The 58,868-nt window shown below is 45.0% G+C and overlaps 5 protein-coding genes across 11 annotated transcripts in view; 2 read left to right on the forward strand and 3 right to left on the reverse strand.

Moving 5' to 3' along the window:
• Window positions 1–18,115: 18,115 nt before the first annotated feature.
• LOC119299407 lies at window positions 18,116–20,379 on the forward strand. Of its 3 annotated transcripts, none has more exons than XM_037576639.1 (4): window positions 18,116–18,397; window positions 18,502–18,608; window positions 19,476–19,527; window positions 19,994–20,379. In XM_037576639.1, exons 1-3 carry the CDS (start codon window positions 18,228–18,230, stop codon window positions 19,493–19,495), a joined length of 297 nt encoding a protein of 98 aa, XP_037432536.1. In that variant the 5' UTR covers window positions 18,116–18,227; the 3' UTR covers window positions 19,496–19,527; window positions 19,994–20,379. The 3 variants fall into 3 exon arrangements, with proteins under 3 accessions (XP_037432536.1, XP_037432535.1, XP_037432537.1); XM_037576638.1 differs by lacking the exon at window positions 19,476–19,527 and adding an exon at window positions 19,056–19,122 and having other exon boundaries at window positions 18,118–18,397; XM_037576640.1 differs by lacking the exon at window positions 19,476–19,527 and having other exon boundaries at window positions 18,140–18,397.
• A 1,087-nt stretch (window positions 20,380–21,466) lies between these two features.
• LOC119297017 (B3 domain-containing protein Os12g0592300-like) lies at window positions 21,467–23,648 on the reverse strand. Of its 3 annotated transcripts, none has more exons than XM_037574985.1 (5): window positions 23,565–23,648; window positions 23,310–23,446; window positions 22,707–23,127; window positions 22,293–22,534; window positions 21,467–21,898 (listed from the first exon to the last, which is right to left on the reverse strand). In XM_037574985.1, exons 2-5 carry the CDS (start codon window positions 23,436–23,438, stop codon window positions 21,623–21,625), a joined length of 1,068 nt encoding a protein of 355 aa, XP_037430882.1. In that variant the 5' UTR covers window positions 23,439–23,446; window positions 23,565–23,648; the 3' UTR covers window positions 21,467–21,622. The 3 variants fall into 3 exon arrangements, with proteins under 3 accessions (XP_037430882.1, XP_037430881.1, XP_037430880.1); XM_037574984.1 differs by having other exon boundaries at window positions 23,542–23,637; XM_037574983.1 differs by having other exon boundaries at window positions 23,310–23,641.
• Window positions 23,649–25,473: 1,825 nt separating this feature from the next.
• Window positions 25,474–27,404, reverse strand: LOC119297018 (B3 domain-containing protein Os12g0592300-like). The gene is made up of 5 exons (XM_037574986.1): window positions 27,240–27,404; window positions 26,616–27,036; window positions 26,441–26,478; window positions 26,176–26,339; window positions 25,474–25,738 (listed from the first exon to the last, which is right to left on the reverse strand). The coding sequence occupies exons 1-5, from the start codon at window positions 27,396–27,398 to the stop codon at window positions 25,474–25,476; spliced, it is 1,047 nt and encodes a 348-aa protein (XP_037430883.1). The 5' UTR covers window positions 27,399–27,404.
• Window positions 27,405–46,006: 18,602 nt separating this feature from the next.
• LOC119299408 (probable carboxylesterase 13) lies at window positions 46,007–47,394 on the reverse strand. Its single transcript, XM_037576641.1, has one exon. The coding sequence runs from the start codon at window positions 47,248–47,250 to the stop codon at window positions 46,195–46,197; it is 1,056 nt and encodes a 351-aa protein (XP_037432538.1). The 5' UTR covers window positions 47,251–47,394; the 3' UTR covers window positions 46,007–46,194.
• A 4,786-nt stretch (window positions 47,395–52,180) lies between these two features.
• Window positions 52,181–58,868, forward strand: part of LOC119299409 (histone deacetylase 15-like) — a 10,609-nt gene continuing 3,921 nt past the window's right edge. The window contains exons 1-11 of one of the 3 annotated variants that reach the window (XM_037576642.1): window positions 52,181–52,332; window positions 54,006–54,533; window positions 54,650–54,743; window positions 56,033–56,091; window positions 56,548–56,623; window positions 56,990–57,054; window positions 57,178–57,233; window positions 57,429–57,552; window positions 57,687–57,812; window positions 57,967–58,017; window positions 58,191–58,259. In XM_037576642.1, coding sequence (XP_037432539.1) covers window positions 54,039–54,533; window positions 54,650–54,743; window positions 56,033–56,091; window positions 56,548–56,623; window positions 56,990–57,054; window positions 57,178–57,233; window positions 57,429–57,552; window positions 57,687–57,812; window positions 57,967–58,017; window positions 58,191–58,259 — 1,215 coding nt within the window. In that variant the 5' untranslated portion in view covers window positions 52,181–52,332; window positions 54,006–54,038. Of the gene's footprint in view, window positions 52,333–53,162; window positions 53,185–54,005; window positions 54,534–54,649; window positions 54,744–55,837; window positions 55,899–56,032; window positions 56,092–56,547; window positions 56,624–56,989; window positions 57,055–57,177; window positions 57,234–57,428; window positions 57,553–57,686; window positions 57,813–57,966; window positions 58,018–58,190; window positions 58,260–58,868 lie in introns of those variants that run through there. The other 2 variants (XM_037576643.1, XM_037576644.1) reach the window with 2 other exon arrangements.

Consider the following 58,868-nt stretch of genomic DNA (forward strand, 5'->3'; position numbering starts at 1 on the left):
TCAACTAGAGTGGCCATCAGAGGCCAAGAAAAACGACGATGATTGAAATGATGTATACACCCGCGCCGGCTAGGGTTTTCTTGTGGGCCTGCACTTCTCAAGGCAAGCTGTTGAGAAAATTTGAGATCGTTTTAACACAACCGCTCTATTCTTTTTTAGATTTTCTTTTTGACTAACCCTTTTTTAGAGGGTGGGAGAGTTTAGGGGCTCTTTGATTCGTAGGATTGCAAAAACACAGGAATAGGAAAAATGTAGGATTGAATGGCATGTCCATTGAATCCCCATAGGATTTGAGGTTTTTTTATTGTGTCATGAAGAAAGTAAATGATTTATTTCAAGAGGTTGGAGTGGATGCTAGAATTCCTGTGAAATGTAGTACAAATAAATCCATAGAAAAAAATCCTGCAAGATTCAATCTTATGAATCAAACGGCCAACATAGAAAAAAATTCGAAGAATTCTAATCCTTTAAGAATCCTATGAAGATCCTTTGAATCAAAGAGACCCATAGATTGAGAAATTGATCGACTAATCATCAGCTTCTAGATGAAATCTACCGGAGCCCTTGAGGCCCAAACATCGAGTAGCCACCACCATCCCTAAAAAAAACAGCCGAAGGATCTAAAAGATCAGCCGAACAGGATAAACATTTCTCTCGACTAGTAAACATACACGTGCAACGCACGTCTTAACTAATATTATTATTCTCTGGCAAGCATCTATTCAAGTTTGTTCTCACAAAATGGTTATACGCATTCTTATATGTGAAAACATAAAACAAAAGCATTATGCTTAAACACACAAACAAAAGCACATATGACTGCTAGTTCCATTCTCATTGAAAAAGGGGTGTATATTCACACTAAATTGCTCCAATGTCTCCATCCCAGTAACACACCAGATTATTTTATTCAAGGCCTTGGGCATAGCTACGATATTAGCCTCAGCCTTGGATTTGAATATCTTTAGCTCAATAATATCTTGTCCAACTTTGGCGTGCAAGGTCAGCTATAAACTGGGGAATCAACACATGTTCTCTTTAATTTACAAGGCTACAAGTTACACTCAAAGTGAACACGGCTCAATTGTATGAGAAAGGGGGCACCTGACCCACCCAAAGAGTTATATGTGTTTTAGTAGAAACTTCTAAACACAAACATCATCTGCATAGTTTGCACTCCATAGTACTAACAAGATTGACTTGTTGAAGGCTGGAGCAGAGCACCTGAATCTGGCTTAGAATGCACGTTCCCTCTGAGCACTGGTGGGCTAATCCTTCCACAAGTGCAATCACCTGAACATATATTTGTTCATGCTATTAAAGACATAAAAGAAGAACACAACTGGCAAGGATTCGAGAGCTATAAAACCTTCTTTTTGCCAACATACATTACTTGAAAGGAAAGCAATGGCGCTTTGGTTATCAAGAATGAGACGAGGAAGCGAGTAAAAAAGAAGAACATAACCTATCACAAATTTAAAAATAATACTACATGTTCTTTGGTGGAAACCATTTGCACAATGTTGGCAAATGACTATGAGCAATAACATTGATATGTAAATATCGTATAATTCAGCCCAACTAAAAGGCACTGTCTTGTAGAAGTATATATTGTCCAATTATTGGATTATGTGATATTGACGGAACCACAAATGATAGGTTGTGTGTGTGAAATGGTCAAAATTCAGATTGTATGACCAAGCAATCTTTTTAGTACCGGTTTCTGAGCCTTAAAGATGACACTAATGCAGAGTTATTACTAAAGAATTTAAATATTGTTGGAAGTTTGAGATTCGGAATTTATACCTGTAAAATACAGAACTACATCAACAGGGTCAGACGTCAACAAGGAACCAATATAGAATTAAGCTCCTCCAATTTCCTAGACGAACGTATATGGAATACAAGAGAGTAGTTATAACTACATAACCATGGAGTTAAGGAAATGATACAAAGATTGCTAGAAACAAACTACGGATCCCTGAATATCATAAGGTAAGCAATTTAGCTCCTCTAGCATTATATCCATCACTATGATAGCTCTCACCTTATTGTTGTTGGCCCTAGCTAGGAATGCCGTTCATGCTTACTCAAACCAGAAAGCTGATTTCTTCAAAAAAACTAATTTGCAGGCAGTTGAGTGTGTGTTTCAATGAGCCTTTGTTGCTGCGTGTGTACTGTATGAGCACCCAAGTGCATGTTATTATTGTTACATGGTTCTCGTACCTGCAGATGCTAATGGGGCCCGCTCATTACAGTTGGTCATGGGAACCTTACGAACTGACAACGTGCTATTAAATTAGTTAGAAGTCATTTGCGACCAATGCTATGAGATAAACTAATCAAAATAAGACAGAGCAATAGCTGATTAACAGTACTTGCATACTGGAAGTGGCGAGAAGTAAAACATATCTTGGAATAGGAAATGAGACTGGAAGTTAGGTAACAAATAAGAAAACAACTTACATGCTATCGGCACATGTCATGCTCTGTATTATCTCATTTCACTCTCAAAGCTAGCTGCAGAATAAGAAAACATAGAGAAAAGTAGAAGGATGAGCAATGCAGTCTATATCATGACACGTATAATCTAAACCTCAGATTAGGTTGCCCAAACATAATCTAAACTTTAGTTTGTCGTATATAGTTGGAAATATGCAAATGAGCAGTGTAGACTTTACAAAAGTATTGTCCTCGCTAAAATAAACGGTTATATGAAATAAATCAGTAAGATTTAATAGTACTCTTTTTCTTTCTAACCATAACCATGTTTAGCTGAAAGGTCTATGCTAACAATATAAGCATTAATTTAGAGAATGGTCGAATGGCCATGCGTTGTAGCAGTTTAAAAAGCATATTATTGTAGCATGTCAACCTGCACACGCTGCCCAGCTTGCTATACTTGGTCCACAACATGCCCTTGGCTCTGCTGTGTAACAAACTGAGCTTTACCTCAACACCACGAACAGACATGCTCGTGTTCAGCCTACAACAATTAAATTTTGGAATTAAGAAATGTGACATTTTAGGGCAAAAATATCATAGCCTACCAAACATAAACTACAATGTAGCATATCAACATCATCTGCCTCCCAGAAGCATTTAAAAGCAACTCAAATTGAATTTTGGTGTTGGATCTGATTACCTTAGATCATCGGGAACGGCATGGTACATAATCAAGAAAGATGGCAATGTAAAATAAATTATTATCGAATCTGACTTGAGATAGTGGACTAACTTAGTGGCATTTCATCAAGGACTATCACTAATCACGCAGTTCATTATCACAAAAAAAGAGGGCCAGTTGTCTATTAGAATGCACATGGGAGAATATATTGAAGCAGAAATAGAATATATGGCTGCATGTCTTAGTGCAAAATATAATGTTGAAACAATATATAAACTATGAACTTATCATAATGTAGAAAATATGGAATGTAGCATTACATGAGGTATTTTCACGGAGAAAAATGGGTACCCATGTGATAATTTTAACTGACATAATACTTTGAAATTTCTGTCATATACTTATTCACATGAGCATGGGAATCAGAGCATGTAAATGTGGTGAACCACAAATGATAGGTTGTCTATGTGAAATGCTAAAATTTCAGATTGTATGACCAAAATGTTTATATGTTGAAACCGGAAGCACGGCTTCCGGTTTATATGCTGTAGACACTGAACTTTGTACTTTGTATCTACTACCCGTGACAAAGTTGCATCCTTTCTATCTATGATCCAGAAAAAAATAGCTTCCTTTCTGAGTAGAAAAAAACATAAATTCTTCCAATTCCATGAGCCAGGGCAGCTGCACTCTTCCAATTTGTCTCTACAAAACTGTTCCAGCTGGAGCGGGCCACCATATCAAAAATGGATTTAGAAGAGTTATAACAATGGCAATACAATCAGTGCAGAGCAGAACAACACACAAGTCAAGATTTGGTGGAGAGGGGAAGGTACCGTACCATGAAAACCAGAGGGAGGCCGAGGTCCGGCCTCTTGTCGAGGCCTAGGTCCAGCAGCTCGTCAAGGCGGAGGTCCTGCGGCTCGGCCACGATGTCCCAGTACAAATTGCCTTCGTCTCTGCCGTCGGCGTCCTGGGCGGCGCGACCACCAAAGCTAGGAAAATTCATGTGATAGTTCATATGCTAGAAAATTCTAAAAAATTAGAAGACACGATTATGGAGAAACACCGAACAGCAATATGAAATTTTAAAGCACACCACCAACTAAAATTGCCTCTTCAAGTTTCCTGGTACAAGCCTAAAATTATCACAAGAAGATAATAATGGTGAGTGTGTGCATCTTTTTCTGCTTTCAAGCTTGGTGGTGTTTTTCTAAGCCTGCTTCCAATTTCTGCATGCTAAATAGTCCAATCAAGTAACTGAACTGTCCTAATTCCTTAGCATAGTGGGACAGTTCGCTTAGATGGTCACACAACACATCCTGGATACCAGTAAAGATCTTAAGTGCCTTTTGTTTGTTCAGTTGATCTATGGATGCGGTGAGGTTACTGTAGATGATATCCAACTTTGAAGGAAGGTCAGCTCTAAAAGGGTCCACCACCGGCCTATATGCAACACCTAGCTTTATCTCCTCCTGCTATTTCTGAATACAGTGTAGTACTATCACGGCTACAGTTTACCAATTCTGGTCACAGAGCACAAGCTAGGTGTGTAAATAATGCATTGAGATATTGTTCGAACTAACAGAAAGTGCTACTGTGGGGATGGAAAATGAGGTAAAAAATTGAACCTGCTTTTAACTGTTGGTCAATAATGAACTCCTTCAGGTTATAGCACAAACTTGAAAGGCTGGAACAAATGGCCTACTTTCTAGAAACAGAGAAACACAATAAGGGATATAGAAGTGATAAAAGGTAAACACCCAACACCAGCGAACATTTTGTACAAACTCGTTGTATAATCAGTACCACTGATAGCTCATCCCTAGATCCTAAACCTTTTGAAAAAAACTCAAATTCCAGAGAAGAATGTTGTATCTAGGTAAATATTTATGGTGGAATTCCTATTAAATGTTGCTCTGCTCCAGTAAAGCTAATGGTAGCTACACCAGAACATCATGCACTAAAATGACCTCTCTGAGGTATAAACTATACGGTGCCACGGAAAGAAATGAATGCAGCAGCTAGCTAGAAAGAAAGTGAGCAAAACTCTATACATGCACTAAAAGGACTTTATGTGAGGGAGAATATTACTTACTTGTGTATGTGAGATTCAGGAATGCAACACCGATGCTTGTGATCCTTGCCAGCTCACCTAAAATTGAAGTAGCCTGCTCAAAAGAAAAGTGGGAAAGTCAACATACATATAATCAAGACCATAGTTGTCCTGCCCAAGTGAGACTTTCCAAAAATCCCAGCCAATTCATGAAACCAGGACAAGATCTTTACATATACACCGATTTTGCAATCACAAGCATGAACTTCTCTTGTGTGCAAGCATCATATCTCAGGCAAAACCATCAATTTCGGAAATTATTGAACTACTATTTTGCCCTCTTTGGAGTCTGGACACAATCACATCTTTCTCCCTCGTGCTTCATCAGTCCATCCAATTGACGGTTCATCAGACTCCAAGGTAGCTAGTTTGCAGATTAGGAATAGTTGAGCTTCAGAACGCAAGGCAAACTTACTTGCTTGAGAACCGGGGGCGGCGGGGTGGAGGCCAAGCTAAGTGGGAGCGCGACGGGCGGCTCCGGCGGCGAGCGGATCCAGGGCGGGGCGGCTCCGGCGGCAACCTGTGGCGAAGGGCGACCAACGGCGGCTCCGGCTATAGCGGCGACCCGCGGCGGCTCACGCAGCGAGCGGCGAGCGGCTCCCGCGGCGGCTTCCGCGGGCGGCGGCTCCAGCGGCGAGCGGCTCCTACGGAGGCTCCCACGGCGAAGCGCGGCTAATGGCTGCCGGAGTTCTGCCGGAGTTTGCGGGGCGGCGAACGGTGCGGGAGGAGGAGGGGGAGGTCGTGCGCGTAGGGGCGAGAGTCGTGCGAAGAGGGAGGTTGTGCGGGCAGGGGCGAGAGTCGTGCGACCGGTTTTGTCTTCTTTTTTTACGGCGGGGCTGGGTTATCGATCGATGGCTTGTTAGTGGCTTAATGCGTGGTTTGCAGTGTTAAACACCGGAGGATTAAGGGCCATTGGATTTAGCTGATGGATGGACCAGATTGTTTGGATCTGCCCCTCTCTTTCTTTTATACTGGCAGTAGATTAGAAAAACAACAGAATGTGTTTGGCCCAGTGGTTCTTGCGTTAGTGTACACTAGTAAACGTGCACGTGAAATGCACGTCTCTATCAAACTTGCACGTGCAATAATGCACGACCTCTATTCTAATAACCTCCGCCCTTTCACTAAAGCGATCTAGGGCATAGACAGTTAAATCGCCACATACAACAATTATAGCTAAGGTAGGATGCAAATGAAGTAAATTCAGAAGGCTTGAACAACTTATTAAAATGTTGAAGCGCAAAAAAATTCTGCCATCAGAAGATGAAATGCATAGTACCAGTGACGGAGCTACGTTGGGGCAAAACCCGGCCATGGCCCGCCCAGTGTAGCACCAAATAGTGAAGATTGAGAGACTCTTAATAGGAAAATTAGTAAGGTTTGCTTTAATCTGGCATGTTTGGCCCGCCCAAGGATTTTACCCTAGCTCCGCCACTGCATAGTACTAAAGCATTAAAATCAAAATGAAATAGGATGAATTCAACTACCTTCGGGATTCCATATAAAGGTTGTGGAGTGGACATGACGCAACAGAAAAACGGCAAGCAAACAATAGCAGTTCGTATGGAAATGGTTACCATAAGGGAATAACAATTTTCACGAAAAAGGAGCTTATATTTTCAGTCTGGTGGAGATAAACATAAAAACATAGAAAAATAAATCTATGCATTGCATGTCTATGGCACTATTAATGCGAAAAGTTTTAAATAAATATGACAAAATACTTATTTCAGTTCTCAAGATAATATTAAATTATTAATGCGTACAAAGAAAATACCCAAAGCTATTTGTGGTTCCTAAAACATGCAGTTGAATTATTGGCCAATGGAGAAATCCCAGATCTATCTGTGGTTCTTTCATCAGCAATCATTCCTTGTGTTTCTATAAATCTCTGTAGTAATGAGTTCAGCTGCATAGAATATTCAGACTAATAACACTGAGAGGCAAGAGCAACTTAGCAAAACTATTGTTGGCAAAGAATAATTCTCTACAACACAGAGTCTGGAACTCTGGATCCTCTTTTATTTGACCACTATTAACAAAAGTAGATCCTCTGTTAGCTTGCAAATGTTAACAAAAGTACTTTTAAGACACAAATGAAAAAGGCTTAATTGGTTACCAAGTGTGGGTGCATGCCACAAGCTGAATTAACTACTCTTTCTCCTCAAACTGAATCAAGATGCACTCGTAATGGGCATATCTTTCCCCGTCTGACAGGTTCAAATTATCATCAGCGCTAGTACCAAGTGCACAGGTCAATTCATGCCAACAGATGTGAACCGAAAAGCAGAAAAAACAAACTAACCTGATTGAGCAATAACCTGAAATACAGCTGCAAATAAGGGTGCAAGCATGGTATCATACATGATTTATCTAGTAAGGATTGTTGTAAGAACTTATTCTGAATTCTCTGAGACCCAAAGAGGTATATTGGACAAACTATTCTGATCTAGAAACCCCGAACAGTCTGGAAGGAGATAATCAAAAGAAAATAGCACATGTATGTTGTCCGATCCATGAATGACATACAAGCTTCCTACCACAAATTTTAAAAAATTCATGCTAAAATATGAAAGATTGTAGAAGATATAGTTGTTGGAAATATGCCCTAGAGGCAATAATAAAAGCATTATTATTATATTTCCTTGTTCATGATAATTGTCTTTATTCATGCTATAATTGTGTTATCCGGAAATCGTAATACATGTGTGAATAACAGACACCAACATGTCCCTAGTGAGCCTCTAGTTGACTAGCTCGTTGATCAACAGATAGTCATGGTTTCCTGACTATGGACACTGGATGTCATTGATAACGAGATCACATCATTGGGAGAATGATGTGATGGACAAGACCCAATCCTAAACATAGCACAAGATCGTATAGTTCGTTTGCTAGAGTTTTCCAATGTCAAAGTATCTTTTCCTTAGACCATGAGATCGTGTAACTCCCGGATACCGTAGGAGTGCTTTGGGTATGCCAAACGTCACAACGTAACTGGGTGACTATAAAGGTAGACTACGGGCATCTCCGAAAGTGTCTGTTGGGTGACATGGATCAAGACTGGGATTTGTCACTCCGTATGACGGAGAGGTATCACTGGGCCCACTCGGTAATGCATCATCATAATGAGCTCAGAGTGACCAAGTGTCTGGTCACGGGATCATGCATTACGGTACGAGTAAAGTGACTTGCTGGTAACGAGATTGAACGAGGTATTGGGATACCGACGATCGAATCTCGGGCAAGTAACATATCGATAGACAAAGGGAATAGCGTACGGGATTGATTAAATCCTCGACATCGTGGTTCATCCGATGAGATCATCGTGGAGCGTGTGCGAGCCAACATGGGTATCCAGATCCCGCTGTTGGTTATTGACCGGAGAGTCATCTCGGTCATGTCTGCTTGTCTCCCGAACCCGTAGGGTCTACACACTTAAGGTTCGGTGACGCTAGGGTTATGAAGATATGTATATGCAGAAACCCGAATGTTGTTCAGAGTCCCGGATGAGATCCCAGACGTCACGAGGAGTTCCGGAATGGTCCGGAGGTAAAGAATTATATATAGGAAGTGCTATTTCGGGCATCGGGACAAGTTTCGGGGTTATCGGTATTGTACCGGGACCACCGGAAGGGTCCCGGGGGTCTACCGGGTGGGGCCACCTGTCCCGGGGGGCCACATGGGCTGTAGGGGGTGCGCCTTGGACTAGATGGGCCAAGGGCACCAGCCCCTATAGGCCCATGCGCCTAGGGTTTCCCCCTAGGAGGAGTCCTAGTGGTGGAAGGCACCCCTAGGTGCCTTGGGGGGGGAGGGAAACCTCCCCTTGGCCGCCGGCCATAGGAGATTGGATCTCCTAGGCTGCGCACCACCCCCCCTTGGCACCCCTATATATAGTGGGGGAGAGGAGGGACCTAATACACCAGCCCCTGGCGCCTCCATCTTCCCCCGTTACGTCTCTCCCTCGTAGTCTCGGCGAAGCCCTGCTGCTGTGACGCCCTGCATCCACCACCACGCCGTCGTGCTGCTGGATCTTCATCAACCTCTCCTTCCCCTTGCTGGATCAAGAAGGAGGAGACGTCTCCCGTCCCATACGTGTGTTGAACGCGGAGGTGCCGTCCGTTCGGCGCTGGTCATCGGTGATTTGGATCACGTCGAGTACGACTACATCATCACCGTTCTTTTGAACGCTTCCGTGCGCGATCTACAAAGGTATGTAGATGCATCTAATCACTCGTTGCTAGATGAACTCCTAGATGATCTTGGTGAAACGAGTAGGAAAATTTTTGTTTTCTGCGACGTTCCCCAACAGTGGCATCATGAGCTAGGTCTATGCGTAGTTCTTCTTGCGCGAGTAGAACACAATTTGTTGTGGGCGTAGATTTGTCAACTTTCTTGCCGTTACTAGTCCTTTCTTGCTTCAGCGGTATTGTGGGATGAAGCGGCCCAGACCAACCTTACACGTACGCTTACGTGAGACCGGTTCCACCGACTAACATGCACTAGTTGCATAAGGTGGCTGGCGGGTGTCTGTCTCTCCTACTTTAGTTGGAGCGGAATCGATGAACAGGGTCCTTATGAAGGGTAAATAGAAGTTGACAAATCACGTTGTGGCTTTAACGTAGGTAAGAAAACGTTCTTGCTAGAACCCTAATTCAGCCACGTAAAACTTGCAACAACAATTAGAGGACGTCTAACTTGTTTTTGCAGCAAGTGGTTTGTGATATGATATGGCCAAAGTTGTGATGAATGATGAATGATCTATATGTGATGTATGAGATGTTCATGCTATTGTAATAGGATTCACGACTTGCATGTCGATGAGTATGACAACCGGCAGGAGCCATAGGAGTTGTCTTTATTCTTTTATATGACCTGCATGTCATCAAGAAACGCCATGTAAATTACTTTACTTTATTGCTAAACGCGTTAGCCATAGTAGTAGAAGTAATAGTTGGCGAGCAACTTCATGGAGACACGATGATGGAGATCATGGTGTCAAGATGGAGATCAAAGGAGCTATGTGATATTGGCCATATCATGTCACGTTTATTATTTGATTGCATGTGATGTTTATCATGTTTTGCATCTTGTTTACTTAGAACGACGGTAGTAAATAAGATGATCCCTCACAATAATTTCAAGAAGTGTTCCCCCTAACTGTGCACCGTTGCGACAGTTTGCTGTTTCAAAACACCACGTGATGATCGGGTGTTTTATTCAGATGTTCACATACAACGGGTGTAAGACAGATTTACACATGCAAACACTTAGGTTGACTTGACGAGCCTAGCATGTACAGACATGGCCTCGGAACACAGAAGACCGAAAGGTCGAGCATGAGTCGTATAGAAGATACGATCAACATGAAGATGTTCACCGATGTTGACTAGTCCGTCTCACGTGATGATCGGACACGGTCTAGTTTAACTCGGATCATGTAATACTTAGATGTCCAGAGGGATGTCTAATCTAAGTGGGAGTTCACTAATAATTTGATTAGTTGAACTTAATTATCATGAACTTAGTCTAAAATCTTTGCAATATGTCTTGTAGATCAAATGGCCAACGTAGTCCTCAACTTCAACGCGTTCCTAGAGAAAACTAAGCTGAAAGACGATGGCAGCAACTATACGGACTAGGTCCGGAACCTGAGGATCATCCTCATAGCTGCCAAGAAAGATTATGTCCTACAAGCACCGCTTGGTGACGCACCCGTTCTCCCTGCGGAACAAGACGTTATGAACGCTTGGCAGGCACGTTTCGATGACTACTCCCTCGTTCAGTGCGGCATGCTTTACAGCCTAGAGCCGGGGCTCCAAAAGCGTTTTGAGAGACATGGAGCATATGAGATGTTCGAAGAGCTGAAAATGGTTTTCCAAGCTCATGCCCGGGTCGAGAGATATGAAGTCTCCGACAAATTCTTTAGCTGTAAGATGGAGGAAAACAGTTCTGTCAGTGAGCACATACTCACTATGTCTGGGTTGCATAACCGCTTGACTCAGCTGGGAGTTAATCTCCCGGATGATGCGGTCATTGACAGAATCCTCCAGTCGCTTCCACCAAGCTACAAGAGCTTTGTGATGAACTTCAATATGCAGGGGATGGAAAAGACCATTCCCGAAGTATTTGCTATGCTGAAATCAGCAGAGGTAGAAGTCAGGAAGGAACATCAAGTGTTGATGGTCAATAAAACCACTAAGTTCAAGAAAGGCAAGGGTAAAAAGAGCTTCAAGAAGGACGGCAAGGGGGTTGCCGCGCCCGGCAAGCAAGCTGCCGGGAAGAAGCCAAAGAATGGACCCAAGCCCGAGACTGAGTGCTTTTATTGCAAGGGAAGCGGTCACTGGAAGCGGAAATGCCCTAAGTACTTAGCGGATAAGAAGGCCGGCAAAACCAAAGGTATATGTGATATACATGTAATTGATGTGTACCTTACTAGTGCCCGTAGTGGCTCCTGGGTATTTGATACCGGTGCAGTTGCTCACATTTGTAACTCAAAGCAGGGGCTGCGGAATAAGCGGAAACTGGCAAAGGACAAGGTGACGATGCGCGTCGGGAATGGTTCCAAGGTCAATGTGATCGCCGTCGGCACGCTACCTCTGCATCTCCCTTCGGGATTAGTTTTAAACCTTAATAATTGTTATTTAGTGCCAGCTTTGAGCATGAACATTGTATCGGGATCTCGTTTAATTCGAGATGGCTACTCTTTTAAATCTGAGAATAATGGTTGTTCCATTTTTATGAGAGATATGTTTTATGGTCATGCTCCTATGGTGAATGGTTTATTCTTTATGAATCTCGAACGTGATGCTACACATGTTCATAATGTGAGTACCAAAAGAAGTAAGGTTGATAATGATAGTCCCACATACTTGTGGCACTGCCGCCTTGGTCACATAGGTGTCAAACGCATGAAGAAGCTCCATGCTGATGGACTTTTAGAGTCTCTTGATTATGAATCATTTGACACGTGCGAACCATGCCTTATGGGTAAAATGACCAAGACTCCGTTCTCAGGAACAATGGAGCGTGCAACCGACTTATTGGAAATCATACATACTGATGTGTGCGGTCCGATGAGTGTTGAGGCTCGCGGTGGCTATCGTTATGTTCTCACCCTCACTGATGATTTAAGTAGGTATGGGTATATCTATTTAATGAAACACAAGTCGGAAACCTTTGAAAAGTTCAAGGAATTTCAGAGTGAGGTTGAAAATCAACGTGACAGGAAAATCAAGTTTCTACGATCAGATCGTGGAGGAGAATACTTGAGTCACGAGTTTGGGGCACACTTAAGAAAATGTGGAATAGTTTCACAGCTCACGCCGCCTGGAACACCTCAGCGTAATGGTGTGTCCGAACGTCGTAATCGCACTCTGTTAGATATGGTGCGATCTATGATGTCTCTTACCGGTTTACCGCTTTTTTTTGGGGCTATGCTTTAGAGACTGCCGCATTCACTTTAAATAGGGCTCCGTCGAAATCCGTTGAGACGACACCGTATGAATTATGGTTTGGGAAGAAACCTAAGCTGTCGTTTCTAAAAGTTTGGGGATGCGATGCTTATGTCAAGAAACTTCAACCTGAAAAGCTCGAACCCAAGTCGGAAAAATGCGTCTTCATAGGATACCCAAAAGAAACTATTGGGTACACCTTCTACCTCAGATCCGAAGGCAAGATCTTTGTTGCCAAGAATGGGTCCTTTCTGGAGAAAGAGTTTCTCTCGAAAGAAGTAAGTGGGAGGAAAGTAGAGCTTGATGAAGTATTACCTCTTGAACTGGAAAATGGCGCAACTCAAGAAAATGTTCCTGAGGTGCCTGCACCGACTAGAGAGGAAGTTAATGACAATGATCAAGATACTTCTGATCAAGCCCCTACTGAAATTCGAAGGTCCACAAGGACACGTTCCGCACCAGAGTGGTACGGCAACCCTGTCTTGGAAATCATGCTGTTAGACAACGGTGAACCTTCGAACTATGAAGAAGTGATGGCGGGCCCGGATTCCGACAAATGGCTAGAAGCCATGAAATCCGAGATAGGATCCATGTATGAAAACAAAGTATGGACTTTGACTGACTTGCCCGTTGAGCGGCGAGCCATAGAAAATAAATGGATCTTTAAGAAGAAGACAGACGCGGATGGTAATGTGACCATCTATAAAGCTCGGCTTGTCGCTAAGGGTTATCGACAAGTTCAAGGGGTTGACTACGATGAGACTTTCTCACCGGTAGCGAAGCTGACGTCCGTCCGAATCATGTTAGCAATTGCCGCATTTTATGATTATGAAATTTGGCAAATGGACGTCAAAACGGCATTCCTTAATGGTTTCCTTAAGGAAGAATTGTATATGATGCAGCCGGAAGGTTTTGTCGATCTTAAGAATGCTGACAAGGTGTGCAAGCTCCAACGCTCGATTTATGGGCTGGTGCAAGCATCTCGGAGTTGGAACATTCGTTTTGATGAGATGATCAAAGCGTTTGGGTTCACACAGACTTATGGAGAAGCCTGTGTTTACAAGAAAGTGAGTGGGAGCTCTATAGCATTTCTCATACTATATGTAGATGACATACTGTTGATGGGAAATGATATAGAACTCTTGGACAGCATCAAGGCCTACTTGAATAAAAGTTTTTCAATGAAGGACCTTGGAGAAGCTGCTTATATATTAGGCATCAAAATCTATAGAGATAGATCGAGACGCCTCATAGGTCTTTCACAAAGCACATACCTTGATAAGATATTGAAGAAGTTCAATATGGATCAATCCAAGAAGGGGTTCTTGCCTGTGTTACAAGGTGTGAAATTGAGCTCAGCTCAATGTCCGACCACGGCAGAAGATATAGAAGAGATGAGAGTCATCCCCTATGCCTCAGCCATAGGTTCTATTATGTATGCCATGCTGTGTACCAGACCTGATGTTAACCTTGCCGTCAGTTTGGTAGGAAGGTACCAAAGTAATCCCGGCAAGGAACACTGGACAGCGGTCAAGAATATCCTGAAGTACCTGAAAAGGACTAAGGAAATGTTTCTCGCTTATGGAGGTGACGAAGAGCTCGTCGTAAAGGGTTACGTCGACGCTAGCTTCGACACAGATCTGGATGACTCTAAGTCACAAACCGGATACGTGTATATTTTGAATGGTGGGGCAGTAAGCTGGTGCAGTTGCAAGCAAAGCGTCGTGGCGGGATCTACATGTGAAGCGGAGTACATGGCAGCCTCGGAGGCAGCACATGAAGCAATATGGGTGAAGGAGTTCATCACCGACCTAGGAGTCATACCCAATGCGTCGGGGCCGATCAAGCTCTTCTGTGACAACACTGGAGCTATTGCACTTGCCAAGGAGCCCAGGTTTCACAAGAAGACAAGGCACATCAAGCGCCGCTTCAACTCCATTCGTGAAAATGTTCAAGATGGAGACATAGAGATTTGTAAAGTACATACGGACCTGAATATAGCAGATCCGTTGACTAAATCTCTCCCTAGAGCAAAACATGATCAACACCATAATTCCATGGGTGTTCGATTCATCACAATGTAACTAGATTATTAACTCTAGTGCAAGTGGGAGACTGTTGGAAATATGCCCTAGAGGCAATAATAAAAGCATTATTATTATATTTCCTTGTTCATGATAATTGTCTTTATTCATGCTATAATTGTGTTATCCGGAAATCGTAATACATGTGTGAATAACAAACACCAACATGTCCCTAGTGAGCCTCTAGTTGACTAGCTCGTTGATCAACAGATAGTCATGGTTTCCTGACTATGGACACTGGATGTCATTGATAACGAGATCACATCATTGGGAGAATGATGTGATGGACAAGACCCAATCCTAAACATAGCACAAGATCGTATAGTTCGTTTGCTAGAGTTTTCCAATGTCAAAGTATCTTTTCCTTAGACCATGAGATCGTGTAACTCCTGGATACCGTAGGAGTGCTTTGGGTATGCCAAACGTCACAACGTAACTGGGTGACTATAAAGGTAGACTACGGGCATCTCCGAAAGTGTCTGTTGGGTGACATGGATCAAGACTGGGATTTGTCACTCCGTATGACGGAGAGGTATCACTGGGCCCACTCGGTAATGCATCATCATAATGAGCTCAGAGTGACCAAGTGTCTGGTCACGGGATCATGCATTACGGTACGAGTAAAGTGACTTGCTGGTAACGAGATTGAACGAGGTATTGGGATACCGACGATCGAATCTCGGGCAAGTAACATATCGATAGACAAAGGGAATAGCGTACGGGATTGATTAAATCCTCGACATCGTGGTTCATCCGATGAGATCATCGTGGAGCGTGTGGGAGCCAACATGGGTATCCAGATCCCGCTGTTGGTTATTGACCGGAGAGTCGTCTCGGTCATGTCTGCTTGTCTCCCGAACCCGTAGGGTCTACACACTTAAGGTTCGGTGACGCTAGGGTTATGAAGATATGTATATGCAGAAACCAGAATGTTGTTCGGAGTCCCGGATGAGATCCCAACGTCACGAGGAGTTCCGGAATGGTCCGGAGGTAAAGAATTATATATAGGAAGTGCTATTTCGGGCATCGGGACAAGTTTCGGGGTTATCGGTATTGTACCGGGACCACCGGAAGGGTCCCGGGAGTCCACCGGGTGGGGCCACCTGTCCCGGGGGGCCACATGGGCTGTAGGGGGTGCGCCTTGGCCTAAATGGGCCAAGGGCACCAGCCCCTATAGGCCCATGCGCCTAGGGTTTCCCCCTAGGAGGAGTCCTAGTGGTGGAAGGCACCCCTAGGTGCCTTGGGGGGAGGGAAACCTCCCCTTGGCCGCCGGCCATAGGAGATTGGATCTCCTAGGCTGCGCACCCCCCCCCCCTTGGCACCCCTATATATAGTGGGGGAGAGGAGGGACCTAATACACCAGCCCCTGGCGCCTCCATCTTCCCCCGTTACGTCTCTCCCTCGTAGTCTCGGCGAAGCCCTGCTGCTGTGACGCCCTGCATCCACCACCACGCCGTCGTGCTGCTGGATCTTCATCAACCTCTCCTTCCCCTTGCTGGATCAAGAAGGAGGAGACGTCTCCCGTCCCGTACGTGTGTTGAACGCGGAGGTGCCGTCCGTTCGGCGCTGGTCATCGGTGATTTGGATCACGTCGAGTACGACTACATCATCACCGTTCTTTTGAACGCTTCCGTGCGCGATCTACAAAGGTATGTAGATGCATCTAATCACTCGTTGCTAGATGAACTCCTAGATGATCTTGGTGAAACGAGTAGGAAAATTTTTGTTTTCTGCGACGTTCCCCAACAATAGTACAACAGATGATTGAAGATAAATTCGACGTCTATAACCAAATTTTCAAAACAAGCATAAATTGCACAGAACACCACTCAAATGGTCAGGAGGAAAAACGCGCATCTTCTGTTCCTTTGAATGGGCTCCAGCGTCACTGGGGCAACAACCTCTACATCTTCGGCATCCTTCCCCAGTCTGCAACAATAAATAAAAATATTAGGCAGAAATATGCAACTGGCCTGATATCCGTATAGTGACTGCCGCCATCGTGGTGCAGGTGCTCGACCTGAATTAGTGAGAGCTAACTGCTGAATCTTCACGGCGATTACAGCCTTGTGAGCGCTCCCATGAATTAGAGAGAATCACTCCCTGCGCGGATTACAACCATTTTCTTTTATCTATGTGAGAATGCTTGCACTTCCAATACTAATCACAAACAGCTACATGCCTTGGCGATCGGCCGATCTAGATAAACTGAAGAAAAAGGAAAAAGGTATCTCATTCTCATCCATCTACCTACCTACATGTAGTTCTGAACTTAGCCTCCGTGGTGAGCTTCTCCTGCTCGCTGGCCAGAGGCTGCCCGTGCTCGGTCGCCTTGCTGGGGGTCGCCGAGTTTCTGCTTGAAGGCATCTCTAACTCCGATAGTTAGTGTATGGAAACTACTCAGAAATTGCAGCTCGGTGAGGTCGGCAGGACTGTGAAGGAAGCTGCTAGCTTAGATGTAATTTCAGACGTAGTAACACACTCACAGTACCACCGGGGCAGCTAACAATTGATCCGGTGTCTGAACCACACAAATTTATCTTCTTACTCATCGCATGAATACACTCCCCCGCTTCTCTTCTGAAATCGTGAGCAGGCAATGGTTTGTTTGGGGATTACCTTGATCATCGTAGAGCTTCCAGTGAAGATGGCGGCGACAGTCGGGGGCGCATCGAAGGGGCTCGAAGGGAGAGATGGACGCGTGCGAACGCTTCATTCTCGGCTCCGGCCCTGGCCTGCTACGGAAGGCGCCGAGGCGGACGGGAGACGCCGGTTCGGGAGAAGCGCGAGGATGATGAGGGCTGGAGGGGCGGCAGAGCAGGGCGAGGGGAAGTCCACCCGCGTCCTACGCTCGTCGTTGGCACGGCTGCCTCCGCGGCATCCTCCACCTAGCGACGGGATGGGGGGTCTGTGCCAATGGCGTGGGGGCGGTGACGGGATCTGAGGGCCTCATTCTCGCCCACATAACCGGAGGAGTTAGCGAGGAAGATGCGGCGTGCGTGGGGCGTGGACGAAGGATTGTCTGGCGGGATTAGCGGTTTGTTGATGTGCTCCATCCGGTCGATCTAACCGGGCAGAACATCGAATCTGAACCATTCGATTGGCTGGCAGACCACGAAATTACTATGGACTCTTTGATTTGAGTAATTGGATTAGATCTAAGGGCTCTAATTATCCTGTGTACATTTGCTTGGGTGGTTTTAGGGGAATTCATGTTTGCTCTTTTAATAGTAGTATAGATATAGATATAGATATAGAAAAAAAAGCTGAACAGGATAACAGAAATAAGCGCCGAGTACATCGCGCATGAGCCCGGCCCGCTACGCTTTTTTTTTCACCCTTCCTCTATTAAAACCTAAAACCACCGGCCGCCAACGCCCCTTCCAATCACCGCCGCCGCCGCCGCCGCCGCCTCCTCCACCCGCTCCTCCGCCTGAACCCTAGCCATGGCGTGGCGCGGCGCTGCGTCCCGCACCGTCCTCGCCGCGGTCCGCCGCCCGGCACCCTCCGCCGCGCTCGGCGGCCTCCGCGCCCCTCCTCCCTTCGCGGCCCCGCGCCGCCGGATCCCTTCCCCCTTCGCCCCCTCCCACTCCACCTCCCCGCTCGGGGCCGCACGGTAAGTCAACCCGATGCCCAATTAGGCATTCGCACTGCGTTGAGATGGCGATCTGATGTCCTCATGATGTTGTTGTGCGCGCGCGCGCGCGTGTGTGTGTGCAGGCCCCTGGCGGCCATGATGGGGTCGCCGCTGACGGCGGCGGTGGTGCTAGGGCGGATGACGGCGCACCCGTCTGCCAGCGCCCGGGCCTGCTGCGAGCTCTCCCAGGGTACCCTCTTTTTCTGCCGTACTTGTCAGGATCGCTAATCTAATCGAAGTTAGTGTCGTGATCCCATTTTCAAGATTTTAATCTATCTAGATAGATGGTGAATTGTGTACTTTGTTACTAGTGTCGACTTCTGCGCTAGTTTTTGTGAGTTGCCTAGCAATATGTTGAAGGTGGTCATTTCTCTCGGGGTCATAGATCCAACTTGTTTTCTGTCTGGAAATGGATGGGTGTGTTTTCAGTGAGGCCAAGTTAATTGGTTCTGTAACTCTAGTAGGATCAATACTTGAAACAGCATGAACAAAAACTGCATTTTCTGTAGAATGGGCTAATATTGCAATGGTGAAAATCGAAGCAATATAAGGGGGTTATATGCAATGCATGCTTATTTTCTACTTCTGTAAGTGACACCAAAATTGATGTAAGGAGATTAAAATTGGGATTTGATAGGAAATGGGGACGATGGTTGATGTTGGAGGCTGGCCAGCATGACGGGGACTTTATCTCCTAGAATGATGTAGGTCCCCTCCTCTTCCCAGTTCTGTATTTCTTTTGCGACTAGTAATTTAACAAACTGCAAGATAGTAATTGCATTGAAAAAGTAAAAAAGCAAGAACATAGGTAACTGTTGAGTGTTGGCTTTGTAGAATCGTATTACACTGTTGTGTCTCAAATGTTCAAAATGTCTTCTCCTTTTTAGCCCATTTATCTCTTCCCAGTTAGCCCTTTGTTGCTATACCTTCTCTTCCTAATGCTAAGAGCACACATGCTTCACTGTTAGTAAGTTTTTACAAATTTGAATAGCTATATTGTGCACTTCAATATTGAAACTTCAATTGATTGAGGATATGTATGGTTGGGCTTTCTTAGGGAATGGAAAAGATGGGTGATGCGGGAGAGGCAAGGGTAGAGCATAGCTAAGGTGCTGATTTTGAACATGCACTCTTTTGGCGATGTTGTTTTTTAATCATCATCATTTGAATGGAAGCTTGATGAGGTTTCATGGTATGGGTAGTAAAACAATTAATGTGGTCTAGTTAATTCTCATAATCACAGAGTTTAGGAATTAAATTTGGCACATTGAACACATTACAGATCCTACAGTACTCCCAGTCTTTGCAAGAAATGAACTATGTAACCAAAGACGCGTTGTATGTGATGTGTGCTGATTATCCAGCTGGACCCTTTTTCTACCGGAAATGTCTAGAATTGAATTATGTAGGCTGAAATAATGTTAAATATGTGAATTCCATAGCAGCAGGGCAGTAGCATACATTTTCCATAATAACTGCTCTTTGTAGGGTTTGGTACCTTTCTTACAAATTTTGCCGTTGAAATTTTCATTGCATTTAGCAAATTATTCAAGCTTAGTGTTATTATTTTTGCAGGTACTTGAATTTGCCATGTTGATTCACCATCCTTTTTAAAGAGGATACAAATCTTGGATTCGTCTTTTGGAAAGCTATTCTGGGGCCGTCCTTTTAATCCTTGAGTTATTAGAAGAATGTCTCCAACAAAATAGCTTCTCTCCAAATTACTAGCCTAGACTGAAAATAATCTTCCTGTCATGTGACATGGTTTATGTCATGGATTTAGCTTCTACTTTTGTAGCGAAATACCTTTGTGTTGCCTGCTAAGAGGATTTGGTGGCACATTTTATATGATTTCTTAGATTGGAAGGTATCTCTGTTCCACGAGCAACAACTGTGGTCACACTGTCATTTTAGTTTCCAGTTGAGCAATGATGCTTGAGATGTGTGTGTCTGATTTCCAATCCTTCCTGTCTTCTGAATTGCTATGTTTCTATCTCTAAAATGTAGTCTGACTTAGTAATGTCAAAATTGCTCGTTGATGGTATCACGTGTGGAGGTGGGTGACGGCCTTGACGAACTGCACCCAGCCAGCCAACCTGAGGCTCAGGCTTTGCCGCAGCTAGCGGATATAAGATCTCCTATAATCAAGTTATCATGTTATTTTCTTAGCAAGTTAATCACCCAAAGTAGGTAGTCTTACTGCTGTCAAAAAAAGTTGTTTGGGCTAAGTTGTTAGCTACAGATTCGGTTCCCAGTTTGTTCGGTTCCCAGTTTGTTAGCGGGTTGTTTCCCAATTGTTAACGTGCTATTATTAGCTATAAAGATTTTTTTTGTTTTTTTTTGAACTTCGGCGACCTTTATTACATAATGATCATATCAGTTACAAGGGAAGGTATTAAGAGAAATCAGGGGGGGTGCTCACGCCAGACACCAGTACGCTTCCCTCTATAACTAGCACCGGCTAGCCAATGCGCTGCCGCATTACTGATCGTCTCGTCGCCCTGCCGAAAGAACTCAACAACTTACAGCAATCATCAGTCAACACCGCAGCCGATGCGCGGTACTCCGAAGGGTCCATAAATTAGCTATAAAGATTTAGTTTGTTAGTGGTGTGTTCCCCAGGTGATTCAGTTTGTTGGTGGTTTATTTCCCAAGTGCCAGCCCGCCACAAAAATTCAGTTTTTCAGTGGCTTGTTTCCCAAGTGTTAGCCAGCAATAATGGTTCAGTTAGTGCTTTGTTTCCAAGTATTGGCCGGCTATAAAGATTCAACAGTGGTTTGTTTCTCATGTGCTAGCCGGCTATAATTCAGTTTGTTAGCGTGGTGTTTACAAATAAAAGCCTGGCCACCTTGATGAACAAGGCAAGGCAAACAAGAGATCCGTCTGCTTGCTCACCCCCTGTTCACTCCTCGTCGCTGTTACCCCAGCCGAGAGCCATTCTTGGCGCCACGGCCGGCGCCAAGCCCAAGCCACGACCAATCATCCATCCTCCAATATGGTGAGCCGGGCAGTGGAGGTCAGGGAACATTCACAATGCTCATACCTGGCTCCATTGGAAACATACTACCACACTAAGAAGTGCTTTAGGTTACAAAAGTGATCCACTTGCATCATACACCGCAAGCTACTTCCATACTACTAGTTCAGTTCTCCCTGGCAAATGTACACATACTGAACCGCAGGCACACAGGAGGATGCTGGAACTTAGCCCAGTAGAACAAACTTGTCGTCCACCTTCCGAAGGACGTGAACGGTCATCGTCGCCTTCCTTGCGCCTTTCATCAGCTCGAAGACGCACACGTAGCCCTCGCGCAGCCTATTGTCACGAACAAACTTGCTCCAGCGCCGGCAGTTGAAGCCTCGGGTGACACTCCCGTGGTAGTACTTCAGATACCATTTCTCTTTTCTGTTTGGCCTGAGAAGCAGCATCTCATGTGATCTCCCCTCGAGATGATCAGCTGCAAATTTGCTTGGGACGATCTGCAGGCAGAGCATTATCAGGTTCAGTATTGATTAGATACCACAAGCTCAGCAGCATCATGGATAGTCTTAACTGCAATCTTGAATATATCAGTAAGAAAATCACTATATTTTAAGGTACCATTTCTTAGATTATATATTCAGGAACCTAGGAAACAAAAAGACATCATCTAGGGAAAGGAAAACAAAAAGATGACTATATGAAAGTTCTGCCCAAAATCCCAATCTAACAGAGAGAACTGCTGTTTCCCCATACAAAGCAAGCATTTTGTTTTGGGTTCCATTATCAGCTAAAATTGGAACAAGTATCCAGCGGTTTTCAGCAAAAACAAAACAAAAGCAGAAGTTCTATGTATGTACTTTTCTTCCTAATAGCAAAAAAAATTAAACTAACCAGGAAGTTGTTCGTGCGGCGAACATGAGTCTTCTGCAGGACAGCCACATACACAGGGTTGCCTAATTGAATTGATGCCAGCCCGAATATTTCCTCTCGATCATCTTCACTCAGGCAATTTGCAAACCTTGAGTAGTAGTAGTAGTCGGATTCAGTGTGGTGGTCATCACTTTCCTCTTCTTCCTCTACTGCCTCATTCTTAAGAAAATAGTTGTTGTTCTTTGGAGATTCAGTCTCTTTCCCTGTGGAAAATGCGCATTATGTTCACCAAAGTATTTATGTCAAAATGATCAAGTACAACACAGTCACTCTTGATTATATATGGTTTTAGGCTTATGCATTAGCTGACAGCATCAGTGCCACACAAGAGCAAGCTGTGAGGAGATGCTGCAAACTTGTATTGACTTTGCTTACTTGGTTTCTTTGAAGTAGAGGCCTTGTGAGTAGACCGAACCAGCTGAGATAGTGGCATGCTAGTATCATTAGAATCACTCAAAATGCAGTGCTCTTCACCGTGTTGACACACAATGTTATCAAACTGTTTGCGCATGTTGGTACCCTTTTTACTGGCAAAGAAACATGAAACCTTCTCGCAGCCACCTGCGTCAAAGATGAGTACATCAAAGGAGCCATTGCCACTGCATTTGAAGAACAAGAGGTCATTCTCCTGCAGTTCGTGAGCCCTGGCAAATTCCACCCATCCTGGCATGAAGAACAGCTCATCGGCAATCTTTTCGACACCAACGCGCCATTCCTCGCCGCTTGGTGCTTTGAGTGTGAATCCTCCATTGGTGATCTTCCCGATGAAATTGTTGGCAATCTTCTCTGGTATGCTCTGAGATGAACACAGTAATCAGGCATCTCATACAATTAGTTTTCCACAGTGGATGATAATGCAGCAAAAAATCCCTTTAGATGACATGAAACGACTGTCATTCAGAAAGGGAAAAAATGTTCTTGAAAATAAAAAGGTAGCACTAGTATATATCCATAGTGGATACTCCACTTCATACTCACAATGCGCTGCTGAAAATCTCCTGTCATGAACTTGAAGAAGCTGATCTTGCTCACATCCTCCATGTGCTCCCAGTAGTAGTGCTCCTGCCACTCCCTGCACCTCCCACACCTTCCCTTCCCATCCACCATCAACTCACCTGCCACCACCATTGCAGATGTGCATGAAGCTTCGTCAGTTGCCAAGGCCCCAAATCCATGGATGCGATGCAAGGAAAGCAGAGTATGTGCGTACATCTGAATGCAGCTGACCCTGACCTGAGGAAGGAGGAGAGGAGGAGATGAGTTCTTGGCTTCTCCGACGAGGCTGTTGTAACTTTTCTCCTTGATGTTAACGATAAGAGGCTGCTTTGATGAGTGAGGGTGGGAGGAGTGGTTCCTAGTAGTAAAATTTGACAGGTGTTACCACCGGGAGAGGTAAACTGGCAGACCTTGACACTGGCAAGTAGGGTCAGGGTTGGACACGTGTTAGTATGGTGAATAAAATTGATGCTCGGTGGAGAGAACAGTGATGCGTAAAAAAGGGGAAGGAACTGAACTGAGTGAACACACAAGATGTGTGAACAGCCAGGCGGGTTCGGACCAATATTTTAGCGACTAGAGACAATAAGTTGCAAAGAAGTAAACATGAAACAATTCACACCACCTCTAAAAAACAATCCTTGTACTAATTCACTACACAGCTCACAGCTTCAAGTAGCCACATTTCTTCAGTGAACTGCCCAAAAGCCCGTACCCCATCCTCGGACCGGTTCGGTCGTTTGTTTCTTCGCAAATCGAAAATAAGTAGAAAGGAAGGCTTTGCGGGTGTCTGGATCGCTGCCAGTACACGTTTGAAACCCTCTCTCGCGCCTTTTTCGCACGAAGCAGTTGCCGCGTACTTATGCCGGTCAGCGCCGCTTCGGAGCGCCAGTTAGCATTCAAGCAGCGCCCTGCCTATGCCACGTTCCGTGTACATGCTGCATTCAAAGTCACTCGTTTGTTCGCCTTTCTTTATTGAACATTTGCAGTTGCCAAGAAACCCACTTCAATTTCAACATGTGAACGCCACCCATCCATCCGCCTATCGGCCGGCATAACTCACCCCGCCGCTTGGCCTAGCCGACGCCCGCTATTTATACGTGGCTAGGCCCGGCAACAGCCGCATCACACCTCCCTCTCCTCTATGGACCACACCAGCATCATGGTCTCGAGCTCCAAACCCTTGTGGGACGGCCTCTCCGGCCGCTCGATGTCCGCCACCACATTTCAATCGCCGTCTGCTCAGGAGCTACACTTATCTAACAATCAAGTAGCCATGCCATCACGCCGACGGATCAGGAGCTACCCTTATCTAACGCTGGAGCGTCAGCTGCAACTCCTTAAGCAGATACGGGCAAGGCGCGAAGCCTGGATCATCGCGGTGCTACCGCTGAACACGGTGGATCTGGAAGAGGAGTTCGAGGAGGAGCAGGACGCAGAGAAGGAAGAGGACGTGGGAGACTCAAGTCAGAGGTGGAGGCGGAGGCCAACCGCCGTATCCTCCAGGCGAAGCAGGAAGCGGACGTCGATGAGATGCTTGCCTATATGGATGAGAAGGAGGAGCCGGAGCCCTCCTACGCGCCCGTCTACCTGGCGCCCGGCATGGAGATCTTGGACATCTCCGACGACGAAGAAGCCTAGTTTAGGCTAGTGTGATTTGCATATTATGTAGATTTTTTATGCTTTCTATGGATCTAAGGGATGAAATATGAGGTACTCGGATGCATAGCAGAAAATATGAGGTGTGACGGTTCACTATCCATGGACACGTCCGGTCGTGACCGTGGTCGTTTGAGGGGCCGGATTTGGTGTCCACGGCTGTAGATGCTCTGATATGGTGAACCGGGCACTGGAGGTCAGTGAACATTCACAATGCTCACACCTGGTTCCATTGGAACCGTATCCACCAAGAAGTTAGCTTTAGGTGACAAACTGGTGCACTTGCATCATATGGCTGCATGGCACTGCAAGCTACTCCCTCCGTTTGGAATTACTTGACTTCATTTGTATACAAATTTGTACTAGCTTAGCTCTCTCTCCAAGTCATCTAATTCCGAACGGAGGGAGTACTTCTGTGCTACTAGTTCAGTTCTCCGTGACACATTTACACACACTGAACCTCAGGCACATAAGAGGATGCTGGAACTTAGCCCAGTAGAACAAACTTGTCGTCCACCTTCCGAAGGACGTGGACCGTCATCGTCGCCTTCCTCGCGCCTTTCATCAGCTCGAAGATGCAGACGTAGCCCTCGCGCAGCATATTATCACGAACAAACTTGTTCCAGCGCCGGCTGTTGAAGCCTCGGGTGACCCTGCTGTGGTAGTACTTCAGACACCATTTCTCTTTCCTGTTTGGCCTGAGAAGCAGCATCTCATATGATCTCCCCTGAAGATGATCAGCTGCAAATTTGCTGGAGATGATCTGCGAATTACGGGAGGTGGTCATTAACTGGTTCACAAATTGCGGTAGTAGTTCAGAAGCAGCATGGAATTGGACTAGCTGTTGAAAATTGAAATGGTCTTAACTGCTGTCATTCTTGTAGTATATCACTATATGTTTAGGTACCTTTTTTTAGATTATATATTCAGGTACCTAGGAAACAGAAAGATGAAGTACATGAAAGCTTTTGCCTAGAAGCCCAATCTACAACAGAGAGAAGTTCTATATTTTTTCCCATACATAGTGGAAGCAAGTATCCTGCGGTTTTAAGCAAAAGCAAAACAAAGGTGGAAGTTCTATGTATGTACTTTTCAACCTAATAGCAGAATAATTAAACTAACCAGTAAGTTGTTTGCAGGGCGAACGTGAGCCTTCTGCAGGACAACCACATATACAGGGTTGCCTGACTGAATTGATATCTGCCTGAATATTTCCTCTCGTTCATCTTCGCTCAGGCAATTGGCAATCCTTGAGTAGTAGTAGTTGTTGGATTCAGTGTGGTCGTCATCACTTTCCTCTTCTTGCTCCACCTCGTTCTTAAGATAATAGTTGCTGCTGTTTGGAGATCCATTCTCTTTCCCTGTGGAAAATTACACATTATGTCGAAAAAATGATGAAGTACAACACAGTCACTCTTGTTTATATATGGTTTCAGGCTTATGCATTAGCTGACCACATCAATGGTACATAAGTACAAGTTGCGAGGACGCACTGCAAACAGTTTGCCTAAAAGTAATACAAATTCATATATTTGATTGCAGTTCTGGCACCTGGCACCGCCACTGGCTGCAAACTTGTACTCCCTGCGACACTTATTTTGGGACGGAGGGAATATTAGTTTTACTTACTTGGTTTCTTTGAAGTGGAGGCCTTGTGAGTAGACCGAACCAGCTGCGATAGTGGCATGCTAGTATCGTCAGAATCACTCAAAATGCAGTGCTCTTGTCCGTGTTGACTCACAATGTTATCAAACTGTTTGCGCATATTGATACCCTTTTTATTGGCAAAGAAACATGAAACCTTCTCGCAGCCGCTCGCGTCAAAGATGAGTACATCAAAGGAACAATTGCCACTGCATTTGAAGAGCAGGAGCTCGTTCTCCTGCAGTTCGTGAGCCATGGCAAATTCCTCCCATCCTGGCATGAAGAACCGCTTATCGGCAATCTTTTCGACACCAACGCGCCATTCCTCACCGCTTGGTGCTTTGAGGGTGAATCCTCCATTGGCGATCTTCCCGATGAAATTGTTGGCAATCTTCTCCGGTATGCTCTGAGATGAACACATTAAACAGGCATCTCATATAATTAGTTTACCTCAAGTGGGAGTTCATGATAATAATGCAGTAAAAACTCCATTTAGACGACAGGAGAGGAAACTAACTAATGCAACAAACCAATCGATGACAGAAAGGGAAAAAATGTTCTTGAAAAAAAGTTACTACGTGTACATCCATGGTGCCGCTTCATACTTACAATGCGCTGCTGAAAATCTCCTGTCATGAGCTTGAAGAAGCTGATCTTGCTCACATCCTCCATGTGCTCCCAGTAGTAGTGCTCCTGCCACTCCCTGCACCTCCCACACCTTCCCTTCTCATCCACCATCATCTCACCTGCTACCACCATTGCAGACATGCATGAAGCTTCGTCAGTTGCCAAAACCCCAAATCCACATGAAGCTTCGTCAGTTGCCAAGGCCCCAAATCCATGGATGCAGTGCAAGGAAAGCAGAGTATGTGCGTACATGCAGGATGCAGCTGACCTGAGGAAGGAGGAGAAGAGGAGATGAGTTCTTGGCTTCTCCGACGAGGCTGTTGTAACTTTCCTCCTTGATGTTAACGAGAAGAGGCTGCTTCGATGAGGGTGGGAGCCTGGGAGGGGTGGTTACGAGTGAGTGAAGTTTGACAGGTGTTACCACCGGGCGAGGGTAAATTGGCAGACCTTGACACTGACATGTGGGGTCATGGTGGGACACGTGTTGGTAAGGCGAGCTGAAGTTGGTGCTCGGTGGAGAGAACAGTGATGCGCAAATAAAAAAAGGGAAGGAACTGTATTGAGTGAGCAGACCAAGATGTGTGAACTGTGAACAGACAGACGGGTTCGGACCAACATTTTAGCGACTAGAGACAATAAGTTGCAAAGAAGTAAGCAAACACGAAACAATTCACACTACCTCTGAAAAGAAAACAATCTATGGACGAGGAGTAATTGAGCGCGAGCACAGATGCTCTCGATATCCAGGTCGTTCGTAACTCCATTGGGATCTGGGACTTTTTCTTATACGCATCCAAATGGGCTTTCAAGAAATCATTACGCGATGGAAATACGTACCCAACGGGTGTGGGTCGTGGGCCAAGCAGAAGGCGCAATACAACCTGAGATAAGGCGGGGTTGGACGCCCGTCCACCGTCGACGAGGTGAGCCGTGGCTCGGAACCGGAGTGACATCTGATCCATGGCTCAGGTTGTTTCCTTTCCGTGCGCTGTCAAGGAATTCGATGCAGGCGTGAGCGCCTCCCCTACACAGATCGAGGGTCCCTGCGAGATAGAGACGCGGAGCTATGGCGGCGAGCGACAATGGATTTTTCGATGCAACCAATCGGCAGGTACGCGCATCCGTACTTTTCCCTGCGGTCTCTCCTTGGTTTGTAGGTGGATTGCTTTCGTGGCTGATAGAGGAGCTTCCAATTTTTTAGATCTTGTTTCATTGAGGATGTGGGGGAGAGCTTGGTGCCGCCCCCCTGTGACTGCGGCCGTAGGCTTGGCGACGGGCCCTGTGTCTGCCAATGGCGATATGCGGGTACATCTGATGGTTTCGCAACAGCCGCAGAAGTCTGGGTGGAATAAGTTGTGAGTGTGAAAACTTGGTGTTTGCATTAGGAAATTCAGAATTTTGATGGTGGGGTGGGTAGATGCAGTGTTGATTTTAGACATGTCTGACCAAATCATTCATATGGAGCTAAATTCTTTGAGTGTTGCGGGCTTATTCTTTTTACAAATTTGATTAGAGATATGTTGGTGTGTGCAGGTTGAGGATTGGTGCCGCTGCACCCAGCAGGACACCACACCCGAATCGTATTACTGCATTCGATAAGGCTGTCAGATGTTTTACGATTATCCATCTGAAACTGTGATCTCTCCAGTTCTGGGGACTTCATTTGAATCGTTGGGTGAGGCTTATAATTTTTGCAATCTATATTCCTAGGAGAAGGGATTTGGCATAAGATATGGAAAAATAGCCGACTTAATGTCAAGAGGATGAAATGCGTGTAGGAAATAGTTTGTGGGTGCTTGGTTACTGGTCTTTTCTTGAATGCTATTTGTTCAGCATTATGATGCATCCATTCCCGCCTCTGCTTTTGTTTCGTGCATTGATGGTAAATTGTATTCATGGTCCAGGGGAAGGCTGGTGTAAAGAACACAAGGTCCTGCCAGTGTCAATGTCCAGCTCTGATAAGATTTTTGTGGGCTGAGGAAAAATGTTGGTACATTGCAGAGCATAGAGAAAGTCATAACCATTCACCTTCACCTAATTTTGGGGAGACGATCCACTGGCCAATGGCCATCACACAAGCATATTCATGTTTACATCAGGGAATGTTCCATTCATGAAAAGGTCTTTGCGTAATCAGTGTGGGAAGATAAACTGGGAGCAGGCAAACAATGATATGAGGAAGACGATGCATGTGTTTGAAGAGATTGGAGCGAAGGATCCCACATTATATACAGAGTTCAAGTTGATAACGATGGCAGGATTGACAACCTCATGTGGGCTAGCGGCAGCAGTAGGCTTCAGTACACATTTCTTGGAGATGTCATAACATTTGATACCACGTATAAGATAAACCTAGGAAGTCAAGCAAGGCAATAGATGTATTTTATTCATTGCATAGGAAGTCAAGCAAGGCAATGCATGGGAAATGTTTGCACAGAGAACTGAAATAACGATTAAACTTGTTAGCCTTCTTTTTCGGTACATGTTGCCAGGGAAAAATTTATGTAGTGAGCAGACGGCTGTGGGAAGTTTCAAATGTTAGAAATAAGTGTTACTGGTAAAAAAAAGTATGGTTTAAAATACGTAGAGATTTTATTTTTTTGTGCAGGTGGATGTTGTTAGAGAACTGAATTAAGGATTAAACTGTGGAATGAGAAGACTGCTATTGTTTCATGTGTTGTTACTTTTGTGAGCTTGCATGCTTGTATAACGGCTGCAGTGTTAATGTTGAAACACTTAGGCTAGTGTGGGGTGTGTTCAACGATATTTGGAAACAGTTAAGACTGGCAAGTTGTTACTGTTAGAAATGATTGTTCCAGGAGAATTGATGATGTTAAAAGAATGTCAGAAAAATGAAGTATGGATTAAGCCATGGAATGAGAAGACTGCTGTTGTGTTACGTGTTGTTATTTATGTGAGCTTTGATGTACATATAACGATTGCAGAGGGTTAGTGTGCGCTGTTCCGAATAACATTTCGAAAGAGTTAAAAGACTGTTAATTGTTTTGCATTAAAAATCATTGGTTAAGGGTAAGGATAGGAGTGTTTGAAGAGAAAGGTGAATCCTGCAGACTGAAAGGTGGTGGAGAACATGGAATTAAATTGGCGTTAGTATACAGCCGGTGTTGGTACCCAACAGGACATGAGCCGTGGCCCATGCCGTCAATTTCGTCTGTGCGGGCGGCAGCTTAAGATAAGTCATGCCATTTAATAGCTGACAGTGGTGGGCCAATGTGCAGGGGAAAATTGGATATACACGACCACATACAGGTTTTTATACAACTGTTGATGCGAATCTATAGAAAAACTAGCGATGGAGATAAAGAGCACATATGTGCTCGGGCACAGATATGCACTTTCGACAATTTATGTACTATTTCAGTACACAGCTCGCAGCTTCTAGTAGCCACGTTGCTTCAGTGAATTGCGTAAGTTCCTTATACGCATTGGAACTCTATCTGGTCTCTAGCTGACAATGGGGTCCCTGTCCTGTCTTAGTGGCACAATAAAGCAGCAAATAAAGATAAAGAAACTAGTGTGACATGGAGCGAAAGTGCCCTTCTACTCTCGACCTCAAATGCTTCTCTATGCACAGTAAAATAAAACTAAACTAACCCGCAGAGGGGACCTCTTCTTTTTTTCTATCAATATATAATACGCATGCTTGTGCATATTATAGAAAAATTCAAAATTGTATAACAACTATTTAATTTTCTTCCTGCATTCGTGGAGTCAACACTCCGAAATGCTTTCAAAAAATTAGTCTTTTTGGAGCAGTGATTTTCCTTTTTTTTACCCAGAATATTAGGTTCATGAAAGTTTGCACGTATGTAAACATTCAAGATAATATTTCCGTTGTGCTATTGTATTGATCTAATACTCATATTTGATATATATAAAGTACAATTGTAAGGGAGAGATTTGAAGTAGAGGATAAGTTACACGTGTTTTGAATTTATTAGAGTAACTTTAATAGAGCAACTCATTTCGTCCGTCGTCGTTCGTTTGGGTTGGCGCTGACACAAAAGGCGGACCAACGCGCCGACCCAAACAGACGAACAGATTTTTGAGCTAGATTTGCATCGACATGGTCACGAGACGGACGCGCGCGCTCGCCTTCTCCTCTCTCGGGTCCGCTGGTCGGTGGCACATTGGCCTCGCCCATCCAACTGCAACCCTCGCCCGCCTCCTTCGTCGCTGACGCCACCGCCCATTTTTTCGGCGACTCTGCCAGCTGCCGGCGCCTCCACGTCCACCCAGCAACGCCGCCAACTCCCATGTCGCCAGCCACCGCCGTCTTGCCACCGGGGAGCCGACTGCTTCCCACTCCCACTCCCACTCCCCCCACCACACAGTCGCGACCGCGAGCAAGAAGCCGCCTCGTCGCCCCGGCCAGATCCTCACCGGCACGCTCGTCGGACGTCGGCCCACTCGTCGGACGCCGGCAGGGTAGCTAGCTGGTCCGTGCGCGCCGCGACTCCCTTCGTCGGCCGTCTTCTTCGTCGATGCCCGCAAGTTGTTCAACAGTTTGCCCAAGGTACAAAATAGACTCCGTCGACGAGTTCTTTTTTCACAATTTCCTTTGCGACTTCGACGATTCGTCGTCCGATGGCGAGGAGGAGATATTGGCTGCCGTATTTGTCCATCACCACCTTAGCAGCCAGCGGCCGTTGTTTCGTGGCTCCATTCCGGGCCACCTTCCGGCGTTGAATCGCAACCGAGAGAGCGGGCATTTCCTTTCTTTGGAAGGACTACTTTGATACAACAAACCCATTGTTCAAACATCAAAAATTTCGCCACCGTTTCCGTATGAGTAGACATCTTTTCAACCGTATTAGAGAGGGGGTGGTCGGCTATGATGACTATTTCGAGTGCAAAGAGGATGTCGTTGGCAAGATTGGTTTCTTCTCTTATCAGAAAAGCACTGCCCCCATCCGAAGTGCCCGATGATCTTATTGACGAGTACATCCATATGAGCGAGTCTACATGCCTAGAGTCCCTGTATAAGTTCTGCAAGGCTGTTATTGATGTGTTTGGCGCTGAGTACTTGAGAGAGCCAACTCCTGAAGATACAACCCGTTTGTTGGTGATGAATGCCAGCAGGGGCTTCCCAGGGATGCTTGGCAGGATAGACTGCATGCACTGAGAGTGGAAGAACTGCCCTTCTGCTTGGCAAGGGCAGTATAAGGGCCATGTCACGGCTTGCACTGTCATACTAGAGGTCGTGGCGTCTCAAGATCTTTGGATCTGGTTCTCTTTCTTTGGCATGGCTAGATCACACAATAATATCAACGTGCTTCAGCGCTCGCTGGTGTTTGCTAGGCTTGCCAAAGGCAACAGCCCACCGGTGAACTTTACTATCAACAGCCACAACTACGACAAAGGATACTATCTGGGTGACGGTATCTTTCATCAGTGGACTACTATTGTCAAGACAATCCCCAACCCTGTCGGAGAGAAGAGGAAAAGATTTGCCCAAGAGCAAGAGAGTGCTAGGAAGGATGTCGAGCGTGCCTTTGGTGTTTTGCAATCTCGATGGGGCATCGTTCGGTATCCTGCTAATACCTGGAGCACGCGGAAGCTGTGAGAGGCGATGACTGCTTGTGCGATCATGCACAATATGATCGTAGAAAACGAGCGCCCGAAACGTCTGTACGATCAAGGGTTTCAGTTTCAGTGTGAGAATGTTATGCCTGAGCATGGAGGAGCGGCAACGTTTGAACCGTTCACCAATTTCATCATGACATGCGTGATTGGGAAACGCATGTACAGCTGTAAAATGATTTGGTTATGTTGGAAATATGCCCTAGAGGCAATAATAAATTGGTTATTATTATATTTCCTTGTTCATGATAATCGTTTATTATCCATGCTAGAATTGTATTGATAGGAAACTCAGATACATGTGTGGATACATAGACAACACCGTGTCCCTAGTAAGCCTCTAGTTGACTAGCTCGTTAATCAATAGATGGTTACAGTTTCCTGACCATGGACATTGGATGTCGTTGATAACGGGATCACATCATTAGGAGAATGATGTGATGGACAAGACCCAATCCTAAGCCTAGCACAAAGATCGTGTAGTTCGTATGCTAAAGCTTTTCTAATGTCAAGTATCATTTCCTTAGACCATGAGATTGTGCAACTCCCGGATACCGTAGGAGTGCTTTGGGTGTGCCAAACGTCACAACGTAACTGGGTGGCTATAAAGGTTCACTACAGGTATCTCCGAAAGTGTTTGTTGGGTTGGCACGAATCGAGACTGGGATTTGTCACTCCCTGTAAACGGAGAGGTACCTCTGGGCCCACTCGGTAGGACATCATCATAATGTGCACAATGTGATCAAGGAGTTGATCACGAGATGATGTGTTACGGAACGAGTAAAGAGACTTGCCGGTAATGAGATTGAACAAGGTATCGGGATACCGACGATCGAATCTCGGGCAAGTATAATACCGCTAGACAAAGGGAATTGAATACGGGATTGATTAAGTCCTTGACATCGTGGTTCATCCGATGAGATCATCGTGGAACATGTGGGAGCCAACATGGGTATCCAGACCCCGCTGTTGGTTATTGACCGGAGAGTTGTCTCGACCATGTCTGCATGACTCCCGAACCCGTAGGGTCTACACACTTAAGGTTCGATGACGATAGGGTTATAGGGAAAGTATGTACGCGGTTACCGAATGTTGTTCGGAGTCCCGGATGAGATCCCGGACGTCACGAGGAGTTTAAGAATGGTCCGGAGGTAAATATTAATATATAGGAAGTATGGTTTTGGCCACCGGAAGTGTTCCGGGCATCACCGATAGTGTACCGGGACCACCGGAGGGGTCCGGGGGTCCACCAGGTGGGGCCACCAGCCCCGGAGGCTTACATGGGCCAATAGTGGGAAGGGACCAGCCCCTAGGTGGGCTGGGGCGCCTCCCACCAAGGCCCAAGGCGTCCTCAAGGGGAGAGGGGGCAAACCCTAGGCGCAGATGGGCCCTAAGGCCCACCCTAGGTGCGCCCCCCTCTCTTTCCCCCTTGGCCGCCTCCCAGATGGGATCTAGGGGCTGCCGCCACCCCTATGGAGGGAACCCTAGGTGGGGGCGCAGCCCCTCCCCTCCCCCTATATATACTTGAGCAAAGGGGCAGCCCAACACACGATTCAATCTCCCTGTTGGCGCAGCCCTACCCCTCTTCCTCCTCGTCTCTCATAGTGCTTGGCGAAGCCCTCCTGGAGTCCCGCGCTCCTCCACCACCACCACGCCGTCGTGCTGCTGCTGGATGGAGTCTTCCCCAACCTTTCCTTCTCCCCTTGCTAGATCAAGGCGTAGGAGACGTCACCGGGCTGTACGTGTGTTGAACGCGGAGGTGCCGTCCGTTCGACACTAGGATCATCGGTGATTTGGATCACGACGAGTACGACTCCATCAACCCCGTTTACTTGAACGCTTCCGCTTAGCGATCTACAAGAGTATGTAGATGCACTCTCCTTCCCTCGTTGCTAGATTACTCCATAGATTGATCTTGATGATGCGTAGAAAATTTTGAATTTCTGCTACGTTCCCCAACAGTGGCATCATGAGCTAGGTCTATGCGTAGTTTATATGCACGAGTAGAACACAAAGCAGTTGTGGGCGTTGATTTTGTCAATTTACTTGCCGTTACTAGTCTTATCTTGATTCGGCGGCATCGTGGGATGAAGCGGCCCGGACCGACCTTACACGTACTCTTACGTGAGACTGGTTCCACCGACTGACATGCACTAGTTGCATAAGGTGGCTAGCGGGTGTGTGTCTCTCCCACTTTAATCGGATCGGATTCGATGAAAAGGGTCCTTATGAAGGGTAAATAGAAATTGGCATATCACGTTGTGGTTTTGGCGTAGGTAAGAAACGTTCTTGCTAGAAACCTATAGCCACGTAAAAACTTGCAACAACAATTGGAGGACGTCTAACTTGTTTTTGCAGCATATGCCTTGTGATGTGATATGGCCAAAAGGATGTGATGAATGATATATGTGATGTATGAGATTGATCATGTTCTTGTAATAGGAATCACGACTTGCATGTCGATGAGTATGACAACCGGCAGGAGCCATAGGAGTTGTCTTTATTTATTTATGACCTGCGTGTCAACATAAACATCATGTAATTACTTTACTTTATTGCTAAAGCGTTAGCCATAGTAGTAGAAGTAATAGATGACGAGACAACTTCAAGAAGACACGATGATGGAGATCATGATGATGGAGATCATGGTGTCATGCCGGTGACAACGATGATCGTGGAGCCCCGAAGATGGAGATCGAGAGGAGCAAAATGATATTGGCCATATCATGTCACTATTTGATTGCATGTGATGTTTATCATGTTTTACATCTTATTTGCTTAGAACGACGGTAGCTTAAATAAGATGATCCCTCACTAAAATTTCAAGAAAGTGTTCCCCCTAACTGTGCACCGTTGCGAAGGTTCGTCGTTTCGAAGCACCACGTGATGATCGGGTGTGATAGATTCTAACGTTCGAATACAACGGGTGTAAGCCAGATTTACACAGCAAAAACACTTAGGTTGACTTGACGAGCCTAGCATGTACAGACATGGCCTCGGAACACGGAAGACCGAAAGGTCGAGCATGAGTCGTATAGAAGATACGATCAACATGAAGATGTTCACCGATATTGACTAGTCCGTCTCACGTGATGATCGGACACGGCCTAGTTGACTCGGATCATGTTTCACTTAGATGACTAGAGGGATGTATATCTGAGTGTGAGTTCATTAAATGAACTCAATTATCATGAACATAGTCTAAATTGTCTTTGCAAATATGTTGTAGATAAATAGCTCACGTTGTAGCTCCCTGTTTCAATACGTTCCTAGAGAGAGACCAAGTTGAAAGATATTGTAAGCACTGATGCGGACTAGGTCCGTAGTCCGAGGAGTGTCCTCACTGCTACACAGAAGGCTTACGTCTTTGATGCACCGCTCGATGTGCAAACCCCTACAACATCGTCTGTGGATGTTGTGAACACCTGGCAGACACATCCTGATGACTACTTGATAGTTTAGTGCACCATACTTTACGGCTTAGAATCGGGATTCCAATGACGTTTTGAACGCCATAGAACATATGATATGTTCCAAGAGCTGAAATTGGGATTTCAAGCTCATGCCCGTGTTGAGAGGTGTGAGACCTCTGGCAAGTTCTTTTGCCAACAAGATGGAGGAGAATTGCTCAGCTAGTGAGCATGTGCTCAGAATGTCTGGGTGCTACAATCACTTAAATCAAGTGGGAGTTAAACTTCTAGATAAGATAGTGATTGATAGAGTTCTCTAGCCACTATCACTAAGCTACTAGATCTTCGTGATGAACTATGACATGCAAGGGATGGAGTTGATCCCGGAGCTGTTCGCGGTGCTTAAGACCGCAATAGGTAGAAATCAAGAAGGAGCATCAAGTGTTGATGGTTTAACAAGACCACTGGTTTCAAGAAGGGCAAGGGCTAGAAGGGAAACTTCATGGATGGCAAACCAGTTGCCGCTCCAGTGAAGGAACCCAAGGTTGAACCCAAACCCGAGACTAAATGCTTCTATTGTAAGGGGAACGGTCACTGGTAGCGGAATTACCCCAAATGCATGGTAGATAATAAGGCTGGCAACTTCAAAGTTTATACGTGTCATTAATGTGTACCTCACTAGTACTCCTGGTAGCACTTGGGTATTGGATACCGGTTCAGTTACTATTATTGGTGACTTGAAGCAAAAGCTACGGACTAAACGGAGACTGGCTAAGGGCGAGGTGACGATGTGTGTTGGAAGTGTTTCCAAAGTTGATGAGATCACCATCGCACGCTCCATCTGCCTTCGGGATTAGTATTGGACCTAGATAAATGTTATCAGGTGTCTACGTTGAGCATGAATATGATTAGATCATGTTCATTGCAATACGTTCATTCATTTAAGTTAGAGAATAATGGTTATTCTGTTTACATGAATGATACCTTTCATGGTCATGCACCCTATGTGAATGGTTCATTGAATCTCGGTCATGGTAATACACATGTTCACGCCAAAAGATGTAGAGTTAATAATGATAGTACCACTTTCTCATGGCACTACCGCTTAGGTCATATTGGCGTAAGATGCATGAAGAAACTCCATGTCGATGGATGTTTGGAGTCACTTGATTTTGAATCGCTTGACACATGCGAGCCATGCCTCATGGGCAGGATGACTAAGACCCCGTTTTCAGGTACAATGAAACGGGCAAGTGACTTGTTGGAAATCATACATGCAGATGTGTGTGATCCAATGAGAATTGGAGCATGCGGTGGATATCGCTATTTTCTCATCTTCACTGATAATTTGAGTAGATATAGGTATATTTACTTAATGAAGCACAAGTCTGAAATGTTTGAAAAGTTCAAGCGATTTCAGAGTGAAGTTAAGAATCATCATAACAAGAAGATAAAATTCCTACGATCTGATCAATGAGAATATCTGAGTTATGAGTTTGGCAAACACTTAAGACATTGTGGAATTGTTTCACAGTTGAAGCCACCTGGAACACCACTGGGTTATGGTGTGTCCAGACATCGTAATCGAACCTTATGAGATATGGTGCGATCTATGATGTCTCTTATCAATCTACCGTTTTCATTTTGAGGTTATGCGTTAGAGACAACTGCATTCACTTTAGATAGGACACCATCTAAGTCCGTTGAGACGACGTCATAAGAACATTGGTTTGGCAAGAAACCAAAGTTGTCGTTTCTTAACGTATGGGGATGCGATGGTTAAGGCTTCAACCGGAGAAGCTCGAACCCAAAGCGAACAAACACATCTTCATAGGATACCCAAAGGTGACAGTTGGGTATACCTTCTATCTCAGATCCGAGGGCAAATTGTTTGTTGCTAAGAATGGGTCCTTTCTCGAGAAGGAGTTTCTCTCGAAAGAAATGAGTGGGAGGAAGATAGAACTTGATGAGGTTGTCAAACCTTTACTTCAACCAGAGAGTGATGCAACATAGAAAGATGTTTTCTGTGGAGCCTACGTCTGTTGAATAGGAAGTTAATGATAGTGATCATGAAGCTTTGGATCAAGTTGCTATCGAACCTCGTAGGTCGACAAGGATATCTACTACTCCTAAGTGGTACGGTAATCCTGTCTTAGATATCATGTTGTTAGACAACAATGAACCTACGAGCTATGGAGAAGCGATGGTGGGCCCATATTCCGACAAATGGTTAGAAGCCATGAAATCCGAGATAGGATCCATGTATTAGAACAAAGTATGGACTTTGGTGGACTTGCCCGATGATCGGCAAGCCATTGAGATAAATGGATCTTTAAGAAGAAGACGGACGTGGGCGGTAATGTTGCCGTCTATGAAGCTCGACTTGTGAGAAAGAGTCTTTTCACAAGTTCAAGGAGTTGACTACGATGAGAATTTCTCACCCGTAGGTGTGCTTAAGTCCGTCGGAATCATGTTAGCATTAGCTGTATTTTTCGATTATGAAATCTTACAGATCGATGTCAAAACAAGTTTTCTTACCAGTTTTCGTAAGAAAAGTTGTATGTGATACAATAAAAGGTTTTGTCGATCTTAAGGATGCTAAAAGGTATGCTGGCTCCAGCGATCCTTCTATGGACTAGAGCAAGCATCTCGGAATCGGAATATATGCTTTGATGGAGTGATCAAAGCTTTTAGGTTTATACAATGTTTGCTAGAAACTTGTATTTACAAGAAAGTGAGTGGGAGCACTACAATATTTCTGATAAGTATATGTGTATGACATATTGTTGATCTGAAATAATGTAGAATTTCTGGAAAGCATAAACGGTTGTTTGAAGAGTGATTTTCAAAGGAAGACCTGGATAAAGCTGCTTACATATTGGGCATCAAGATCTATAGAAATAGATCAAGACGCCTGATGATACTTTCAAAGAACGCACACCTTGACATGTTTTTGAAAGAGTTCAAAATAGATCAGTCAAAGAAGGGGTTCTCACCTGAGTTGTAAGGTGTGAAGTTGAGTAAGACTCAAAGATTGACCACGGCAGAAGAAAGAGGAAGGACGAAGGTCGTCCCCTATGCTCTTGTCATAGGCTCTATATGGTATGCCATGCTGAGTACCGCACCTGATGTGTGCCTTGCCACATGTCTGGCAAGAGGGTACAAAGGTGATCTAGGAGTAGATCACTAGATAGCGGTCAAAATTATCCTTAGAGGAATAAGGAAATGTTCCTCGGTTATGGAGGTGATAAAGAGTTCGACGTAAAGAGTTACATCGATGCAAGCTTAACACCTATCCGGATAGCTCTGAGTAGAGATACCAGATACGTATAATGGAGCAGTAATTTGGAATAGCTCCAAGTGGAACGTGGTAGCAGCATCTACGATATAAAGTTTTGTGAAATACATAGGGATCTGAATATGGCAAGACCCGTTGACTACAACCTCTCTCACAAGCATAACATGATCAAACCCAGAACTCTTTGAGTGTTTATCACATAGTGATGTGAACTAGATCATTGAGTCTATTAGACTCTTGGATGTTGGTCACATGGCGATGTGACCTGTGAGTGTTAATCACATGGCGATGTGAACTAGATTATTGACTCTAGTGCAAGTGGGAGACTGTTGGAAATATGCCCTAGAGGCAATAATAAATTGGTTATTATTATATTTCCTTGTTCATGATAATCGTTTATTATCCATGCTAGAATTGTATTGATAGGAAACTCAGATACATGTCTGGATACATAGACAACACCGTGTCCCTAGTAAGCCTCTAGTTGACTAGCTCGTTAATCAATAGACGGTTACGGTTTCCTGACCATGGACATTGGATGTCGTTGATAACGGGATCACATCGTTAGGAGAATGATGTGATGGACAAGACCCAATCCTAAGCCTAGCACAAAGATCGTGTAGTTCGTATGCTAAAGCTTTTCTAATGTCAAGTATCATTTCCTTAGACCATGAGATTGTGCAACTCCCGGATACCGTAGGAGTGCTTTGGGTGTGCCAAACGTCACAACGTAACTGGGTGGCTATAAAGATTCACTACATGTATCTCCGAAAGTGTCTGTTGGGTTGGCACGAATCGAGACTGGGATTTGTCACTCCGTGTAAACGGAGAGGTACCTCTGGGCCCACTCGGTAGGACATCATAATGTGCACAATGTGATCAAGGAGTTGATCACGGGATGATGTGTTACAGAACGAGTAAAGAGACTTGCCGGTAACGAGATTGAACAAGGTATCGGGATACCGACGATCGAATCTTGGGCAAGTATAATACCGCTAGACAAAGGGAATTGAATACGGGATTGATTAAGTCCTTGACATTGTGGTTCATCCGATGAGATCGTCGTGGAACATGTGGGAGCCAACATGGGTATCCAGATCCCGCTGTTGGTTATTGACCGGAGAGTTGTCTCGGCCATGTCTGCATGACTCCCGAACCCGTAGGGTCTACACACTTAAGGTTCAATGACGCTAGGGTTATAGGGAAAGTATGTACGCGGTTACCGAATGTTGTTTGGAGTTCCGGATGAGATCCCGGACGTCACGAGGAGTTCCGGAATGGTCCGGAGGTAAAGATTAATATATAGAAAGTATGGTTTTGGCCACCGGAAGTGTTCCGGGCATCACCGGTAGTGTACCGGGACCACCGGAGGGGTCCGGGGGTCCATCAGGTGGGGCCACCAGCCCCGGAGGCTTACATGGGCCAATAGTGGGAAGGGACCAGCCCCTAGGTGGGCTGGGGCGCCTCCCACCAAGGCCCAAGGCGTCCTCAAGGGGAGAGGGGGCAAACCCTAGGCGCAGATGGGCCCTAAGGCCCACCCTAGGTGCGCCCCCCTCTCTCTCCCCCTTGGCCGCCTCCCAGATGGGATCTGGGGGCTGCCGCCACCCCTAGGGAGGGAACCCTAGGTGGGGGCGCAGCCCCTCCCCTCCCCCTATATATATTGAGCAAAGGGGCAGCCCAACACACGATTCAATCTCCCTGTTGGCGCAGCCCTACCCCTCTTCCTCCTCGTCTCTCATAGTGCTTGGCGAAGCCCTCCTGAAGTCCCGCGCTCCTCCACCACCACCACGCCGTCGTGCTGCTGCTGGATGGAGTCTTCCCCAACCTTTCCTTCTCCCCTTGCTGGATCAAGGCGTAGGAGACGTCACCGGGCTGTACGTGTGTTGAACGCGGAGGTGCCGTCCGTTCGGCACTAGGATCATCGGTGATTTGAATCACGACGAGTATGACTCCATCAACCCCGTTTACTTGAACGCTTCTGCTTAGCGATCTACAAGGGTATGTAGGTGCACTCTCCTTCCCTCGTTGCTAGATTACTCCATAGATTGATCTTGGTGATGCGTAGAAAATTTTGAATTTCTGCTACGTTCCCCAACAGGTTAAGCATATGTGGGCTCATGTTGGCAACCAATAGATGTATCTTCTTTTATTCGGCTTGCAAAACTATGTGAGACATTTTTATTTTTATTCGGCTTATAAAGCTATGCTATTTCATTCGGTTCAAACTATGTTATTTGACTATATGTTTGACTATACACTATTTGACTATATGTTTAAATGTAGATTCATCAATGCAAAAATGAGCAATTTTTTGAAATAATGCGGCCAGCCGGTTACGCCGGCACATATGGGTCGGCGCGTTGGGCGCACTGCTGACTCATATCTAAAACAGGGCGAACGCCGGGCGGCCGGCCGACCCAAACGGACAAAAAAGGATGAAATCGCCGTCCGTTTGGGTCGCCCCATTGAAATTGCTCTTATATCTCTAGCTCATCATAATATACTTCTAATGTTTCTCCAAGCGGCCGATTGTAGCTGTATTTGAAGGCTTGCGCTTGTCCTCTTCTCTCCGGTATGCCATCCTCACTGCATTTCTAATGGCTAATAGGTTAGCACCTTGGGCGGTGACCGCGTCATCTATGATGAGACGACTGCATTGACATGTCGTCACTACAATTACGACCCTATACGGACACATGGTCCTAACAAAACAGATGTGTGCTTGATGGGTTTCCTCCAGTCCTGGCAAAATCAGTGGACTCATCGCCGACGACAACCTCTGACATTTGCAAAAGTGCATCGTCCACGACTGCAACTCCGTCATCTACAACATAACACATCTTTCTTACGCATCTGGTTTTGTGTGGCGTCATCATCCACGACGACTACATCACCGACCACTGCTACTACATGATTGGCTACCTCGACATAGATATGCATGGCCACACCTACAACTGTCAGAAGGGGCCGCGGTCACCGCCCTGGGTGCTGACCTACCAGCCATTAGAGGCGCAGTGATGATGGCATAGGGAAGAAGACGACAAAAGCACAAGACTTCAAATTCAGTCGCAATCGTCCGCTTCACTCCCGCTACGACTGGGGAAAATGTTAGAAGTATAAACATGATGAAGAAAGAAATAAGGAGATAGAGATAGAATTAATTTAAACACATAATATCTTGCCTTGTACCTTAAGCATTTTCTAGTTTGTACTCTAAATATACACATGGGACCACATCAATACAACAACAAATATTGTAGAGTTCCATATTTTTCACATTCACGAGGGTGCATTTGAGCTTGGAGTAAAAACTCGGAAACTCTATGTCCGGCATGGAGTTTTTGCTCCCGGAGCACATGCTCTCGTCTTAACAGTAAAATCCAAAATAATAGTTAAAACCCAAAAGAAAATACTAAACTCTTTTTTTACAGGACACGTGTTTGAATGTTTCACTTCCGTGCAGGATTTTATGAAGAAAAAGTATTCGATGTGATCAGGGAAAAAATATAACCAATACTCCGAAAAAGCTCATCTTTCAATAATTTTGGGGTGCTTATTCTTTACCCAAAGCATCACAAATGCAATCTTTTCACGAAAATTTATACATAGAGAGAACACGCAAGAATGTTTGTCTAAAAGTATCATAATTCATTATACTATTTTTTTAATTTGCCGTCTATCTGGGTGGATTTTCACCTGGGTTGAGAGCAGAATGACACTTGGAAATAATGGTGTCAAAGGGATTGCTGTCATACCTAACCTTTTTTGGGCGCTCCTCTCTAATGACACCGCTACAATACCACAAACTGGCTATTTAGGTGATGGCACGTGTCATCGGCTTCTCTGCACGCATGTGTTATTATGTTAACATATGTTTTTTTTTCTTTTGGACGATGTTGACATATTTTAATCGTGTGTCAATCACTATTTATCCGAACACGACTCTTTACCCTATCTACACGTTCTACGAATACAAATCCAATTATAACATAGCTTGTATAGTGCATTCGACACAATTCTAACATCAAAATACGACACAATTCTAACATAAAGTATGCACGGGGCCATGTCGTTATCATCGAGAAGAAAGATTATAAAATATGTAGCATCCAAGTTTACAAAGACTTGCACTTAGCAATCTCCACCAGTCAACAGCTGAGCTCGGAAGCAAATCGAGCGTAGTTCAGATGGTCAGATTTTCTTTGTGGTGAAACCAACTCATTAGGGTCAAGTCCTAGCCTTAACATTAGTGATCGTATTTTCTTGGATTTATCTCAGACCTTCTGGCAATGCGCGTTCAGTGGGAAAAGACGTTCTCGTCGACTTACAAAGACGTTTGTGACGACTTCGTCAATCTCAAAATGATATACTGACTTGGTCTCTAGGATATACTCATAGAGATAAGGTGTATATGTGTTAAAAAATATAGCTGAGCATGGAATAAAAAGAAAAAAAAAAGTAGTCATTGAAGCCAACAACAGAAGCACTTGCTCCTAGCTCAAGCACAAGAGCAGAAAGGAACAATAATTTGGAAAACCCGGGAACAATCTGAGCAAAAGGTCCAACAAATCATGCGTTAATTCCATCGTCTAAAACTAGGGAAACGTTGTTAATCAGCCGGCTGATTATAGCTTGCGCATCCGCCGGGCGCTGCACCGTTCGATCGCTTCATCGTGATTTCACGCCACGCTAGAAGTGTTCACACGGAGCAACATGACCTCCATTGCAAAAACAAAAATTGCAACATGAACTCCGTTGCAATTTTTTTAACAATGCCTCTGTTACAAGAAAAATCTACAACTTTACCTATATTTTGCAAAATTTTCCGCAACATGACCCGTGTTGCAGAAAATTACCGCAACACGACATTTGTTGCAATGGTAGAGGATAATGCTCGGCCACTCAATTCGTCAGATCCACGTCTCGCATGCGCAACCGTCAGATACGAGCTTCCGTCGCATGCGCAACCGTCAGATACGAGCTTGAGCAGCCGACACACAACCGGCCAGGACCTTCACCATTAGACGCAAAAGTCCTTCCGCAACAACACCCACGTTGCAGAAGTCCTTCCGAAACAACACTCATGTTGCAAAAAGGTTAAGACGAAAAAAATTCTGCAACATCATTTGTGTTGCAGAAGTCTTTTCACAACAATACCCATGTTGGCAAAAATTTAAGAAAAAGAAAGTTCTACAACATCATCTGTGTTGCAAATTTCTTCCGCAACGGCACTCATATTTCAAAAAGAGTTCAGACAAAAAAAACTCTGCAACAACACCTCTGTTGCAAATCTTTCTGCAACAAGAGGTCTGTTGCAACGCTGAGGAAGGAACCGCGCCACTGGATTGCCCTGACCAAATGGATGCGAAGGCAGCGGATCTTTTTAAAAGATCCGCCAGCCGACGCCTAGTGTCCCCCCTAAAACTATCATAATTCATTACTGCAAGAATGTTTGTCTAAAACTATCATAATTCATTATACTATTTTTTGAAATTTATCGTCTACCTGGATGGATTTTCACCTGGGTAGAGAGCAAAATGACACTTGGGAATAGTGGTGTTAAAGGAATTGCCGTGGTGTTGACACATATCATCGGATTCCTTGTGCGCATGTGTCAGACGACATTGACATATTTTAATCGTGTGTCAATCACTATTTATCCGAGCACAACTTCGTATCCTGTCTACACGCTCTACGAATGCAACTCCAATTATAACATACTCCCTCCATTTCATAATGTAGCACGTTCATGCTTTTCGAGATTTAACTTTAATCATAATTTTAATCAACATGGATGACTGCGGCGGGAGCGCGACGGATACCTTGAATTCGTATTCGAAAGAAGTTTTCAAAGGTATAAATTTTCAATAAAATAATTTATATATTATTGGTCTAATTTATAATCAATGTTGAATCTCAAAAAGTGTAGACCCACTATATTATGAAGTGGAGGAAGTATTTTATACAGTGCATTCGACACAATTCTAACATAAAATCGCATGGGGCCATGTCGTTATCATCAAGAAAGAAAGATTAAAGAAATATGCAGCAGCCAAGTTTACAAAGATTTGCCCTTAGCCATCTCCACCCATCAACAACTAAGCTCGGAAGCAAATTGAGCATAGCTTAGATGGTCAGATTTTTTGTGGTAGAACCGGAATCGTGAAACCAATTCATTAGGATTCAAGTTCTAACCTTGACATCGGGGGTCGTATTTTTTTAGATGTATTTCAGACCTTCAAGCAATGTGTGTTGATGTGTGTTGAGTGCGAGGAGACGTTTTCGTCGACTTACGAAAAACGCCTGTGACGACTTCATCAATCTTAAGATGATATACCGACCTGGTCTGTCGGATATGCTTTTATAGATAAGGTATGCGTGTGTGTATTTATAGAGACGAGTGTATATGTGTTAAAAAGAAATTGCTGAGCCTGAAATAAAAAGGAAGTAATCATTGAAGCCAACAACAGAAGCAGTGGCTCCTAGCTCAAGCACAAGAGCAGAAAGGAACAATGATTTGGAAAACCCGGGAACAATCTGAGCAAAAGGTCCAACAAATCATGCGTTAATTCCACCATCGGCGGTGACAGATCACAGATGAACCCAACATCGATCGTTTCGTTTCCTAGCTCCGCTTGATGAACGAGACGACGGCGTCCATCTCCCTCTCCGCCTTGTCGCCCCAGCCGGACTTCTCCAGGAAGTAGACGTGCCCCTCGCCGCCGGTCTGGTACAGCACCGCCTCCTCCCCTGTCCACGCGCTCCCCCTCAGCGCCTCCACGTACCTCCGGCCCCTGTCCCGCATCGTGTCCAGCTCCGCCACGGTGACAAGTGCTCGCCGGCAGCCGAGCGCCGCCCACTCCTCCGCCGGCATCGCCAGCGGGTTGATGAACGGGTGGTCGGCCCCGTACCTCCCCGCGCACACGAAGCCCCACGACCTCTCCACCCTCTGCAGGAACCTGGGGTCCGCGCCCTCCGACGGCACCAGATCCTTGCCGCGGAAGTACGGGTGCAGGAGCACCAGCCCTTCGATCCGCGCGCCCGCCGGCAGCCCGTTCTCTCCGCCGCCGGCCCTTGTCGCCATGTGGTGCGCGATGTTGGCGCCGGCGCTGTCGCCCGCGACGAAGACGCGCGCAGCGTCGCCGTGCTCGGCCAGCCACGGCTCCCGCCCGGCGGCCGGCGCGCAGCTCGCCAGGGCCCAGCGGAGCGCCGCCCACGCGTCGTCGTAGGCGGCCGGGAGCGGGTGCTCGGGCGCGAGGCGGTAGTCGACGGACACGGCCACGACGCCGGCCGCAGCCACGAGGGCGTTGAGGAAGCGGTGGTGCGTGCCGGAGAAGGCCGAGTGGACGGCGAAGGCGCCCCCGTGGAAGTAGACGAGGACGGGGAGCTTCTCGGACCGCGGGACGTCCTTGGGCAGGTAGAGCCGCGCGGCCAGGCCGGCGTCGGCGTCGATGACGACGTCCTTGCAGGTGACGCCCGTGGCGGCGTCCGTGCCGGCGTCGACTCTGGACGCGCCCATGAGACGGTGGACGCGGCCGCTCTTGTAGCGGATGAGGAACGGCGAGAAGTCGAAGTCGACCTCGGTGTCCGGATCCATGGCCGCGGTCGCGCGCGGTCGAGTTTCCGACGAGCGGAAGCGAAGTGTGTGCACGATTGCAGTGTTGCAGCACGCCTCGGGCATGGCTCCCGGAGCAAAATCGTATCACTGGTGGGCATCGGCGACCATTTCGTGGATTGAATTAACAATTCTATCCACTTTGGAATCGAGGTGGAAACAGGAGCCATGGTCGGGCAGTCCGTGTAATCGTATATGCTCAAATTGGCCGCACGCTGAACAATTGGAATCGATGCCAAAAAAAGTACTCCAGCCCGGCCATTTCCACACGAATTAACATAAACAATTCAGATTAACGTAGACAATCATTTCCCTTTGCACCCTCAACCTGTCTTAAACAGGCGAGTCAGTTTGTGCTTAGATGGTTAGACGGAACGTGGTATCTCTAGCACATCAGGGTTCAAGTCCTGATGCAGAGGCCGGAGATCATTCTCCTTTTCTTAAAAAAAATCAGGGTTCAAGTCCCGATGTTCGTATTTATCTGGATTTGTTTCAGGATTTCTGACGATGCATATTCAGTGGGAGAAGACGTTTCCGTCGACGACGCGATGCCTACAGTGACTTCGTAAATTTCAAGATGATATGTCGGTTCAGTCTTTCGAAGATGCTCATATGGATAGGGTGTGCGTTTATAGTGATGAGTGTATACGTGTGTGTATATGAGCGCTTGCGTCTAGATTGTGTTTGAAAAAAAAACCTGCCTTAAACAGTGACCTGTGCGATGACGTCAACATTTTACAACGTGTTACTCCCTCTATCCATCTATATAGGCCTAATGCATTTTTTGAGGTTAACTTTGACCATATATTAGAATTAATATATGACATGCATCATGCACAAAGCACACCATTAAATTTGTACGTGAAAGAAGCTTCTAATGATATAGTTTTCACGTTATGCATCACATATATTATTAATTCTGTCAATAGCCAAAAGCAATCTCGAAAAACGCAGCCGTATATATATGGATGGAGGGGGTATCCTTTTTGTTTAAAAAACTTCGTCGATCTATCCATCATCACTAAAATTAATGCGAAAGAACACTAGATATAGAAATAATATCCTAGTCCGTAGACTAACGATGATTACAAACACTGAAGCGGACCCAAAATGTGATGTCGTCATTGCGCCCATCATCAGAGTTGGGCAACAAATGTTGTAGTAAACAATTCTTAAGTTACCGTGCTAAGCCCCCAAGGACCAATGCATCACAACAGCAACTGTCGTCTATGTAGAGGAGCGTAGATTGGAAGGATCCAACTGCAGACACACGAACATTGACGAACGAAAAACAGATCCAAACGGATCCATCAAGCCTCTTGCCTCCTCCTAGAAAAGACTAGGTTTCTTCTACCTCCCATAGGCATTGCCGCCGGTCCGCCTCGTCTCCTCTATCCTTAGGACCATGGAGACGCGATGGATCCCGGTCTTTGCCGGTGGGATAACTCCAACTTTATATGTTTCTTTGAGTTCTGCTAGGGTTTGTGTCTTGCTTAGCAAAGCGAGGCGGCAACGGCTCCCTGAAGATGAAATAAGGTTCCTCCATCTAGCCCCCGTCCCGGTAGTGCATCTAGCATCATTTATGGGCAAGTGGAGGTGTGTCTCCGAAGCATCTGCCTTTGGTGGATCTGGTCGTCGTTCCTCTATGTTCGTGTGCTGTTCTAGTGCGCTAGTTCTATGGGGTCTCAGCACAATGACTTCCTGACTGTCTATTACAACAAGTTTTGTCCGACTCCGGTGAGGTAGGGACGATGATGGCGGTGCGCCTTTGGCTCGCCTCAGTGCTTGTGTGGTCGCATATGTGGTCTATGAATCTGGATGTAATTTTTTTTTTCGGTGTTCGGCTTATTATCATAATTGAAAATGAATAGATTAGATGGTTTCCCACAGAGAAAAAAGACAAAAGCCGACCAAATCTTGCGAGATCGTCAGAGACAAACCTTCACATGCCCTTCAACGACATTAGAAGCACTACCGAGACAAAGGCTAGACAGGAAGAATATTATCCCATCCCCAGTAAGTCGTCGCCGCCTCGCCTTTTTAAGTAGGACATAAATTCTATCAAAACTATATTTTTACCTAAAAACGGAACCCTTCCACTGGCTAGAATTGGGATCCACCGGGCCTCCAGGAACATTATATGTCAAGTTTTGTTCAACGGATATGTAATTGTGAAGAATAAATTTGTGTTGCTCTATTTTACATTATCCGTTGGAGTTGGACATTTTGATGATGTAAATTTTACTCCAATCACTTTTTGATGATATAGCTCTTAGGGTATCTCCAACACTGACCCTCAAATCATCCGCAACTATTCGGACCGCTTGGTCTAGACATGTTTTACCATCCAACGCGGTTTCGCGTCTGTCCGTTCGGCGGCCCAGACGACACTTTTCCTCATAAATCATACATAAATTTATTTTCGAGGGAGGAGGGCTTTGCGTGTGTATGAACCACTGCCACACCTGCGTCTGAGTGACCTGGCCCACCAAAAACCTCTTTCCCGCACCTGCGCGCATTCCTGCCCGAAGCCAGCAGCCCGCATTCATGACGACCTAGAGTGGACGTGACCGCTCACTGGAGCCGACATTGAAGTGGCTCGCCGACCAAGAGCGCCACCTGCTGCGCACGCCTTCTCTTCGCATTGAAACGACATCTGTCTGCCTGCCTACCTCCATTAAACTGGCGCATGTACTGAGGACCTATTTGACTCCACGAGCGCCACACACATGAACCTGTTCATGCGTCAGGGAGCATTAAACACCTCTCCGGCTAGCTCCTCGCATCCGCCCGCCATATAAACGTGTCCAGATGCCAGGCAAGAACCACAACTCACTTCCGTTCTCTCCATCTCCTCCTCGCACAACCCATGTCATGGCCTCCGGCAAAATATGAGTTATCTGGCATTGCAGTTGCCTGGGTTGCCGGGCGAGCCAGCCCGGTAAAGGTTGGCTTGCTGGCAAACCCTCCGGATCCGACGCCGCCACCATTGCCATCGCCACACCTTCCTCGCCTGTCCAGATTGGATAACGCCGTCTTTGGCAAACCCATCGCGAGCAATGGCGGCAACGCGTCAGGCAGGCGGGGGAAGACGCCATGTCGGCAAAGGCCGGCACGTCCGCAGCCACCGCTGACAGCGAGGAAAAGTAGATCATGGGAAGACTGCTGCCGCTTGGATCCCACGAAGGCCACCGCCACCAGATCGTCAGGTTACATAGCTGGTGTTCATCTCCCCTCGCCAAAAAACCAACCCTGACCCGTGCTTCACAGAAGCAGAGGGAGGCTATTCTCCCGCCTAAAACTCATTCGGTTTATGTGTTTTTTTGATAGAAAGACTGTAAGGGAACCCCCTACAGCATAATTGGTGCAACAAACCCAAATTGCAAGTACCAAGCCTTGAACCTGGGTGGGTGGGAAGGCATCAGCCCCTTCCCACCACTAGGCTATGCCTTAGTCTGCATTCGGTTTATATGTAATTCGCCCAGTTTGTTTAAAACTGATTTAAAATGTATGCAAATAATGTTTTTTTATTCCTAAAATTTTCAAAGTGCACGCGCACTATTTCGTAGGAACGGGCGGCCGGCTCATATGTGTGTCTTTTTTGTCAGCTAGTGGATATTATTGTTAGCATTAAATGTGTACAGACTGGTCTGGGAAACAGATTCACGCACATTTATTTTGGCCTCTTAAATTTTTAAAAAGTCATATCTTTTAAACCACACGTCGGAATTCAGATCCGTTTTCACCGTTGGATTCATCGCGACGGGATCTTCAAAACTAGATCCCGTATGGGTATGTTTTGATGAAATTTTTTTGATGCCAACTTTGGTGCTATATGGTGCAATTAAAGTATTGCATTGTGCAACTTTAGTACTACATGGTGCAATTTTTTTTAAACCAACTTTGGAGCTAAATGATCTAACTTCATATGAGGTTGCAACCTACCAACCATAACAACTTGATGTGCAACTAGTCTACTACCCCGACCAACTATATAGTAGTGGATTACAAGCCTTGTCCCTACTTTTAATGTAGTGTAGTTACACACACATTGATATTTAGTTGGTAGAAGGACTAATTGCACACACATATACTCAGTTGGCTTGTAATTTAGTCTAGTTGCACATATACTGATGTTTAGTTGGCAGGACATTAGTTGCACAGACATATGCGCAATTGACGTGGCAATGTAGTCTAGTCGCACACACATTGATGTTTAGTTGGCAGGATTATTGACACACACATATGCTCAGTTGGCGCGGCAATGTAGTCTAATTGCACACACATTATTGTTTAGTTGGTATAAGAACTATTGGCATACACATATGCTCAGTTGGCGCAGCATGTAGTCTAATTGCATATATATTGATGTTTAGTTGGCAGGAAGATTAGTTCATCGAAACATTCCCATGTGGGATCTACTTTTGAAGAGCACATCGTGAAGGCTTCAACGGTGAAAACAGATTTGAATTTCGACACACGAATTGAAAGTTATGCCTTTTTAAAATTTTAAAATCATAAAATAAATGCAAACAAACACATGCACATGCATATGCATGCACAGGAGAAGATGCATATGCTAGCATTTAATACATAGCAGGAAAAATAACTACTAGATGACTATTTTAATTAAAAAAAGAGACAAAAAATCACCTAAAATGACGGGCCGCTGGCTAAGCATCCCGGGCGGCCGTGCGCCCGCTAGATGCGTCCTTTTTTATTTTTGGATGTATGCGAATAATGTTGGATGAGCGTGCTCCCGTATTCATGTTTATGGATTGTTCCCTTTTCGTGAACGGATTTGCAGACCGGTACTTAAATTGATCCGAATTCCGTTCAGGGAGCCGACAGAAGACGACTGGTGCGCGTAGCTCTAGCTCCTGCATTTTCCCTGTCAGCCACACGAGTTTGCGACTGTCCCTGTCCCGTTTTTGGTCACAAAGCACCTAACCAGAAGCATGACCGGTGGACCCAGAAGGCTGGGGTTGAACGCAGACAGCAGCAAGTCAGCAGCAGTTGGTTCGACCCGACTGGCAGCACGAGCACAAGGAGAGCAGAGGAGGGGAGCCATCCATCCCCAAAACCCCAAGTCCCGCGTGAGCAGCACCCACCCCGGAGCGGGAGCGACGGCCGGCGGCTCGTCCCCAGGTTCGCCCGCCCGCTAATCCCTCCCTTCTCCCTCTCCAGCATGTTCCTCCGCCGGTTTCGTGCGGACTTCTTCCACCCCCGATGCGGTTTCGCGGATTTCGCCCGAGAACTAGCACCCCGTGGTAGTTTCGATTTTTGCTGTGCGCGGGGGATTAGGGTTTTCCTTTGGTTTCGGGTATGGCCGATTCGTGTGCCTGGTAGTCTCGCCGGTCTTTACTTCCTAGATGCGAGGCCGCCTTTTCCTCTGGGGCCGGAGGTTGGGGGATGGGATGGGGGGAAGGATGGGGGTGGGTGCTGGGTGCTTGGGTGGGTGTTCGGTGTTGGGCTCTGGATTTGGTTGTTGAGGAAGCTGCGTAGACGGAGATTATTTTTAAGATAATGTCGAACACTTGTGAGAACCGGACCGAGATGCGAGGTTTCGGAAGGGGTTTGTGTGGATTGGGGATTGTCACTTGAGGGCGTGAGGGAGGCAAGGTTTTGGAAGGGTCTTAAGGTTGCGCGGCAATCTCCGTAGATGCGATTATGCACGATTTATTTCATGACAAGTAACCAGCTAACCACCCTATCCTTTTTACAAGTATGTTTTGCGGCTGTACGGCGGCAGGCTTGTCGCTGCGCCGCGTGGCGGCTGTGAATTGGCAGTTAGTACATTTGATTGATGCGTTTCCCTGGTTCGCGCTCATTGCCTTGCGTCATGGCGGTGCATGGTTCACGTAGGATGCCCGTATGTATCTGTTTGCTGTTGCTACATTACATCCTGTAATGATTGGGGTCTCACTATCTTCTTCTTTTGTTGGAACTGCCAGCTTGGTGCCGTGACTCGTGACCAGACATTGTGCCCGGCTGCAACAGGTTTAGTGGCTAGACGATGTTAACAAAAACATAATAAGGGCAACCACCAAACATTGTAAATATTTAATGTGAAGTAAATATGTACTTGGTCGGTCCCTAGGGCCGCTGAAGTTCTTAGCTCATCCCAAGGTCAAACATTGAAACTTACTTTTGCCCAAGCCCTTGCCATGTGGTCATCAAATACTCTATGGAGAATATTCGTAGTCCACCTTTCACCGAAGCACACATCTTGCAGGTTGAGGTGTTGTCCACCCTAGTGGACTGGTGTGTATTGATCTCTTTTGTCAGCGACGAACCCTGACTTGCTTGGATTCTTCACAGAATTTTCTCCTGGTCTTTCTATTTTTGTGAACAATCTAATCCAAACGTTTGTTTCTGGGATGGGTACTTCAATCCATTCAGCCTTGTGGATTTGTTGCTACTTGGCGAAATACGTTAGCAGCTTGTTTTTCCATTTTTTGTTGGGTTTAATTGAACCCCCATGTTAATGGTGTAGATAGATGCCACATGCCAGAGATGTGAGGTTCTGCAAGGGTTTTAAGGAGATTCTGTGTGATGTTAGTAGATGCTATTATGCGCTTTGAGAAGTATGTCGTGGGCTGTCGGTGCATTTTTGTGGTGATGTTGAATTGGCAGCTCATAATTTTTGATGTGTAAACAGTTCTCTGTTGGTGATGTTCATTATGAGTCATAGTTAAGGTAGGATGCTCTTAGGTCTGTTTGTTTTATTGTCAGCCTGTAATACTTGAAAGTGAGTAGATAAAAATTCCTGGAGTTCTGAGCTATACTTATTTGTCTGCTTGTCTTTGTTGTACTTGCAGTTACAGACTTGAGGTCACATTGGGTGCCTACTGATGACATCCAACATGAGACCGCTTAACAGCAAAAAGGGTGAGGTCCCTTCCCATGGTCGTGAGAACTGTGGAGTTTCTGACCAAGCTTTTCATGGCAAATGTCAAAGCTGCGATGGTGTTGGAAAACCATCTTATCCTAGAGCGAATGGCGTTTCCCTGAAAGAAAGTGGAACATGCAATTTTAGTTGTGATCATGCTAATGCTTTATTAGTAGATGGGCCCAAAGGTTCACCAGCAAGGCCAGGACATATTGACAGCGCAGTTTGTGCTCAGCATGGTTGTCTGCATGCCAAGAATGAAAGTTGCATGCCTTGCAATGATCTGCAGCAAGAGTCTGATAGAGAACAAGCTGGAGATACCCTGGATGATCTGTTTTTCTTTAACGATGAAGAGGATGATGATATTGACTGGGAACCTTCTGCTCGCCTGGCTGAAAACAGATGGTTTTGCTTGAACTGTACAATGCCAAACTTGGATGAGGTTAAACATTGCCTGGTAAGATCCTTTTGTTCTGTGATTAGTCGGGCCATATAGCTCATTACAAACTTTATCCGAGTATATCCGCTCACATGTTTGACATGTTCTTTGTTGGTTCTTCTCTCATACAATAGAATTGCCATGAGCTTAAGGGATCTGAAGTAGCTGCTGGATATGATGTTTTCAAAACTCACATTGCGCGGGCAGCTTTGGTATCTGCTGACACAGGTGCCGTTTCCACTAGTAGCTATGTTTTTCTGTTACTTCCTATCATCAAGTATCAAATATCTGTTATGAATATTACTCAATTCAGTATTCCCTTTCACAAACTTACCTGAGTACACCAATGGCATCTTAATAGAATTTGTAACTGTCTTTGCTACTAGATCATGGACGATCTGCTTCCCACACCAAAGTCTACAATCGACTTCCAAAATCTCCCTGTCCGGATCATTATTAACTTATTTAATAGAAACATCATTGATTAATAATGCCATTTGGAACATTTTAATGCAGCTGAAAACACTCCAGAAGATACAAAAATAAGAACTAGGATGGACAAGGGGTGTCTTGGTTTGAGCCCAAGCCTACCTTATGTTTTTTTTTGGCTAGCCCAAATATTGGCTGAGGCTATAGTTCCCCATGTAGTGGCCAACATCGGCAAGAAAATAGATTGGGAGTGGCCATGCCAAAACTTGCCAGCTATCCAATCCCGGCCCAGGTAGATTCAGGTGCAATCCAAGCATACCCTAGGCTTATTTTCATTGCCTAGGAAATTCACCTTCCTCATACTTAGAATTATAAGGCTAGCTAAGTCTTACCGGAATAGCTTTAAAAAATCTACCATGGAAGACTTTTGAGTTTTGACACCTTAATACATAATCAGACCAAGAAAGCAAAATCTAACAAAGCAAAAGGTCCCTACTAAACCTGATTTACCAAGACCAATGACAACTATGAAGTAGCATCCCTAGACACAACTATACTCCTCTGAGTATACAAAGCAAATAACAGTAAGACACATTTTATGATTTAGTTCTTTTTGTGGACATACGGTGACATCCAATGTTATACTGATTAAATTAGCAACATACTAATAATAGTCCTCTGTCACAACGGCTTTTCAAGTTAGTATCCTTTGATTCATGGATCCGATTAATGACCCGTTTACACTAAAGAACAGCTGTTTGGTTCAATGCAAACCGAACATAGTCCTTATCCCTATCCTGTCTTTCCCAATATGTGGTTGACTGGCCAGCTGAATCCTCCTCCCCATGCTGTAAAAATTTACCTCAGAGTCTGAAGCCTCCTCTTCAATGTAGTAAAACTATCTTGGAGGAGATTCAGAAACATTGGAATGATGATAGAGAAGGAGTTGGAAAGGTGTGATGCTTATACCTTGACAGAGTGTATTCAAGCTTAGCACAGTAGTTTAGAGCAACTGACTGTATGCCACTGCATCAACTTTTCATGCGCCTGTGTATTAACGTCTTCTTTTGGTCACACTGTTTATGCAGCATCGGTACTGGTATCTACAGCGATTGGTTTTGATGAAAGAATGTTGCTCCACAGTGAGGCAAGCTATGAACTTGTGATTTATGTAATTTGAGCTAGCATACTGCATGATATAGTGTTCCCACGTCAAGGGTGACCACTCTTTATTGCTGTGAATAGCATGGATGATTGTCATAAATCTTTAAGTGCTCCTAATTGTGGTGTCAGTGAAACTTTTCATTTGATTGCTTCTTGTGTCTGTGAGATGCTTCTTCTGCAGCATGTTAAAGAAAGACGAGGCTAAAATAGTATGGAAATATTTCAAGATGGGATGTCAGTTTCTGTATTTCCGCGCACTTTGACCAAATGACGATTTATTTTCTTAAAACATATGTACTTGTAATTATTTCACAAAACTAGCTGCAGTTCAGAAGATAGTCTCTGTGAGGTCTTGTCTTTTTGGCCTCCTATTTTCTGTCAGAATGTACTGTCTGTATTTTTTTTATAACTGACATCTCATATTTCTATATCCTAACAGATGGAAATTAAACCAAATCCACATCCAGAAAGACCCAACCGTCTTCGTGCAATTGCTGCCAGTCTGGCTGCTGCAGGTGCACACTAGAGATTAGTGTAATTATTTACTACAGTGTTTCAGCTTTGTGTATTTCAGAAAAAAGCTGCAGAGAAACTCTTGCCTACAAGTTCTGTGATTATTCTTATGCAAATATTCAATCAAGATCTTTATGATTTGATGATGCTCTGTTGAACTGTTCTCAGCATATTATTGAATATAAACTAAAGATATCAATCATATAATTCTAAGCACAACATAATTATTGATTGTTGATGTTGTACTGCAGCAGGATAACAAATAACATGATTATCCTGCCAGTCATATTAATTAAACTTGGTTGATGAACCAACCTTTCTATTCTACTGCTTATCAAGTAAACAATTACTATTATTTCCAATTTCAGGAATATTTCCCTCAAAGTGTGCCTTGGTACCTCCTCGAGAAATCACTAAGGAGGAACTCGTAATGGTAAGAGTCCAACAAGTGGTTTGAAAGATCCATTAGTTTTGCTGCCATGTGTTACCCCTGTATGCATTGTTCATTTCAGAGTCTTCTTGATAGTCCTCATATGTTTAAACTCTGGTAATTTAGGTCCATACTTCAGATCACGTCGAAAGCGTAGAGCAGACAAAGAACATGCTTTACAGGTATTACTTGTTTAGTTTGTGATTAGAACTGTCATTGTGAGTATGGTCTTTAGTTTAGTATTTTACCTTTTGTTTTGATTATAATGGATACATGTTCAGCATGTATTGGCATCAACATTTATTGGCATTTTTATGTCCTAGCATTTTTGGAAAGGTTTTCATTGTTATAACATAATTCTGGGGATCAATCTGTAGTTACTTCACTTCGGATACTTACGCGAATGGACACTCGGCATGTGCTGCCAAACTTGCAGCAGGCCTATGCGCTGATCTTGCTAGTTTGATAGTGTCTGGCCGTGTCCGGAATGGCTTTGCGCTGGTACTGTCTGATGATCTCATATATTCAGTTTTTCATCTCATTCATTATAATGCACTTGGTTATTATTTATCAATCCACTTTGCATTTTTGTTGTACATGATGCTGACCTTGTGTTCTTGTCTACCTGAGAACAGGTGAGACCTCCTGGGCATCATGCTGGGGTAAAGCAAGCCATGGGCTTTTGTCTTCACAACAATGCAGCAGTGGCTGCATTAGCTGCACAAAAAGCAGGCGCTAAGAAAGTCTTGATAGTTGACTGGGTAATGCTAGTCACAACTTTGCATTTAAATATGCACCATTAAATTTTGTTGGCGTGCACCTATTCTTTTTCTTGTAGTATATCTATTTTATTGTAAATAGATACAAAAGTACGTTTACCATTCTCATCAGTAGCATTGCTAACTGTTATTGCAGGATGTGCACCATGGCAATGGCACACAGGAGATATTTGAAGGGAACAAATCAGTGAGTTCTCATCTTTATTTAGTTACATTTTTAATTGCTCTATGTTCTTCCTTTTTGAGTGCATCTGTTATTGATTTTAATTACTGTATTTCCGTTTGCATGTGTTGCTACTACTATGAGCTTACCAGTTTCCAAATTTGCAATTCTTATATGGATAACTTATTATTCTTCAGGTTTTATACATATCATTACACCGCCATGAGGATGGAAGCTTCTACCCTGGAACTGGAGCAGCAGACGAGGTGGCTATCTTTAAAGTGTTTGTAGTTTTGGCATAATTCACCAAAAGAACAACTGAATGAAACTAATGCCTGAGCTGAAAATATGTATAAGGAAGGATGCACATGTAACTCATCATATCCCTTGGTACATGCCATAGACAGCCTTTTTCAGGGGGGACTTGTGTGAGATCTCACATTAGGTGAGATCAATGTGATCGATTTTTTTGGAAAAAAAATACATGTCCAAACATTCTCAAACTTTTTGTAGACACATCAACGTTTGATGTACAACCTCAAAAAGTTTCAACCCCCAATTCAACTTATATTAAAAGAAACAAAAAGGGCAGCCCGGTGCATGTAGCTCCCGCTTGCGCAGGGTCCGACCACTATATTAAAAGAAACAAAATAGATAAAATCGGATCTGAATAGTGTCAAAGTACTATTCACCCAAAGCTGTCACTATTCACATTTGAATTTGTATTTTTTGAATCTCTAAATGCACATTGAGTTTTCAGCTGATTTTTTCCTGAAGTTGTAGACATACCCCACATGGATGTTATAGATTTTTACGAAATGTCTAAATATGAATTTTTGGGGTTGATCTCACGATCTCACCTAATGTGAGATCCC

Source organism: Triticum dicoccoides, chromosome 5A (assembly GCF_002162155.2).
Source record: "Triticum dicoccoides isolate Atlit2015 ecotype Zavitan chromosome 5A, WEW_v2.0, whole genome shotgun sequence".
Taxonomy (NCBI): Eukaryota; Viridiplantae; Streptophyta; class Magnoliopsida; order Poales; family Poaceae; genus Triticum; species Triticum dicoccoides.

Excerpts from the sequence above, each read along its gene's own strand:
- LOC119299407 (XM_037576639.1), top strand. The coding sequence starts at position 18,228 with ATGGCGTGGCGCGGCGCTGCGTCCCGCACCGTCCTCGCCGCGGTCCGC. Across the intron at positions 18,398-18,501 it reads TCCCCGCTCGGGGCCGCACG|GCCCCTGGCGGCCATGATGG; the intron begins GTAAGTCAACCC and ends GTGTGTGTGCAG. Across the intron at positions 18,609-19,475 it reads CTGCTGCGAGCTCTCCCAGG|GGAATGGAAAAGATGGGTGA; the intron begins GTACCCTCTTTT and ends GGGCTTTCTTAG.
- LOC119297017 (XM_037574983.1), bottom strand. The coding sequence starts at position 23,543 with ATGTACGCACATACTCTGCTTTCCTTGCATCGCATCCATGGATTTGGG. Across the intron at positions 23,128-23,309 it reads GAGATTTTCAGCAGCGCATT|AGCATACCAGAGAAGATTGC; the intron begins GTGAGTATGAAG and ends TGTTCATCTCAG. Across the intron at positions 22,535-22,706 it reads CTCTACTTCAAAGAAACCAA|GGAAAGAGACTGAATCTCCA; the intron begins GTAAGCAAAGTC and ends CATTTTCCACAG.
- LOC119297018 (XM_037574986.1), bottom strand. The coding sequence starts at position 27,398 with ATGTCTGCAATGGTGGTAGCAGGTGAGATGATGGTGGATGAGAAGGGA. Across the intron at positions 26,340-26,440 it reads ACTTATGTACCATTGATGTG|AATGGATCTCCAAACAGCAG; the intron begins GTCAGCTAATGC and ends ACAGGGAAAGAG. Across the intron at positions 25,739-26,175 it reads TTCAGGCAGATATCAATTCA|CAAATTTGCAGCTGATCATC; the intron begins GTCAGGCAACCC and ends GATCATCTCCAG.
- LOC119299408 (XM_037576641.1), bottom strand. The coding sequence starts at position 47,250 with ATGCCCGAGGCGTGCTGCAACACTGCAATCGTGCACACACTTCGCTTC.